The sequence below is a fragment of the Helianthus annuus genome, chromosome 5, assembly GCF_002127325.2.
Source record: "Helianthus annuus cultivar XRQ/B chromosome 5, HanXRQr2.0-SUNRISE, whole genome shotgun sequence".
Lineage (NCBI taxonomy): Eukaryota > Viridiplantae > Streptophyta > Magnoliopsida > Asterales > Asteraceae > Helianthus > Helianthus annuus.
The window spans coordinates 315776-387864 of NC_035437.2; the positions used below are offsets into that span (position 1 = coordinate 315776).

General features: G+C 39.4%; 1 protein-coding gene and 1 long non-coding RNA gene across 9 annotated transcripts; both read left to right on the forward strand.

The window, feature by feature from the left end:
- Positions 1 to 13142: 13142 nt before the first annotated feature.
- LOC110939582 lies at positions 13143 to 24688 on the forward strand. 4 transcript variants are annotated; one of them, XM_022181146.2, is made up of 7 exons: positions 13143 to 14333; positions 14723 to 14786; positions 23079 to 23152; positions 23234 to 23332; positions 23402 to 24007; positions 24074 to 24287; positions 24360 to 24688. In XM_022181146.2, exons 2-7 carry the CDS (start codon positions 14723 to 14725, stop codon positions 24533 to 24535), a joined length of 1233 nt encoding a protein of 410 aa, XP_022036838.1. In that variant the 5' UTR covers positions 13143 to 14333; the 3' UTR covers positions 24536 to 24688. The 4 variants fall into 4 exon arrangements, with proteins under 4 accessions (XP_022036838.1, XP_022036836.1, XP_022036837.1 ...); XM_022181145.2 differs by having other exon boundaries at positions 13167 to 14333; positions 14420 to 14786; XM_035990583.1 differs by having other exon boundaries at positions 13167 to 14333; positions 14669 to 14786.
- A 3783-nt stretch (positions 24689 to 28471) lies between these two features.
- LOC110939585 lies at positions 28472 to 33846 on the forward strand. 5 transcript variants are annotated; one of them, XR_004894004.1, is made up of 7 exons: positions 28476 to 28894; positions 29030 to 29476; positions 29613 to 29793; positions 32277 to 32373; positions 33075 to 33378; positions 33463 to 33567; positions 33656 to 33846. It is a non-coding gene; the product is annotated as an uncharacterized LOC110939585 (long non-coding RNA). The 5 variants fall into 5 exon arrangements; XR_004894003.1 differs by having other exon boundaries at positions 28472 to 28894; positions 32277 to 32564; positions 33075 to 33567; XR_004894001.1 differs by having other exon boundaries at positions 28475 to 28894; positions 33075 to 33573.
- The last annotated feature ends 38243 nt before the right edge of the window (positions 33847 to 72089 follow it).

Sequence of the window (72089 nt, forward strand, 5' to 3'; positions counted from 1 at the left end):
TACTGTGCTTTTGTGCATCATGTTTGTCACTAGAGTTCAGTAAGTAAATAATGTAGTGACGGAAATCAAAGTATGATGCAGATATGTACATGTATCAACAGTCAAGTAGCAGTTCATCAGGAGTCTTAGTTAAGCACAGTAATTAAACAACAATTAACAGTTAATTAAATCGTACGGATACCTGGTTTTGTGAGGGTTGTCACATTCTCCCCCCGTTAGAAAAATTTCGTCCCGAAATTTTAAGTTCTGCTTGTAGAAGCAGGGTTTTCAGGAAATAAGTGGGGGTATTTCTCTTTCATTCGGTCCTCATGCTCCCAGGTGAATTCAGGACCATGTCTAGCATTACAACGAACTTTGACGAGCTTGACACTGCTCCGGCGGGTCTTGTTCACTTTCCAATCCGTGGCCTCAACAGGTTCTTCAACGAAGTGGAGCGTGTCATGAACATGAATTTCGTCGGTAGGAATGGCAACGTTAACTTGAGTTGGACTTCTCTTTAGATTGGATACATGAAATGTATCGTGAACATTATTCAGCTCGGCAGGTAGATCCAACTTGTATGCTACGGTCCCAATTCTCTCCAAAACCTTGAAAGGACCAATGTAGCGCGGATTCAACTTCCCACGCTTCCCAAAGCGTGCCACACCCTTCCAGGGTGATACCTTCAACAAAACCATATCCCCAACCTCAAACTCCTGAGGTTTCCTTTTCAGATCTGCGTAGGTCTTCTGACGGTCACGAGCCGCATTAATGCGATCTCGGATTTGCGCAATCTTATCTGTACTTTCCTGAACTACATCGGGACCTACCAATTGTCTATCACCTGCGTCAGACCAACAGAGCGGCGACCTGCACTTGCGCCCATATAAAGCTTCAAAGGGCGCGGCAACAATACTGGTGTGGTAGCTGTTGTTGTACGAAAACTCAACCAGAGGTAAATGCTTATCCCAGCTACCACCTAAATCCATCACACATGCTCTCAGCATGTCTTCTAACGTCTGAATTGTCCGCTCACTTTGTCCGTCGGTCTGCGGGTGAAAAGCAGTGCTCATATTCAGCTTTGAGCCAAAAGCTTCCTGGAAGGATTGCCATATCCTCGATACGAACCTCCCGTCTCTATCTGAAATAATCGAGAGAGGTACTCCATGGCGTGTAACAATCTCTCTCATGTAGATTTCAGCCAATTTGCTTGTATTATCCTTCTCGCGGATAGGTAAGAAGTGTGCTGACTTCGTTAAGCGATCCACTATCACCCAGATAGTGTCATGGCCTTTTGGCGTTCTTGGCAACTTTGTAATAAAATCCATGGAGATTTGTTCCCACTTCCACTGGGGAATTTCTGGTTGTTGCAGAAGTCCCGAAGGCTTCTGGTATTCCGCCTTAACTTTGGCGCAAGTCAAACATTTGCTTACGTAAATAGCAACATCGCCTTTCATCCTAGGCCACCAGTAATAATCCTTAAGATCCTGGTACATCTTATCTGCCCCAGGGTGGATAGAGTACCGCGACTTGTGAGCTTCATCAAAGATAACCTCTCTTAAACCACCAAACAGAGGAACCCAAATCCTTTTCTCAAAACACAACGTTCCTTCCCTGTTTGGCACCAATATCTTCTCCATCCCACGGAGATATTCTTCCTCAAGGTTTCCCTCCTTGAGAGCTTCCTTCTGTGCTGCACGAACGCGCGAGGAAAGGTCGGTTTGAATTATCATTTCCATAGCCCTAACCCTTATGGGCTTGATTCTCTCTTTACGACTTAGGGCATCAGCGACCACATTCGCCTTCCCTGGATGATACTTGATCTCGCAGTCGTAATCGTTCAACAACTCGACCCATCGTCTTTGCCTCATGTTCAACTCCTTCTGGTTGAATATATGCTGGAGGCTCTTGTGATCTGTGAAGATCGTACACTTTGTACCGTAAAGGTAGTGTCTCCAGATCTTTAAGGCAAAAACCACTGCACCTAGCTCCAAATCGTGTGTGGTATAGTTCTTTTCGTGCACTTTCAGTTGGCGTGACGCGTAAGCAATAACCTTCTGGCGTTGCATCAACACGCAACCCAATCCTTGACGTGAAGCGTCGCAGTATACCACGAAATCATCTGTACCTTCTGGTAGAGCTAAGATTGGCGCGTTACAAAGCTTATCTTTCAATATCTGAAACGCTTCATCCTGTTTGATTCCCCAATCAAACTTCTTATCCTTCTGCGTGAGGAGTGTCAACGGTTGAGCGATCTTTGAAAAGTTCTCGATGAACCTTCGATAATAGCCAGCCAAACCCAAGAATTGCCGAATCTCAGTTGGCGTCTTTGGCGTTTCCCAATCCTTGATCGCTTCGATCTTGGTTGGATCCACGTGGATTCCATCTCCGTTCACCACGTGCCCAAGGAATTGCACTTCCCTTAGCCAAAACTCGCACTTAGAGAATTTGGCGTACAACTGTTCTTTCTTTAGCAGCTCCAGAATGGCTCTTAAATGCTGTTCGTGCTCAGCCTTCGTCTTTGAATAAATCAAAATATCATCGATGAATACGATCACGAACTTATCCAAGTACGGCTTACAAACTCGATTCATCAGATCCATGAACACAGCAGGTGCGTTTGTCAAACCAAACGGCATAACGAGAAACTCGTAGTGTCCATATCGAGTTCTGAAGGCTGTCTTCGGGATACTCTCCTCCTGTATCCGTAGCTGATGGTATCCAGATCGAAGATCGATCTTTGAATAGAAGTTTGAACCTTGAAGCTGGTCGAACAGATCATCGATTCTTGGCAGGGGATACCTATTCTTGATCGTCAGCTTGTTCAACTCTCTGTAATCAATACACATGCGGAAACTGCCGTCTTTCTTCTTCACAAACAAAACTGGAGCTCCCCAAGGCGAGAAGCTCGGTCGGATAAATCCCTTGTCTAACAACTCTTGAAGTTGTGTCGACAGTTCTTGCATCTCAGACGGAGCAAGTCTGTAGGGTGCCTTAGCCACAGGCGCGGCGCCTGGAACTAAGTCTATGCGAAACTCCACTTGCCTTTGAGGCGGCAAGCCAGGCAAGTCTTCTGGAAAGACTTCTGGGTATTCCCTCACGACAGGGATGTCTTCGATCTTCGGCTCAGCAGCCTTTTTATCCACAATGTGTGCTAGAAAAGCAGCACATCCTTTCTGCAAACACTTCCTTGCTTTCAGGCAGCTAATCATCCTCAACGGCGTCTCACGCTTCTCCCCATGAACAACAATGGTCTCACCATCATTGGTCGGAATACGAATAATCTTCTCGTGACAAACTATCTCGGCCTTGTTACTCGATAACCAATCCATCCCTACTACCACGTCGAAGCTTCCCAACTGGACCGGTAGTAGATCGAGAGCAAACTCACGCTCTCCCAGCTCGATTACGCAACCTCGAATCACCTCGTTAGCTTCTACTAACTTCCCATTCGCTAATTCGATCGAGTACGGAATATCTGACTTACTAGCGGCTAAACCAAGCATATTCTTAAATTCTAACGATACAAAGCTGTAATCGGCACCAGTATCAAACAAAACGGATGCATAGCGTTGGTTTACAGGGAACGTACCAGTGACAACATTGGGATCCTGGCGCGCTTCCCTGGCTTCTATGTTGAAAACTCTTCCGCGTGCTTGGTTTAATTCTGGGCAATTCCTCTTGTAATGCCCAACATCACCGCAGTTAAAACATCCGGGCCTCTGCCCGTTCCCACCATTATTTCCTGCTTGGTTGTTTCCCTGATTTCGATTCATGGTGCCCGCTTGGTTAGCATGATTGGCACGGTTTCCATCACCTCCCTGGTTTCCTTGTGGGCGGTTCCCATCGCCACGATTGTTCTTATTCCCATATCCTCCTTGGCCTCCCCGGCCAGCAGTGGCCCAACAAGTCTCCTTCAGGTGGCCAGCCTTTCCACATGCTTCACAAACTTTTATCCCACAATGACCAGAGTGATGTCGTTGGCATGAGTTGCACTTGGGCTGTGCACCCATATATCCCTTACTTTTCTTTCTACCACCAGCTGAATTTTGAGCTGGCGCATTCGATTCCCCTTTCTTAACCACCATCCCGGTGCCCTGCTTGAAATTCGAGAGTTTTCGCTTGTTACCACCTGAAGACTCCACATGAGTCTCTTTCTTCTTCGGCTCGACTTCATCAAACTTGTTCAACCGAATTGCCTCTTCGGTGAGAGCCACACTCAAATCAATGGCCTCTGTGATAGTTGCAGGTTTGGAGGAAGTCACCATGCTGATTATTTGAGGAGCCAATCCCCAAATGAAGCGTTCAATCCTCTTGAACTCAGGCGTAACCATGTATGGTACCACATGCGACAAATCGTGGAACCTCTGAACATACTCAGCTATCTTAGAACCTTCCATTTTTAGATGCCAGAATTCGGTCTCCAACCTCTGAATTTCAGCGCGAGAACAGTACTTTTTGCGCATGAGTTCTTTCAACTCAGTCCAGGTCAGTGCGTAAGCCGCAGCTTCGCCAAGGGTCTGGACCTGTAGATTCCACCAGGATAGGGCTCCATCCACAAATAGCCCTGAGATGTAAGTGACTTGTTGATCCAGCGCGCATTTGCTCATGCGAAGTACGGACTCGGTTTTCTCGGCCCAGCGGACGAAAGCAACAGCACCTCCTGTGCCATCGAAGTTTATGGGCTTGCAGTCCAAGAATTGTTTGTAAGTACACCCATGCGGTGGATTGTTGTTGTTGCCCGTGTTGCCGGAGTTGCTTCCACTCATTCCTCTTTGAGAGGCAGCATATTGAGCAATAGCAGCAGCAATGACTTGTTGTAGTTCGTCCTGGGTCGTAGGCATTGGCTGAGGTTGACGTCTTGGCGCCATCTTCTAAAGATGTGTACGTTGGTCAGGCCATAGTAAACATACGAATATAGTAATAGTAATAGTACATAACATCTCATGTTATCAATATATCACACACAACATCCCATGTTACGATCATTATACACACAACATCCCATGTCCCAACATCCCATGTCACAAGTATTATATACACAACATCCCATGTCCCAACATCCCATGTCACAAGTATTATATATACAACATCCCATGTCCCAACATCCCATGTCACAAAAATATAAATAAGAAATCAAGTGCATCAGATATGGTGAGAATACCGCGATTGCTACATATATCGAGACCATAATGTAGTAAGTGTGGCATACATCCATCAATCAAATAGGGGCTACATCACCCCCGTACAAAACTATATCATTTCAGTATCACATACATCAGGTACATCAAAAAAGTATCAACAAAAGTCAGTAACATCAGGTGGTCTCCAAAAGGCTGTGCAGTCACAATCGCTGTCGTCTCACCAACGTCTACCTCTATAGCACCAATGAGCTCTATGCAGATGGGGGTGGAGGAGGGGGAAAGTGAGTGTAGAGTAAGCGGCGTAGATGAAGCCAGTCCTCCTCCATCGCCTGCTGAGTGTGAATAACAGAAGCGATCTGCTGCTCCAAAGTCAGAAGTCGGGCAGCGAAGTCCGGGGGTAATGATCGAAACGGCTGAAAAGGTGAGGATGTCTGACCATGACATGGACCTAGTGATAGCTGAGCTCTCTCGAGCTCCTGGAGTCGCTGCGTATGGGACTCATGCTGATGGACAAAGGACATCAAGACGTCCTCTATGGTGTGCCCCATATGGAATGGATGATATGGATCAGTGGGTGGCATCGGAGAGGAAGATGACCAAAGCAGTGGCGTGCTGGTGGGATCGAATGGTGCTGCATGAACAGGTGAAACAGAATATGGAACAGATGTCATCTGGGGCATGAAAGGAATAGACATCGGTATGTGCCCAAAAGGGTGGGCTGAAAAGCCCTCTCCAGGCCTTGCTGGAGGTATAATCTGAGGGATCGGAAAGGTGAAATCATCGGATCGTGTCACAGGGATCTGAAATGAGAAATCAGCATGATGTGCATCAGTGTGATGTGGGGGAAACGGTGGAACATCCTCGTCAGCAGGTATCCAACCGTGCTGAGCGTCCTCATCAGGTGGATCCAGGTGATCAGCAAACAGAGCGTGCTCAGGCTCGAGGGGAACATGATCAAATGGAGCAATGACAGGGTCAACTGGTGCAACATGCTCAACTGGGTGGTCAACAGGGATATCAGCAATCAAAGGGGGATCAACAAAAGGTGGATCAACAACAGGATCACCAACTATAACATGGTCGTCAACAATCAAAGGAATGTCCACAAGATGGTCACCAACAGGTGGGTCATCGATATGCTCATCAGCGCCATCGGGCAGAGCGAAGGGCTGGAAGTCATCATCATCGGTGCTGGTGAAGTCGGAGGTATGCACCTCGTGCCCTGAAGACACAATGTCGTCCGATACTATGGGTAAAGGTCCGGTGGTATCTGAATCACCCGTGGCTGGTGAGTCCATGGGTCTGTAACATAAACATAAACATGCACCAAAAATCAGTAAATCAGGTAATCACACAAGTTACCAAGTAATAATCACATAATCCTCCTAGTCCCACTAGCCTCCCAGCCTCCCAGACTGTCCTTCCTAGTCCCACTAGCCAACTTTCCCAGCCTCCCAGACTGACTCCCTAGTCCCACTAGCAAACTTTCCCAGCCTCCCAGACTGACTCCCTAGTCCCACTAGCAAATTCTCCCAGCCTCCCAGACTGACTCCCTAGTCCCACTAGACAACTACCTCGATCCATTAGATCGAGCCTCGGCCTCCCAGACCGAGCCACAGTCTCCCAGACCGAGCCTCAGCCTCCCAGACTGAGCCTAAAAATAATAAATAAAATATGCTCAACATTTGTTTATAAAAACGTTTTGGATCTGGACTTAAGTGGTATGCAGTAAAAATGTTTTCGTGAGAGCCCTAGTGATCATAGTCTAGACTCAAGAAGGAATCCTAGTTCGCTATGATCAGAGCTCTGATACCAAGCTGTCACACCCTGGCTTTGCGGAAGCGTGGTTAATTTGGTGTGACTTCTTAATACCATAGCTTAATCATAACAAGCTATATGAATTAAAAATATGCAAGATCATCCATTAAAATAAAAATACCAAAACATTGTCTTAACGGGTTAACACCCAACAACCATAAACTTGTCTAAACATTACAAACCCAAACACAACATAAACATGATTCAAGGACTGTGACTTGTCCAGGAAAGAGTCACATTCCCCGAACCCTGGATGACCCTGGTGACTTATGCAGCGGAAAACATGCCATACCGTGCCAGATCTTTAATTCCCTGAAATACATGTAAGTTGAAAAATCAACAATAATGTTGAGCGAGTTCATGCGATAGTGAGTAAATAAACCTTTATCTTTATCAAAAACCTGGTATGTAGCAAATAAGGAAAAAAAGATCACCAATGGTTTGCAAGGCCATTGATATGTGTGAAATGCAAGTAGGAAGGCTCAAACCTAGCAAATTTATGCGTCGGGAACAAAGTCATCCCAAGGTCCGTTATGCTGGACCTGGGACTGGGCTCGCTACACCCAAATAGATCTACCGCTCCTGCCCCTCGGTCCTACCCTGAGGATTAATGACCTCAAGTTTCCGCCTACCCATTCACATGATCTAGAAAGTAACCCTCCTTACGCTAACCATACCATGTAATAAGTAATCATAATCATTGTAACATGTATTTCACCCCCGCAGTTTAGAAAACTGAAAACAGTTAAGAGAAAAGGGGGACATGAACTCACAGTCAGTGCGTCGCTAAATCAAGCACTCCAAATGTCCGAAAGCTGTGCAACGACCTACATGTGCTAATTCTATTAGACGGATGGCCGTGCTTTAGCTTTATAGTTAAATTTTCGGGAAACAGTTAGACAACCGTTCCTTGTATATATTTGGTAGTTAATCTCCTTCCCAAGGATGGGGGATTTAATACATGCGCGTTTATAATATTAAGTCTCACTTAATATATTTTTACTTCTCATTCCAAAATATAAATATCTTTCTCAAAAATATTATATTTTTTTCTACACATAATATTTTCCAAAAATAATACGTTGACAACATACTCGTTTACGAATACTTCCGTATTAAGCGTAAGTTACGTTTTGGCGAGTAAGTGGTAATAGTAATTACCGTTGTAACTTATATGTTTGTCGTGTAAGCGTTTGTATTATTTTGGGTTCGTCAACGTTTGTAAATATTATTTTTACTCTAAAAATAATATTTATGTATTTTCACAAAATAATCATAAACAGTGTGGTGAAAAATATATTTACCGAATATATATTTATCACGTTTAGTTTTTGTGAAAATCCCACCTCCGATTATTTAATAAATAAAGTCATGGCGAGATATATTTGAAAATATATCAAAAATAGTCTAACACTTGTAAATAATTCTAAGTGTTAGATTTTAGAAAAATTTCGCCAGAGTTTCCCCTGTAACTGGAGGTGGCCACGCTTTCAAGCGTATCATTTTATTTTACAAAATCATTCCAACACTTCTTTAAATCAACCAATCAATTTCCGATACTTCAAACTAGTTTCAACACATCAAACTTGTAGACTAGTATGTAAAATCGCATTATTACATGAACTTGTAGTTTTTCCCGAAAGTCATAGTGTAGATCACCTTATATTTAGTGGATCTATGTATAAAATAGTTTAGTCTTGTAAAAACCCCGTTTTTAGAACAAATCATCCTTTACAACTTCCCGACAACTTTTATAAAAATTGTTACTTTGTCGGATCTTTCGTTTCACAAGTGTTTATACACTTGTAGTTTGTAAAAATCATATTTGTTAACATGTCACCCAACTTTTATAAAACATGATTTTCTCGACACTTGGTTCTACGAATATACCACTTGTACATACGTAGATCGGCTCGTTTTAAATACTATTTTACAAGTCAAAATACTTTTACACAAGTTCATGATTCTCGTGTGGTGGAGTTTCACCTTTTAACCCTTGTACCGACAGAAACAAGCTTATGTCAAGATCTATGATCTTAAAAAAGTCGGGTTAAACGATGATAAGAGCCACCACATCGTAGATCGGGCCTCAATAATCAACATATTCAAATACTACAACTTTTACACATGTTATGAGCTTTTAACCAACAATATTCGAGTTTTAGTAGACTTTATAGATTCAAAACGCATGATTCCGACTTTTAACCGTTAAAAATCATATTAACCACTTTAGATACGATCGAGAGTGAGTTTTAAACATTATACCTCTAGCTCGGGGCTAGGGAAGAATCTAGTCGAAAATGGCGTGGATAAAAGCAAAGAAACGAGGTCCTTCAACTTCCGCTTGCTTCAAGACTCCTAGTATGTAACCCGTAAGCCTTGTGTATGATTGGAATGGATGAACAAGGAACGAAAATGATGGTGGTGACCCTATGTGGGTTCGGCCGAGAATAGAGGGGGAGGAGAGAAAGAGCTTTGTTGGTGAAATGTGGATGACAAATCTCTAATGTTAAGTGAGGGTATTTATAGAGAAATTCTAGTGCCATAATCCTTTGGTTAACTTGTCATCTAGATATCCACAAAATCAAATAAAATAATCAACTTTGTACCCTCTAGTTACATGAGGACCAAACCGGCCCAAGGGGGGGGGGGGTCACTTGGTTCGATTCCAATTGTTCAGTTAGAGTTTAGTTATGTTAATAGGTTAACTTTAGAGATTAACCCCGTTAGTTGCATGACGCGTTATAAAGCGCGTGTTAGGGTAATCAGGGACCCTAACTGGCTTAGAAAAAAGGCTAACAATATTTCTGACAATATTTTTATGTTCCGGGTATTGTCCGGTTGTTCGGTTGGATAGTAATCCGTTAAAGTGCTTAAGTAATCCTTTAAGCGTCGTAAATAATATTTTTAGCGACACAATTTATTCTGCAAAGTGTCAGGAATATTTCCTTATGTTTTGGCACTTTATTAATTTGCTAGAAGCTAGTGTGTTGATTAAAGTGCTGTGTTTTGTGCTTAGAGTACGTTTTAGGCACATCCAATCATTACATCTTATTCCTAGAGACGCAGTTATACAACCCTTGTATCCCTACACACACTATGGGTGTAGTAAAATATTTCTGGCTCATATAGGCCTTTAGAGGCAGTGTCTGCCTGATGCTGGCTATATCAGCATGTTCAATAGGTTATCCGTTCAAATGCTACTGTGCTTTTGTGCATCATGTTTGTCACTAGGGTTCAGTAAGTAAATAATGTAGTGACGGAAATCAAAGTATGATGCAGATATGTACATGTATCAACAGTCAAGTAGCAGTTCATCAGGAATCTTAGTTAAGCACAGTAATTAAACAACAATTAATAGTTAATTAAATCGTACGGATACCTGGTTTTGTAAGGGTTGTCACACTCTCGACATCTCTCTAGAATTCTACCTTTTATTTTCACCCCATAATAATAATAATAATAATAATAATAATAATAATAATAATAATAATAATAATAATAATAATAATAATAAGGCCATGCCCTGTTTTAAGTGTTGTAACCCCTGATCACTGAGTCAATACCCTGTCCGATTAATTTAGGACCCACCAACGCATGTCACGGCTCTGCCCGACTAAGTTCGTTGGGGTTCTGTCTCGTGACGTAGGGATAAATTTGAACAGGGTTACTATACTTAATACAAATGCATTATTTATTTTATTAAATAGTCCAGGAGCTATACCCAAAATATAACAACCCTCCTTTAAATATTTTAGACACCCCTAAATGTCCCAAAATACAGCCCGTATATGAATAACGGACCCGAATAACCTTTAATTTAACAAATAACAAATAAAACAAAATTCAAGGGGCTCTAGTGGGGCGCGAAGCCTTGGCTCTATCCGTCGCGGGCCGCGACAGCTCAACGTCAGGAGAAGACCAGGTGCCGCCACGTGTCGATGACTCAGCAAACCTCGTTCCCGCCTCAGGGCCCTCGCGGGCCGCATAAGCCCTTGCTGTTTCCTTCGCGGGGCGCGAGCGAGACCAGATCAGGCACTATAAATAGGAACCTTCGGCATTTCATTCCAATTCGTTCACAGTTCTTTTTCCTCTCTCGAAATTCTGAAGAATAACATCGGGTATAATACCCCCTAATTAGCGAAGCTCTGCCTCGTTGTAAGTATTTTAACCCCAGTTATGTATTAGATACGCTACCCGATTGATCTAGGGTTCCGTAACGGCTGTCGTGGTTCTGCCCGACGTAGTCGTTGGAATGCCGTCTCGGGGAGGGTATTACTAATGTAAATATTGGGTTATTATACTAACACGTGTGCATTGTTTAATTAATAGATTATAACCAGAAAATCCTAAAGGAAAACCCTAAGACAGCAATGTGAGTAATCTCCTTTTTGCAAATTGTTTTTACAAAACCTTTAATATTTTAAATTATGATTAGTAGTGATTGAGTCTTTGTAATTCTTCAATTACTGCCGGTATTATGGGGTTTTGTATACATTACTTGATAATTTTCACAATTGGACAATGGGTTAGCCAATGTGTGATATGACCATAGCCACATATACGGTCGAGTGACAAGTACTGAATGAGTAATTGTGTAGATGTAAACATTGTAATCGCTCTCAATACTGTAAAACGATAAAATCTATTTTGACTAAACTGGGATTCACTCACCAGTATTTCTTGCTGATAAAATGTTTTAAACACGTGTTTCAGGTGACTTAGTGTGAAGCCAATAAAAGCCAGCTGGAGAGCACTGAAGGCTTAGAAAAGTGGCTATAAAAGTTACCTAATTAAAAAGGAGAATTGTTTTCAATAATGAGGGTTTATCCCGATAAAATGAAAAGTCGGATTTTGTCCAACTTGTTATTATAAATGTATTATTAGAAAAACTTAGGTTTTATCCCATTTATTTATTTTAAACATTATGGTGTTTAACTCTGATAAACATATTTCCTAACTACGGTGCTGATGAAATTTCCGCTACCAAAACTGATAAAACACCGATACCACCAAATGTGCGAAGCTCGCGACCGCCCGCCTCCAGGGGCAAGGGGTAGGGGGTTGTGACAGAAGGTGGTATCAGAGCTATGCCACTGGTTTAAATCCTTTAGGTGTTCTTCCAATACATAAACCCTTAACCATCTGTGTTAGGAAATTAATATCTTATGTGTTGTTCTGTAAACATAAAATTTTAATATGTCTATCATGATTTTTTATGCCATTTAAACAAATTTTGAATCCCCAAAATATGTTACTCATATTTGTATCTTACAGTTATGCTAATAATACAATGTGAATATTAAAATTTTAATATTAATATAAAATAAATGCAATTCAGATATGATACTTTGTAAATATCATGGTATAAATATTTAGATAATATGTAATATATCTAAATGATCATATATCATTTAAAATCATCAGGATATGTAACTCCAATTGTATCTTACAATGTGTTAGGTTATAAAAAGAAAATTTATTCATAAAACAATATTAAATTTTGTGGTATATACCATACCCATATATTTTTGTGAATACAATTCAAAATAAAGTTAAAATATTATTAATATTAATATCTTAATCAAAGTTATAAAATAACACCCTTATGTATAACATCAATAAAATGTCATAATATTATTCGATGAAAGCAAGATATTTTATAATTTATGATATAATCCAAAAGTTTTATTCAATTTAAAGATATGTATTTGTCAAAAGGGGGTCGGAATGGATTCATGGTTTTATAAAATGTAAAAGAAGTAGAGAGAAAGTTTGATTGAGAGTGGTTTTTTTTTATATAAAGTTGGATGTCAAGTGGGGTTTTTATACAATTAAATTAGAATAAAAAAATAAACATTTAAGAATGTTACCGTTTGAACTAGAAACTCAAGCCACAATACACAATTTTGGCGTGTTTTAAACCATGCCATTCAATTTTTTTTCGCGAAAAACGCTAGAACACGCCGAATGGAGTGGACTCGGGGCGAGATTGGGCGTGTTTGGGGCTGGATTTTGAAAACTAAACGCCCATTACGGGTGGTCTAACTGAACTGTTACATGACGCAAAACGCCAAAAAAGGGGGCGTTATTTGTATCTTCTTGGTCTAATGATTTGATCTATCAAGACACAACAGAGGCTGTAGGGTTAGACATCATGTCTTGTTAATCATAACCGAGATGACAAAAAAAGGCCTTTTTTTTTTTCTTTTTTCCTAGCCAAGAATTCAGAATTTCACACAAGCCCAGCAGCAGCAGGCAAAGAGTGACCAACAAAGGCCGCCTTTAAGTTACCAAATTGCGACCACCGAAACCCTCGAATTCCAAACCGTAACTTGGCGTTTTCGTTTCCAAACCTCAAATAACATCTTACAACTCCAACTCAATATCCGAGTCATCCTCAACAAACATAACTCTGTTAAGTATTTATTTACTCGGATGACTTGGATCAGCAAGAATTTGCATCAAGAGATCCTATGCAACCTCATGCGTTGCCTACCCTCAAACACCCAAAACCCCACCAATTCAACAACCCCACAATGTCAATCCGTTCAACATGTTCCAACTCAAGGGCCCTGTCAAAGCAGGTAGGTTGAGTGACGCACGCCAACTGTTTGATAAATTGCCTCAAAGAGATCAAGTCACATGGACCACCCTCATTTCTGCTTATGCTGATTCATCTGAATCTTGTCTTTCTTTTCCACCATTCACTGGATCCCTTCTTACTTAGTCTAGCACGCAAGGCATCTGCTATAAACTCCACTGCAAAACTAGGGGAATCGCTTCATGAGTTTGTGAGTTCTGTTTTTGTGGGCAGACTCGGTCACCTTCATTGGTGTTCTAACTGCGTGTAGCCATGCTGGTCTAGTTGACATTGGCTGCAAATTAGATTCTTGAAATGGACCCAACATGCGCGTGGACACATATCATTGGCAAATTTGTATTCGGTGAAAGGTAAATGGAGGGAGGCCGCAGAAGTGAGGAGAAGGAGCCTGGATGGTCTTGGATTATGATTAGGGATTGTGTGTTTGTGTTTGCAGCTGGTGATCATTCAAATCCTCAGTGGGAAGACATATGTTGCATATTGGGGTTATTGTCTCTAAAGGAACAAGTGTTTGTTACTGGAGTAGAGATAATGTGTTAATCTACAATCTAGATGAAGTTGAGGACTGAGATTTGCAAATTTTAAATCATTTATTGGGAACATCTCACTTGCTTAATCTTCTCTTCCTTTTTGATCTTGAGATTGTTTAAATAGACACAACTGCAGCTTGCTTGTCGGAGCATTGTGAACTAAGGCTGGATTTTGCTTTTTGATGCTTGACTACCGAAGTTGCACCTTATGTCGGGGGGATCAGCCTCTAAACTGTCAGAACCCTGGCTGATGACAAGGTATGGGCTCCTGCTACAAGTAATATCCGTATACTTGTTTAGCAATGCTATTTATTACATTGGTTGTCTAACAAACATTTTGGCAGTAAGCGATGAATTTCAAGCAGGAAACTCAAGGGTACAATATATGAAGCATACCAATCAAAGTCTTTAAACATTTCGACATACATCTGTTTTTGAACATTTTGACAAAGTCTTTAAACGTTTCAGCCATGTGAATCTTTTAATGGGTTGTTCGTGTTGTCACAACCTAAAAGGGCAATTGTAGTTTGTTACATCTTTAGTGCTCTGAGAGATCAAACTTTTATTCTTTTAGCAAAGTCTGTTTAACTCAGTTTTCAGGATTAACCATATAATCTATGCTTGGCTGTTCGGACATATTGTGTCAGATGGGTTCTTCAAGACTTCTGGTTGCTATGTCCCATGGTGGTGCCTCCTTAGACTTTCCATCGAGTAAGACTTGATGTAACTTGTTCATGATTGATTTTGTCTTACAACTTTTAAATGTCCTTATAGCTTATGTGGCGCATTTCAATGTAAAATTACAAATGCTTAGATGTAAAATTGAATCCGCCCCCTAGGCCTCTTCACATTATTCTGCATAGAAAATTGGTTTTCACCTAAGACGGATGGATGAAAAAAAGAAAACCCTAAATGATACCATGTTTGATTCAAGTTAGATGTTGCCTTGGTAAATCTATTCATTATTTACACCTAGAGGAATTGTTGCTTTAGTAGTTGGAACAGCTGTTCATCTTGTTGTTTAATATAAAAGGAAGTTAACTTCTGATTTATCACTTTTAAGATATTGAGAGATGCCTTGCTAAATTTCATATTCAACATGAATTTAAAATGGAAACAAAGTAAGTGTTGTCTTATGTTGACTCTTTCTGCAACATTATATGTAGCATTATATATGCACATTAACAGCTATAAGTAAAGAATATTAACAAATGTAAATAGGTAGATAAGGATTCTAAAGTTAGATTGGGGATTCTCATTGAATAAAGTCTTATGATTATAGTTACTTCTTTTTTTTTTTGTAAAATACTTTCTTATTTTGTGATCTAATATCTAAATTTACTATTCACATATGATATGTGGGTGGTTGTTTTTTGAAAAATTATTTCTAGGCGAGGCTAGAATCACTTTAGCTTAGGCAAGAAATGTGTATGTTAGGCATGACTTAGCGCTTCATGTATAAGTTGCTTTTATGGAGGGTTTTCATATCACTTTTAGAGATCCATGGAGGAAACAAGCTTTAGACTTGATGGGATGATGTTATGGTTGTAAATACGTTATACTTTGATGATCTTATTTACCAACAACCAAGAATACATATACAAGATCTTCCTAACAAACTATTGCTAAACCAGGAAACTATAAATAGGGAAATAGTACAGCTAATAAACATAACACAATAAAAAATATATATTCCGAATATATAAATATATTCGGTGGTTAATACGCCCCCACAATCTGAGCGGTAGAAGGATGAATGCACAGACCATAGTTATTAAAGCGAGCGCCCGGGCGCGCCTAGGCGCAAATAAAGCCCTGGGCCCAACAAATCGCCTTGAGTGCGCCTCACGCCGTTAATAACTATGGTTCATGTCATAGTTATTAAAGCGAGCGCCCAGGCGCGCGTAGGCCCAAATAAAGCCCCGGGACCAACAAATCGCCCTGAGTGCGCCTCACGTCTTCAATAACTATGGCACAGACTGATCTTGAATCGATTAAATAGTTGTTTCGGAAGGCCCTTTGTGAAGATGTCTGCATATTGGTAGTCAGTAGTATAAACCCCATACGAACTTTCTCACGGAGTCGATTTTGACATGTTTAGTACGTTGATGTTGGACCGGGTGTAGACTGCTGACACATTGTCACAAAAATAATGATAGTAGCGGCTCGTGTAGGAACATGTAATTCAAGCAGTAGATTATGAAGCCAACTCGTTTCAGCTGCAGTGTTAGCTTGTTAGGTGTATCAAATCAGAGTAGGCTCGAGCGGAAGCGGAACAAACACACACACACTAGCAGAAAATAAAGAACACGAGAATTTACGTGGTTCGGTCAAGGTGACCTACGTCCACGGGTTGCAACTAGGGTTTCACTTTTATTAGATGCTCACAACTGTTTTCAGAATGACACAGACTACAATTACATCATAGGTATTTATAGAACAAGATTAGGGTTTCCTACTTGGTCAACAAGTTAACTAAGTGGGCCTAATAACTAGGGCCGACTAACCCTAACTAGGGCAGGCTAACCCTAATTCGGGCCGGCTACCCTAAAGCCTACGAACCCAACAATCTCCCACTCGGAGGCTTTGCATAGTCCACAAAGTGCATCCAAGAAACCCATCACCAGTAACTTCAGTAATCTTTACGTTCAAGTCTTCCCAGCCTCCAGTTCCAAGAACAAAACATCCAAGCCACCTAGTTGCAACCACACCTCTCATCAAGTACCTGAGAGACCAGTTGAAGCTCCCACAAGCTCCAACCCAACAGTCTTATCAGACCCATTCTCTATCTCAACCGGCTTGCACGATCCACCAGCTCCAGAGATACACCGAGAATTAATACCACTCTCCACATTTTGCAAACTATTTCCAGGAGAGCTTTTTTCTTCAGTCGGAATCTTCGTCTTCAAAACCCAACGGTTCTTTGTGATTGTACCCGAAACACGACCCATGCTCCCACTATCACCAAATCCCCTGACTGGCTTAAACTTAGACCCCCGACCACATTCAACTGACATCCCCAAAGCACCAGGATTCAAGTTTGCAAATTGAACCCTCTTCCGCTTACTAGATTCAGTGAACCAGACTTTATGTTGTACAGGGACGGCTAGTCCCTCAGCAGGTATCTCAACTAGATACAACGATCCTCGTTTCCTTCCACAGGCAACAAAAAGATTTCCATCAATCACCTTCCACTTCCCACCACCAAACTTAACATCTAGTCCCTGTTTATCCAGTTGACTAACAGAAATAAGTTTCTTCGTTAAACCTGGAATCATAGTTGTTAAAAGCCATCGCCTCTTGCGCCTAGGCCCATTTTTCAGGCGAGGCGAGTCAGTTGCGCTTTAAGTCGAAGAAATTGCGCTTTAATTCTCCAGGTGATGGTTTAGGCGCACATTCCGGCAAGATTCCTAGATTCCGGAGAGTTTCCGGCCAAATTCTCTAAATTCCGACAAGATTCTAGCCAGATTTCTTCTTTTATATAAGGAAAACTACTTTTCTACACTAATACACTAATATTTTAAAACTTTTTGTGCTAAATAGATGATATAAAGTGTTATATAATAGATTTTGGTTATTTTATTTAAAGAATAGTATTCTTTTTCTAATACATAATATTTTTTAAATTTTTTTTCATTATGCGCTTTATTTTTCTCAGGCCCTTGCTTTTTTTGCGCTTTGCGCCCAGGCCGCAGGCAAGACCTACGCGCCTTGAGTGTGCCTAGCGCCTTTAATAACTATGCCTGGAATTACCCTGACGTTCTTTAAGTTCCATGTAGTGCCCAGTGGAGTCTTTAGATTGACATCTCCCATACCCGTAACATTAAGAACATGACCGTTAGCTAATCGTACCTTTCCAAAGTCTCCTTTTTTCAGATTCACCATCGTCTCCCCGTTGTGCATGGCGTGAAACGAAGAACCAGAATCCATAGCCCAAGAATCTATAGACTCTTCACAGCAAACCAGTTCGTCACCCTCAGATTCATCTGACACAACACTGTTTTCCCGGACCCATCAAACTTCAAATTTCCAGTTCCAGCAGTTTAAATCCTGACCAACTATCAGGTAAGGAAGATAACAAAACCACAACCTGAGTGTCATCATCCAACTTCATGCCTACAGTTGCTAACCTGGACAAAATTGAATTGACCTCGTTAATGTGATCAGCAACTGAACTGCCTTCGTTCATTCTCATATTAAACAGTTCCCTCATCAAGAACACCCTATTACCGACAGACGGCTTCTCATATATATTTGACAGAGCTTCTAACATATCACGAGCGGTTGTTTCTTTCATGATATTAAATGCAACGCTCCTCGTCAAAGCCAATGTAATTTTACCTCTTGCCTTTTTGTCCTTTGAATTCCAAATTGCCTCGGTAGCTTTATCCATTCCAGCAGGTTTTTCTTCCAGTACCATATCCAAATCGCATTCACCAAGCAACGCCTCTATTTGCATTCTCCACCATGCAAAATCAGTGCCGTTGAACTTCTCGATTCGGAACTTCCCGTCTTCAGCCATAGCAAACGAGAAAACCAGAAAAAACCACAAGGAACCAAGCAACCGAAACCCGAGCAACTTTCAATAAACCAGAAACCCGAAGTACCCGAACCAGCGACTTCTCTTGCAAACCTGAGCGTAAAATCAGCGAATAACCAGGGTTCAAGAACCGAAACCCTAATCGCCAAACACCCCAAAACCACCAGATCTGCAACAACGAGAATTTACGTGGTTCGGTCAAGATGACCTACGTCCACGGGTTGCAACTAGGGTTTTACTTTTATTAGATGCTCACAACTGTTTTCAGAATGACATATACTACAATTACATCATAGGTATTTATAGAACAAGATTAGGGTTTCCTACTTGGTCAACAAGTTAACTAAGTGGGCCTAATAACTAGGGCCGGCTAACCCTAACTAGGGCAGGCTAACCCTAATTAGGGCCGGCTACCCTAAAGCCTACGAACCCAACATAGCTATCCCCTATAAGCCTCAGAACGAGAGATTGTGTGTTGACATTTCAAGGTCCATGAAACCAAATTGTTTCCCATAAAAACACAATAGCCCGACGTGGATCTTCGCGTGTCGGGACAACCACCCCAGTCAACGTCAAAATATGCAGTGAGCTTAGTAGACTCGGATGGTAAGATAGTGAGGCCGTGACTAAGGGTCCCTTTGATGTATTGCAAGATGTGTTTCAAGAACTAGAAATGTGGCACCTGTGGAGCATGCACAAATAAACATACTTGTTAAGGTTAAGTATTGCAATGCTCTAGCTACACTTCTGTAAGCATTAGTTTTGCATATCAGTATCAGTGGGTGGAGCATGGCTTACAGTTTTGCATATCAGCACGAGCTAGAATGTCAGTAGCATAGGATTCTTGTGACAAAAATAGGCCCCCCATTCGTCTTAGTCAACGGGATTCCTAAGAAATGATGTAGATTGCCAAGATCCGTCATGGCTAGGGATGCAGCTTTTAAGAGACCGGAGGGTCGTCGTCCCCCCCCCCCCCCCCCCCCCCCCCCGGGTTAGAAGTGTAATATTTCCGGTTTGTGTCTGAAAAATTTTAAAAAATATAGGTCCACCCCTGCCAATTATTTTGCCTAAAAATCCCCTGCCCCTACTATTGTCCAAAATATTTATACATATTTTCGTATTGAGTTAAAAAAGATGTGAAGAACGGGCTATTAGTAAGTTTTTATAATTGTTTATAAACTTTAAGTAAATTTTGTTACTGCTTTATATATAAATCAAAGTTGAGGGTTCTTTTTTATCTTAAATGTGCTTACCATTTATCTTAAAGGTCGTCGGGCTGAGTTATAATTCTTCGTCTAGGTACTTACCATTTATCTCGCGTCATTATAAATATTTTGGTCTTTATTCTTGTTAAACAATATTTAGGTTTTTTAGTTTTATGTGTAAGAACGCGTCATTTGAATAAATGAGGATTATGTAGTTCTATTTGGAGTTATTGTTGTTTGACCCTACCCGAATCGAATATCGGACCGAAACATACAACCCGAAACATAGCGATAGGAAAAAAAATTGGTCATATGACTTTCCGCCCCCTCGGAACATTTGGTCAAGCTTCGCCAGTGGTCATAGCAAATTCACTGGACAACGACTTAATAATATCCTGTAAGAATGTGATATTAGAGGCTGTTAGGATAATATCGTCCACTTAAGTAATAAATAAACCATATGGGTGCCCTTTTGGTAAACGAACAGAGAAGTGTCACTTGTGGTGGGACGAAAACCACACCGAATAATAAACGTAGCGGACCGGTGGTGCCACGCACGGGGGGCTGTTTGAGGCCATACAACGACTTTGGTAAGCGGCAAACATGGGACAAATGTTTATCCACAAAAGCTAGGGGTTGAAGCATGAAAACTGTTTCACTTAAATCACCGTATAAGAAATAACTATTTCACTTAAATCACCGTGTAAAAAAGCATTTTTAACGTCTAGTTGGTGAATCGGCCATTAGTGGGACACGGGTAGACTAAGGACAATGTGAATAGTGGTAGGTTTGACCGCCGGACTAAAAGTGCCATAGCAATCAATGCCAACATGTTGAGATTTCCCGCTCACAACTAGTCGTGCCTTGTATCGTTGTAAAGTACCATTAGCATGAAATTTGTGACGATAAAGCCACGTACATCTTATCACATGAGCATTGATAGGTCTAGGAACCAATTCCCATGTGTTATTTTCCATTAGAGCGCTGTATTCGTCGACCATGGTCTGTTTCCAGTTTGGATCACTTGCGGTTAGGTGAGATTTAGGCAGGGGAGAGATAGGGTCGGTGGAGGTGGTAGGAAGGTTGTAAGGTTGCTTTTGGGTGGTGGTACCATCCTGAGAGCGTTTAATCATAGGGTGTTTAGATTGAGGTGGAGGGGGAGGTGGTGGAGGAGGGGGATTGGGTGTTGTTGGTGATGATGGCCGAGTTGGTGAAGAAGGTGGTCTGGGGTCCGGATCGGGTTGAGTCCTCCCACGACGTTGATAGGTAAACTGAACCGGTGGGAGTTGTGGGGCTGGAAGATTAGGAGGGAACATGCGAGGTCGTGGCTGGTGAGCTGGGAAGGTAGGTAGGCAGATTGGGTGTGTGATCGGATATAGTGAGAGACGAGTGACTAAAAGAGTCGGGATTGGGTGTGTGATCGGATATAGTGAGAGACGAGTGACTAAAAGAGTCGGGATTGGGTGTGTGATCGGATATAGTGAGAGACGAGTGACTAAAAGAGTCGGGATTGGGTGTGTGATAGGTAATTGAACTGGTGGGAGTTGTGGGGCTGGAAAATTAGGAGGAACATGCGAGGTCGTGGCTTGTGAGCTGGGAAGGTAGGTAGACAGATTGGGTGTGTGATCAGGTATAGTGAGAGACGAGTGACTAAAAGAGTCGGGATTAGTAAAGAAGGTTGGGGAAGGCTCAGCATCGAGAAACGAGTAATCAGAGTTGGAAAGACAATCTCATCAAATGTAACATGCCCAGAGAAGATAACTTTCCCGGGTGCAATTTCTAGGCACTGGTAACCACGGTAGTTTGCCGGGTAACCAAGAAAAACACAAGGTGATGAGCGAAGGGCAAGTTCGTGAGGGCGAGTGGCAGATTTGTTTGGATAGCATATGCATCCAAACACTCGAAGATGATCATACGTAGGGTTACGGAGATAAAAGGGCAACGGATGCTGTGTGGTAACCCGAGAGTTTGGGTGGGAAGGATGTTGTGAAGGTATGCAACGGTGTGAAGAGCTTCGGCCCAAAAAATGGGTGGAATGTGATGCATGTTCAATGAGGAACCATTTAGTTGTGGTCCTCTAATTAGTTTTTGCTTGTAAAGGATAAACATGTAATACATACAACCGTAGAAAACAAATGTTAAAATATAAAACTACTAATGTATTTGCATAATCACAATGGCATGCAAGTTGGTTTTAGAAGTCGCCCCTTGCTATGCGAGGGGAGAGTGATACTATAGGGAAAATGCCCCAGGGAGGGTGATGCGCAGCAATTCCGATGAGGTGGCATTGAAATTGACCAAATGATTTTAAAATTTAGAATCAATCAACCTCTTAATTTGTGGATTAAGAAAGAAACAACCATTGGATTTTGTCAATTGAGTTTATGTATATACTTGAGTTTTTGGAGCTAGGCTTGTCTCTCTTGGGAAAGCCAAGGAAAGGAATTAGGGTTTTGCATGTGTCATGCTTGTGCATGATCGCCACATGGACTTGGTTACTTAATGGGAGCGGCGTCGTCTTATAAATTGGGGAAATTTTTCACATAAGGAATCCCACCTACTTGTTATTCTTCTATTCATTTGATTTAGTCGGTCGAAGAACATAAAACCCTAGCCTAACGATGAACCATCCAGGTGTGTCCCCTTTTCTTTTTCTTCTCTTTAGTTGTTCATCACTTTATCACAATGAGATTACTTGTTTGCAACAACGGAAATGTGCGTAGAAAGCAAACTCGCGAGATCTAATTTACGTTATTCCATTGGATGTCGAACTGAGGATGCTAGACCTAATTAATACCCATTCAGTTCATAAATTGCATCTCTCTCATCATGTTTTTACTTGCAAGAGAGTTATGAAACTTTCGATTATATTTAATTTAATACTAGTATAATTAAATTTGTTTGTTGTTCTTTGGCGTATGTAAGCAAAATCAGTGCCAGCCTTTTCTGTGTTTGATGAAAAAGGGCAACTCTAATACGGTAATTTAGTTTAGTTGAGATTAATTTTGCTTCATCAGAACACTTTTATTTATTGGATTTTGTGTTTGAAGTTCAAGATTTATGCATATATCTATTTTTTTTTTGCTAAACACCACTAGATTTGGTTTGCACTTGATTTCAGGCCACATGTTACTTTTTTTGAAATATATTGTACAATTTTCCCAGTTGGTAAGTTTTATTGAGTTGTAGTTTTTGGAAGAAGGCGTATCTGTTATGTGCAATGTATGATATGCAGTTTTGGTATGTTTTTGCAAACAGTTGCACAGAATGACAAGACAAGAGAATCTTCTGAATTGGAGTCAGATGTACCTAACAACATTCAGAGCCAGATGGTAGGCTATCTTATTGCATATTGAATGTTAAATATTTGTATATGTGATTTAAATCATCCGCGTTTATGTGTTTTGCTTCAGATCCATGGTCAAAATTGTATATGGTCAGGTGAATCTTCAGTTTGCAGTAAGAAGCTGAAGCATTATCCAGCTTTTATCAGGGATGGAACCACAGTAGCTGTAAGCATTCTTGTATTTGTCTCATGATCAAATAAATGAAAGCTTTTTGATGACAGTCGGTGTGTTTAGGTTCATTCGTTTGCATTGATCAAGGGTGAAGAAGAAAATCAGCACATTGGTTATGTGGAAGACCTGTACGAGGATTACAGTGGACACAAAATGGTTAAAGTGCGGTGGTTTAACAGCAGTGAAGAAGTCGGTGGAATCCCTTCCCATGAGGTTATGATCACACCTCATGTTGAAGTTGTGAGTGCAGAGTGTATTGGTGGGCTTGCAACCGTTTTGACTCCAAAGCATTATCAGCAGTGTTTGGCTGTTGTTTCACAAGATTTCTCAGATGGGGTTTACATGTGCTCTAGGCAGATAAAAAACAACAAGGTCTCATCATTTCCTTTGTGTAAACTGCGAGGTTATTCAAACCAAACAATCTTCTCTATTCTAAATCCACCAGTCATCCCATCTAACGAGGAGGTACCAAGTTCCTTTGAGCAAAAACTGAAAGGTGTAGATGATGGCCGTTGTTGTTTTGGTGCTGGTGAGGAGATTGAAGTGCTTAGTTGTGACAGTGGGTTGCGAGGCTGCTGGCATAGATGTAAAATCTTGAAGGCCAAAAAGAAGCATTTGAAAGTTGTGTACGTGGATGTGGAGCATGTAGACGGTCTTGGAAATATAGAGGTCTTTATTGCTGCTGTTATTATTATTTGAGTAAACATGCAAGCGTAGTAACACTTGGTTTTTCAGGAATGGATTGCTGCTTGCAGAGTCGCAGATCCTGATAAGCTGGGGATGAGATACTTAGGTCGCCATACCATCCGCCCATGGGCTCCTAGTTGTTCAAATGCATGTTTTAGCATTGGCGATGCGGTAGACGCCTGGTGGTGCAATGCCTGGTGGGAAGGTGTTGTTGTAGCCACCCCCATCCTAGCTATTGATACTTTTTGTGTTTACTTTCCTGGTATACTTCTTTGATTCTTTAACAAATGCTATCTTGAAAGAAAATTGATTTGGTTTGGTTTGGTTTTTGTAGGTGAAAACAGATTTGAAGATTGTGAAAAGAAGAACCTCAGATGCTCCAAAGACTGGGTTGGTAACAAGTGGCTAGAAATACAGCCAAAGCCTAATATAGATGTCCTCAACCTCCAAACCACAGTGGACACTCAAGCTCTTGCTTCTTCACAAAAGGAGGAAGCTCCAGCAAAATGAAGACTTTTTTTTTTTATTAGTAAGCGACTAAGCGTAGCGCATAGGAAGCTCTGTGTCTATTTTGTCACATATCTAGCTTGCAAGTAAGATTTTATAGATATTTGATAATGGTATGTTTTGGACCTTGTTTATGAGCATTGATGCATGACGGGACTGGTGGTGCATGTCTCTGAACACAAGTCGGGTATCCATGAGTCGATACAAACACGACCTGTATAAAAAATATATCTAAAAATACAAATGTCCATAAGAAAACAAAAACCCATAAAACATCAAAAAGTTTAATTCTTTTTCAGCCACCTACGGAGAAATGTCCATTAATAATACGAGTTCATATTTTTTCGTATTAACAAACTTTTCATTAATTCAACATAATCCTCCTTCCGAGATACTTCAAGAGCCTCATGAAGATAAGATGGTCAACCTCACTGTGTGAATAGATCAAGATGTCATCGATAAACACAATAACTGATTGATCATGAATTTGTCAACATACGTGGTTTATAAGGTGACCCATAAATGCATCTGAGCATTTGTCAAGCCGAATGACATGGTCACATGACCACAAATGTTTGATTCCCAATAGTTTATATATATATATATATATATATATATGTGTGTGTGTGTGTGTGTGTGCGCGCGCGCGCGCGTGCGTGTGCGTGTGCTACTATCTTTGTTCTTGATGATTAAGATAGGAGAACCCCAAGGTGAGAAGCTTGGACTAAGACATGACTTCAGTTATGTTGAGGCTTAGTATCATCCCATTCGCCATGTGACATAGGTGTTACCTTGGTTAACTCATTTTGTGAGTTTCAAGTTCTTGGTCTTACTCCTGTTTCCCTTAAATGTGATGGTCAAACTGTTATTTATATTGTGAAGAAACCAGTCTTTCATGAACCCTAAACACATTAAGTTAAGAGTGTCATATGTGCGAGAGAAACTTCAAGATAGTTTTACACTTGTACATGGATGGGATCAGCTCGTGGATTTGTTTACTAAAAGTCGAGCTAGTCATCAAGGCATGTATATGAATTCCATGTTGGGGTTGTATACACCTCCAATTCGAGGGGGGTGTCATCCGGAAGTTTGTAGGAACTTGTCTAGTTATAGATAGGAAATATGGTTGCGGAAAAGTTGGGGTTGTACTCATTCAGATCATACATAAGAATGCTGGGTTTTAGTTTGTTGTTTTTTTCGGACAGTCCTTGTAAGTTTGATTGAAATCAAGAAATTCCCCAAGTAGTTGTTGTCTTGATTCACATCATATGCCGTTGGGGCAAACCGTATGGAAGAAATATGGAGTGGGGCTGCGTTGACGTGAACATTATTTTGGGGTGGTAATTAAAACCAAGTCTGTTAGTTAGTTTTATTATCTGAAATACACAATAAATTGCTGCAGTATCAATCAGGATCAAAAGCTAGCTAGGGGGCTGATGGAAAAGCATATATTTGGGTTTACGTTCCACCATACATACATACAAACGAAAGAAAGAAAGAAAGAGGCTAACCATGCATGCATGCTTGCACAAACAAACAAACAAACACTGAACTTGCTATCTATGATCCCTTCTCCAACTTAATTGATTTCAGAATTTACCTACCATACATATCATCTTCATCCATTCAACTTCTGCTTCTCCAATTTTTGCTGATTCAACTGCAGCTCATGTTGCCGCTCGCTATAAGCCATAATCTGCAAATAAAAACACAACCAACAAGTTCAGCCGTGCCCATACTCACTATCTGTACCAGTGAATAGGTTGCAGCCATCCCATTGGCTACCACCAGATCACTGTCTATTATTATTATTTTGATAAGGTTCCGATAAAGAAGGTTTGGTTTGAGGAGTATATGACTGGGCTTTCATGTCTGTAAATTTGGCCTTTTTTCTGAATGCTAAAGATTTGTTTAACCTGAGCCACAAATCACGTACAGTCCTCAACATCAATCAGCTCGGCAAGCCTTACCCTCCCTCCGATCATACTTCACCCATAAGAATTTGTCTATTCAATTGTCTCACTACCTTACATACATAGCCTACGTACCACCAATTTTTCTTATCTATTACTCCCATTTTCCTATGTTTGCTTTCAATTCATGTAACGTGCCTTACTGAAAATACAAACGGATCTTCATATGACATGATGTAAACTTCCCAGTTCCCAATTCCCAAATAAAAATCATTTACTTATTTTTTTAATCCATTGAAAACTATCCATCTTTATTAACTATCTATACATGTTTGATTTGGAGAATTAGTGTCCCCGGACTACAATTTCATAAGAGAAAGAAACAAATTATTATTATTATATATATCAATTTCTAACACCCTTTTGCACCAGTCTACTTTTCTATTTTTTTCTTGCTTTTTACTTTCTCCACACAACCATGACTTCTCAATTTCTTATTTTAACTTCTATTTACATTTGGAGAGAATCAGAGAACCCCAAGAGAATTAATAAATCAAGTTTATACACATTCACATTCACAAATGAACAAATTTCTAACCTCTGTCATCCATGATAATCATTCATTTCTTATTCATATTTCCCTTAATAATTAATTTACAACTACTTTATTTTACTTCACAATAGTTCGTTTTTATTCTACCAGTTTAAATGAGTAATAAATCCATTAAAATTTTTTGAGTAATAACCTAAGTAAGAGTGTAAAACATAACAGGGTTAAAAACGAATAGGGAGTACACGTGAATTGTAGAGTTGTCTAATCTTAGCATATAATTTTTCCTAATCCATCATGTAACTTAAACATCGATACATATTATTGGAAATGTTGCCAGTGTTTGTTTTTATGGTTTTTCATCTATGTAATACACGACTTTATTTTTGGGTTACATCTAGGGATGAGATTTTTTACCGAAATACCGGTACCGTACCGGTACCATACCGGTACCGTACCGATGCCGTACCGTACCGATCATAAACGGTACCGGTATCGGTAATAGATTTATCGAAATTCGGTATCGGTAAAAAGCGGTATCGGTACCGGTATTTTTCGGTAAATACCGGTATTAATACCGAATTTAATAATCATCAGTAAAAAGCATGGAATCCATTGAAGTAAGTTAATTTTTTAATGGTTTGGTTATAAATTATCAATATATATTTTCTTATTTTTAGATTTTTAACATCTTTGTGTTTGGTTGTATAAGGAGATGACACTATTGTTGACGAAATCCCTTTTGTCGAACTTGATGGTGACTCGGAATTGGGTAAAAGTCGAACCCATGGATGTTTAATATGTTTCCCTTTTTTTTTACATTCATCTATATATTACTCTAGTTCAGTTAGTAATGGATGGATAGGTTGCACATTATATTTTTTTAGGTAAAAAAATGGATGACACCAAAGCGGTACCAATGTGGTAAAGTACCGAAATACCGGTACCGATACCGTACCGGTACCGAATCTACAAATACGGTACGGTAATCGGTATCTACATTTCCTCAATTTCGGTAAGGGTATTTACGGTATCGGTACCGGTACGGTACCGGTATCGTACCGATCTCATCCCTAGTTACATCAGATGAGTTTCATGAAATGGAACCGTTGTAGATAAAAAAATTGTATTGTGAACATGTAAACGACATCGAGTACCGGCACTATAACAAATCAACATTCAAGCCAACAAAAGAAAAAAGAACCAATTACATTTAATCAAATGGCTATGAGATGTACAAGTATGGTAGTCGTTTTTATCTTTGCCGGTTGTTATACCTGAGTGTCGCTATTGTACCGCTATTGTAATGAACCAAATTGATACCAACCAAATGTCCGCCGCGAAGCGCGGAGATACCACTAGTTTAAGACCAAACGGAAGAAAAAAAAAAAGACTAGTGACGTTTAAAGAAAATCCAAATGCGAGAAAGTGTTCACAAAAAATTCAAAAGGGTCTCTATCTATTAGTAAGACAACGTCAAAATACCTTACAATCTAAGGAAAATCCAAATGCGAGAAAGTTTTCGTAAAAATTTCAAGAGTCTCTATCGTAAAAATTTCTAAATTCCAGCAGCCAAATATTTTAGCCGGGAGAGAATTGATTAATTCATGGATGGTTCATGGGACAAGGAGCGTGAGGTTTGAATTAACAGATTCGTTCCCACAAAAGTTTTTTCCCATATTTGTTGGGTTTTCTTCTAAATTAGTGTATATGCATTGATGGATATGATCGGGTGGTTCCGCTGGTAGCCCGATATAATCTAGTAGTCTGTCGGTGATCCAAATTTCCCGTTAAAAAATATACAAGAATTATGCATCTTTGTTTCGCCCCTGAGTAACTGAAGATTAATGATTTAATTGATGAGAGCATTGAATCGGTGTTGCTTGCCCTCCCCGTCTGGTAAAATCCTTCAATTCAATGCTAATGGGAGTGAATCGTAACCCTAACCCTTCGACTGACCAACTGTTTCAACTTAATCGTGATATATCCCTTCGCCAATGGAAGTCAGATGCAAACTTTTCCGGTTGTTTACAGGTACAACGAACATTACGCTGAAATTTGGATGGACGGCAACCACGAGCAAGAGTGTGGGCAGTGACCAAACAAGGGTATTCGATTAGGGTTTCCCAAGGAGGAAGAAGGTGACATGTTCTTTTTCGGTTGGCGTTCTGACCAGGTAAGATTACTGAATTCAAGTTATGTCTAGCATGATTACCTCAGCCCTCATTCTTGGTTTAATACTTGGATTCAATTATGGTTGCGGTCTCAACAAGGAGTTATCACGTTTTTGCTATTCTATTACCAGAAATGGATTGGAAACGAGGATATGTTGTTTGTAATTGACAAAATTTATCAGCTTTATTTAGTGTTATAGATGTTAATACCTGGACCTTCTAAGTAAACAACCACCTGCTGTTGTTTCTTCGGTCTCGAGGAATTGCAACCCTAGGATGACAAATTACAGGAGAAGACCGGTTGGATGTAAGTCTCTTGTTTTGTTGCTTTGATTATATTTGTTTCTATGGTACGCAAGGATTGTAGGGTTTTGTAGTTGATTTGTTTGTGCAATTATCTGTGACATTGATTGTTCAAATGATCATATTGTTGAATGTCACAGACATTTGCAGCGGAAGTTGATAATGGCTTTGGATTCATGATGCTCGAGTAATACAGGAATTGTTTGAGAGGACAAGATCAAAAGAAAATGTCTTGGTGCCGATTATCATTGCCGGCAATCTACATATATAGTGACGGTTGTTGGCGGTTGGTTTTGGAGGGAGATACAACCGTTTGAAACGGTACCAACCAACAACAACATAACCGTTCATGATTATACATCAATACACATACATATAGTTATACTATTCGAATATAAAATACATAACATAACATAAATTAAGTTTATAATCACTAATATTCATTCCCCATAAACTTAATTTTCGTTCCGATAGTGCTTCATCACGCTGTCATTAGCCTCCTTCACCGCATTCTCAGCCCTTTTGAAGTCGAACTTGTTCCTTTGTTGCAGCCACTTTAGTCCATACCAGTCATTTCCAGTGAAGAAAGCGTAGTGCTCCTCGGCTGTTCCTCCTTGTTCTGCTACGGATTGCATGCTTGTACCTTCATTCATTACCATGCTTTTGGTTCGTCTTGTATCTGCAACACCTTCTTTAATGTCCTTTTCGGCTGCTGCTTGTTGAGTGGATTTGATCTTATAGTAGTAAACTAGTACATCTAAGTACATGGCATACATGAGTCTCACTAGTTCTCCATCGTTGTAATCAAGGCCCATATCTTTTGAGATCACAGCCCACATATTATTCTCGGTCACTCTCCGGTGACCACCCTCCCTCTTGACAGCCAAGTATAGGTCCAGTAAACTCACTTTTCTGTTGTTTTCGGCATATGCAGGAAGCGGCCTTGTATTGATCTCTAATTTAACTTTTAGAAACCAATCTATCATCTCCTCAAACTTCTTTTCTATATAAAACTTGTATTTTCCGACATAACTATCATCATCTAACATATCTAGAAGAGCCTTGCAGTCTTGGAAATCTTTGAATGACATTGCTTGCAATATCATGACATTCCAATCAGGCTCTTCCGATGATATGTTCAGACTTTCGAAATATTGATTCAAGTATTCAGTCTTGAATGTTTCATACTCTGATTCGGATCTTAACACCGTTTCTTTCTCTCGAATACCGATTTCATCTTCTCTGGTACGGCCAGAGATATCATTCTTTCTATTGATTACCGGAACACTAAATGTTGGATAGATCTTACAGTTTTCACCGGAATACTTAACAGTATAACCTTGAGTGATCAATTGATCAAGACTTAGCACATTCCTATCTATATCCGGTGTATAAGACACACTTTGTATTCGGATTTTTTCGGATCCGGTCATCATTTCAACGACTCCTATTCCTTTTATAAAATAGAAGTTATTTTCACCGGTTTATGTTTCCACATCAAACATATTTTTAATTCGTTTGAACATATCTAAGTTTCCGGAGTAGTGCCTTTTGAATGATTTACTGACGTACCATATTTCAGACCAGAAACCTCCGTCAGTGCCGGTCACCATGTACTCCATTCTCCGATCATTCTGATTACCGTCATCTTCTTCTTTTTGTTGTTGTGTCCCTGTATTAATCGCTAGGCGAATGAGTTGTGTGGCCTCATCGTTTTCTTTTGCCTTGCACGATGCGATCTGATGCCCCGGTTTGTTGCAGTAATAGCATCTCCTCTGCAACCACTTTCTTTCCTTCTTCTCATCGGAGCAATGTTTACACGGCAGGGTTGATGGTGTCGCCATAAGATCTTCGTCATTTTCGGTAGTGGCTCTGATACCACATTGTTGAATGTCATAGACTTTTGCAGCGGAAGTTGTTAATGGCTTTGGATTCATGATGTTCGAGTAATACAGGAATTGTTTGAGAGGACAAGATCAAAAGAAAACGTCTTGGTGCCGGTTATCATTGCCGGCAATCTACATATATAGCGACGGTTGTTGGTGGTTGGTTTTTGAGGGAGATACAACCGTTTGAAACGGTACCAACCAACAACAACATAACCGTTCATGATTATACATCAAGGGTAGGGCTATATAGAAAACCCTATATATATAGAAAACCGTAGAAAACCCAACCTCCCGACATTTTTTTTTTTTGAAAAAAATAACACATGTAATATACATGTTTTTAAGAGTTTTGGGCCAAAAAAATCAAAAAAGCGCCGAAGGAATGATTTAAAAAAAAATCAGCAAGTTTCTGTCTTTTGTGCCTAACACATGTTAGGCAACCGGACATTGCTGAAATTTGTTTATTTTTTTTAAAAACATCCCTTCGGCGCTTTTTTGTTTTTTTTTGGCCCAAAACACTTTAAAACATGTATATTACATGTGTTATTTTTTTCAAAAAAAAAATGTCGGGAGGTTGGGTAAAAATGGGGGGAGATTTGAGTTTCCAGAGTTTCCTAAAATTTTGAGGGTTTTTTGTCTAGCATTACCTTATACATCAATACATATACATATAGTTATATTATTCAAATATAAAATACATAACATAACATAAATTAAGTTTATAATCACTAATACATATTGCTCTTGCTCTAGTGTTGTGAGTAATACATTTATAGCTAGAATGATTGGTTTCGATATCCTTAACAAAACTGTAATTTTTGTGACCTCAAACTAGAACTTTGGTTACACACCCTAAAGCTTTAATATTTATTTATTATTATTTATAAAGTTATCTGTATAATTTTTAAATTGTAGGTACTATTTCTACCGCAAAAAATGGAGGTTTTATCAGTATCAGGACAATGGTGAAATGTTTCCCACATCGCTTCACAATGAGATAATAAATGAACCGGTTAGTTTGTTTTAAAACATGTTTTTATTCTAGAACGTTAGTGTTGCAAAAATTATATCTGCATATGATGGGTTGGAGTTGCGCCTTAAAGGACATGGGTGTCTTTATAAGCTTATTGTTCGGACTAGCTGTGGTTGGGATACTGTGGATTCTAAGTAGCTTTTAACACCATCAAAGACCAATGGCAATCAGTAAGTGATAACACCTCATTCCTTAGTTGCAAGTATCACAAACATATAAGTCAGTGCTCTGTTGAGCATAACCTCCCTTGGTTCAATTTCTCAAATTGAGAAAAAAAAATGGGGGTAGCAATTATGTTGGGTTGGCAGATGCCCAGCCCTTTAACCCAAGTCAGATTATATCATTAAAGTTCGGGGTGCTGAAAACGTATATACCCAAAAGTTTCTATAGAACCGGGGGGTCGAACACGCATATACCCAAAAATTTCTATACAAAAACTACATATATAACACTACTGAGCGAAAAGTTCGGGGGGTCGGGCACCCCCCCCCCCCCCCCCCCCCCGACCCCTCTTAAGCTGCGCCCCTGTTGACACCATTGTTTGCATTTAAATAAACTTATCAACTGGTATTCAGAGTGATCAAGTTTTTTTTAGGAGTAAGCACTAAAAAGGAGATGCCTTAGTTGATTGTTTTGCAACCCGACCCATCTTTGGAGTGTAACGATAAGTGGTTTTGTAGGAAATTCTTGAACTGCAAACCGAATTCGTGTCTATGATATGCGATGAAGATTGAGGTTTTGCAAGTTGGTTAAAGGCTCGCATGCTAGCTTAATGATTGCACAATTGATTGTTCTATTATCATCATTATTTATCGACACCAGATAAACACCACAGTTAACCAAGGTAAAAGCACAAGAATATTTTTATTAGAGGTGGTAAGATGTGGGCATGATGACTTTTAACCTGCTAGGTCTATTTGATCTATTTTTTTTTGTGATTCGGCACAGCCCAATTCGATCCTTATCTAAGCAGTTTTGAAACTGGTACCAATAATTTTTATCAACTTATTCCATCATATATACAAGAGACACTTTTAGGTGACCTGGCCAATTTTTTTTCAATTACAGCCTTGTAAAGGAATTTTGCTTTTTGGACCCCTTGGTGCTGGTAAAACGATGCTTGCAACTTGTGTAAATTTTACTAACATATCATTGTCAAGCGTTATCTCAAAGGTGCAGGTTATTATCTCTCTCGGTACTAAATTATTAATTTTATAAATATTGATTCATTTAAATATAATAATTTTTCCACATGATTTAGTTTTGTAGTGGTTTGATGAAGAAGTTAAGTATGTTACAACAGTTTTCAGCCTGCTAGCACATAACTCTTTGACTAGAGGTGGCATTTTCCCACTGTGAACAAATTTGCATATGATACTAGAAGTTTGCTTAATAATGTTGAATGATTGAATGAATATCTAAATGGCAAAATAGATACTTTTTTAACAAGCACATTGGTTGGACTTGGGTCAAACTGAGCAGGCAGATGGTTAATCTGATTAGCCTTGTTGTTTAGCATATTTCCAGTACCCAACCATTTGAATCCAAACTCGGGTATCCCAAACATAGATAATTAAATATTAATTAAATACCTAAATTGTCAACATTTCCTCATTGCGCGGGTGTTCTACTATCTTGGTTCCATGACTACGGTTTTAATACGGCTTGGTGGCAAGTCTGGACCAGCAGTCTGAAGTTTCTTGACCGAAGCATTGCAGAACAGATGAACTCTTGGGCTTGGTATTCTCTGGCCAAGTTTTATAAAGCTGCGAGGAAACGGAACCCCTCGAGCCATTTAGATGATAGCGACAAAACGGACGACCCGCCGCAACGCGCGGGCATTCCTATTTCTTATTAATATTAATTGGTAATTGTTGATGGGCCGTATTACTCTTATTAACTAATAAAGGTTTCCCCTTAAGTGTATTTAAGGAGATGACTAAAGTTTGTTAAAATTCATGTTTTTATTTAATCTTGCGGATGGAACAATTTTTTGCATAATCAGATCTGAAAAGAATAATTAATCATAATTAATCGGGTTCTGTTTTATTAAATTCCGAATTATTGTTAAAAATCGAAATCTACACACGAAAAATACATGTAAGGTTTTGATTCCAGATGAAATTTTATAAAATTCTTGGAATGTGTTCTTCTTGTTCATCACAAAAATTCAAAAAATTATTAATATTTTGGATGGATTGATTAATAGGATTGTGTTTTTTCCTAGTTTTTCTTAATTTTTATCCATAAAAGTTTTGAAACTGTGATATGGTTTGTCAAATTAAAAGATTTCTAAATCTTTGATAATCATTATCAAATCATAATTTTAGGGAAAAAATAATCTCTTATATTTTCGTAATATTCCAACCTTATCATATAGTTTCAAAGTTTGCAGATACAGATTCATGATATCAAGTTTACGAGTTCAATTTTTTTGAAGTTTAAGTTTACGAGTTTCTCAAAAAAACGAACGCTAACTCGAGAACTCAAGTCCTTCTCTTGAGATTAGATTTTTTTTTTCTTGAGAACTAAGTGTAACTCGAGAACTCAAAGTTCCCTATCGAGATCACCTTTTCTCGAGAACTCAACACTAAGTTGAGAACTCAAGTCTTTTTCTCAAGATTACTTTTTTCTCAAGATCTAAGTGAAACCCGAGAACTTAAAGTTCCTTATTGAGATCAAATTTTCACGAGAACTCAATGATAACTCGAGAACTTAAATCCTTATAGAGAACTCAAAGTTTTTCGAGATCAATTTTCTAAAGAACTTATAAAACTAGAGAACTCATATTTGTAGAGAACTAATAAAAACTAGAGAACTCACATTTATAGAGAACTTATAATGTAGAGAACACATAAATGTCGAGAACTCGTAATAAAGAGAACCTTAATTCTCGAGAACTAATATTTACCTCGAGAACTTATTTTCTCGTGACCTAATCTCTTTGTAAACCCTTAAATTATCGAGAACCATAAATATAGAACTCATTTTTCCTGCAAACTCTTATCGAGAACTATTATTGTGAACTTAATGGTTTTGTAAATAATTAGATAATATTATTTTTTACAAAACCAGATACCTTAACTTAAATGAGCTTTTGATGTTTCACTTCTGTCCAAAGGTAATGTGTTAAATCTACTTTATCGTTTAAGTATAATTACAAGCTATGTTATTTATGCCGTATATACACGTATGTCTCACTTTTTCCAAAGGTGATGTGTTTCATTCATGTCTTGCATTATTAACTCATGCATAACTAAGATAATTGTCACATTTCTGCCCAAATGTGATACGTCACAATTATTTTGCACATATACTTAGATGATTTCACTTCTGCCCGAAGATGATTTGACTTCATTTAAGTCGAACTTCTAAATAATATTCGTCCATTGGAGGATCACCAGTAAGCAATGCGCTTGCCGACCTAGGGGCTAGCATTAATCTGATGCCTGCCTCTATGTTCAACCAACTCGGAATAAAGAAGCCACATCCTACAAGGATGAGCATCCAACTTGCGGATAGGTCGGTAAAATACCCTCAAGGTGTTGTAGAAAATCTCTTGGTCAAGGTTGGGAAATTTGTTTTCCCGGCCGACTTTGTAATCCTAGAAATGGAGGAAGACATCGAAATCCCACTCATGCTAGGAAGGCCATTCCTTGCCAGTTGCCACGGCACGGGCCATGGTGGATATGAGTGACAGAAGGTTAACATTGAGGGTAGGTGACAAGGAAATGAAGTTTGAAGTAGGACAACGTGTGGAGGAGGACCCGGTCAAATACCTCAAAGCAATAGACTAGACCCTCGACTACGCCCTCAGCCGGTGCATCTCGGGATGCGAGTCATCCCGCTCGGATAACATTTGACCGACTTTGGATCTAGCCAAGGACCCTTATAAACGTGGCACACCATGGAGGCATTCCATGACTATCCAACAATAAAGTAGTTTAAATCTTAGTGTAACTTTTAGTTAATGATTTTATTTTTAAGTTTTCTCTTTGTAGGAATAAAATACACCCAAAAAGTACGATGAGAATGGCCAAAGGACGTTAAAACAGCACCCCATGCATAAAAACAGACGACCCTCGGCGCAAAATCTTCAAAACAGTAAGTTTAGCATGGGGTGGGCCCACCGCACACTTAGTGGGCCCCCTAATTTGAAAAGGAGTGTTAGGGCTTTAAAGGATAAGTGTGTGACGGCTTGAAAAATTTTCACACTTTCATCATTGTTTTTCTCTCAAAGAAATCATCCAGTCACACACTTCTTTCATCATCATCCTCAACAAAAATTCGAATTCAAGAAATTTTAATCACACTGTTGCAATGTTAAATCCAAAAGGGAAATCTTAAGGTTAGTCTTTTTACTGCTTTGTTTGAATCTGATCGTGATTGCAGGGTCTTCAAGTGGGTTTACCCGCGCGTTGTCGCGGGATCTAATGTGTACAAAAACGCAAAAATACATATTTAATAGTACAACCAAGTAGTCAACATTGTGTTTCAAATAAGCCCTTCTAAAAGAAAGAAAAAAGACGTGAAAATACAAAATAACATACTTATCCAAATAATCGTATACACATCCAATTTAAAAGACTTTCTTGCTTAATTTAAAAGACTTTCGTATACACATCCAAATTAATCGTATATATGTTTTGCTTTGATTAAGTTGAAGAGTGATTAGGGTTTAAAATTTTGAAATTGATGATGGTTTGGTCTGAGAATAGAAGGATGTTAGGGTTTTAGGGTGATACAGGGTATGAAAGTCATGAATTTTGGCCAGGAAAAGTCAATCGGAACCCTAGAAAAACGCCGGAAACTGTTTGAATTCGTCAGAGAAGACGAACGGAGACGACACGTGGATTGTACGCGCCAGACAGTGACATCGCACAGTGGGTTTTTGACCAAAATACCCTCGCACACCTCTGCTAAATGACCAAAATACCCTTGCAGAGTGTGCGAGGTGATTAATGGGACTTGGTTGGATGCTTTTACCCCTCGTACACCGAGTGAAATGACCGAAATGCCCCTCGCACACTGGAATATTACCAGTGTGCGAGTCACATGGGGCTCACTGACCAAAAGGAAGTGTGCGAGTTGACTGGTTGACTTTTGTTGACTAGCTCGAGTGTACGGTTGACTTTTGTTGACCAAGTGGACTGTGCGACTATCTTATTTTACATTACTACCCTCAGTTTTGTTTGCAAAATTACTTTAGTGCCCTCTCACACTTGAGGGTTGGCCGCACACTTCCACAACAGACCGCACACTCTTTATTATTTGGGCCTGATCCATCGTTTTGGGCCTGTTTGAAACCTGATGGACTTTTAAACTGTTTTATTATAATTTTGGGTTTTTTTATTAAAAGAATGTTATTATAATGTTGTCGCAACCCTTGACCCCTACCCTCGGAGCGGGAGCCGCAACCACGAGCCGGTGGTATCGGTGTTTATTAATTTGGCAGCGAAAATGAGACTTTCAGGATCGTAGTTAGAAAATAAATTGCAGAGTTTCAAAACACCAAACTTTTATATTAAACAAATGGGATAAAACCCATATTCCATTCATAATATCTTTATAGGGATAAACCCTAGTTGCTTAAAACATAGACTTTTTATTTAGGTAACTTCATAACCACTTTCTTTATGCCTTCAGTGCTCTATAACTGGCTTCTTATAGCTTCACATTAAGTTACCTGAAACGCATTTTAAAAATATTTTATCAGCAAGAAATACTGGTGAGTACATTCTAGTTTATAAAAATGAGCTTTTATAACTTACACTATTAAGAGCGATAACAATGTTTATATCTACCAAATTACTCGTTCAGTACTTGTCACTCGACGGATCTGTGACTATGGTCATATCACACATCGGCTACCCATGTCTAATTGTGAAGATTAACAAGTACTGTATACAAACCCCATAGTATTGGCAGCAATTGTAGAATACAAAGACTTAATCAGTGTAATTATAACTGAATAACATTTAGGGTTTTGGAAAATATTTGAAATAATGACTCACAAACTGTGAGAAAAAAGAGAATGACTCACAAACGGTGAGGAAAGAGAATGGACTCACATTGCAAACTTATGTTTGTCTATGGGCATCCTGATGATATTTCCTGATTATTTTCTTAGTTTACTATTAAGAACATACAATGCACGCGCGTTAGTAAAATAACCCAAGTCACTTTTAGCCATACAACACGAGAGAGAACCCCAACAAACTTAGTCAGGTAGAGCCTTGACATGCGTTGGTGGGTCTTAGATCAATGGGCAGGGGCAGAGCTTCGTGTTTCAGGGGAGTATTTTTTGCATTTCAGAAGTTGAGGAGAGAAAGAGAATTGTTGAGCGATTTGAAATGCTGCATCTCTCCTCCATTTATACAAATTTCGGGAGCCTGTCGCGCCCCGCGACAGCCCCCTCCTTTCTCTTTCGCGGCCTGTGTGGGTTCCCGGCAAGCAACACTATGTCACGCCCCGCGACCGACCTTAAGCAAACCTGTCACGGCCCGCGACAGGTGCATTATTAATGATTTTTCATATTTTAATTAAAATTAATGTTATGTTGGCTTGTTTTTGCGATTACGAAGCGTTTTAGGGTGTTTTTGAGGGTTGTTATATCCTCCCCACCTTGTTTTAAATCTCGTCCTCGAGATTCACTGGAACAGATGTGTATATTTCTTTGCATTTCTAACTCGAGCTCCCATGTATACTCTGGTCCCATTTTACTTTGACCAGAACTAATCTCTTGTGTTTAAGATTCTTGACCTTTCTATCTTCAATCTGAATGGGCTTCTCTATAAACTTAAGTTTTTCATTTACCTCTATGCCTTGAAGAGGTATTACCAATGATTCATCTGATAAGCATTTCTTGAGGGTACATACATGAAATACATCATGTACTCCTGTCATCTCTTCTGGTAACTGTAGCCGGTAAGCTACTGGTCCTATTCTTTTGATAATTTCAAAAGGTCCAACATACCCGGGATTAGCTTTCCTCTTTTAATGAATCTGACAACTCCCTTCCATGGAGAAACTTTTAACAATACCTTGTCTCCAATTTGAAATTCCAACGGTTTTCGTCTGTTATCTACATAACTCTTTTGACAATCTCATGCTGCTTTCAGTCTTTCTTTGACTTGAATAATTTTCTCAGTTGTTTCTTGTACAATCTCAGGACCTGACAGTTGCTTTTCTCCGATCTCTGCCTAACAGACTGGGGTTCGGCATTTTTGTCCATAGAGTGCTTCAAATGGTGCATCATTGATGCTGGTATGATAGCTGTTGTTGTAGGAAAATTCTGTTAAAGGTAAATGGTCATCCAATTTCTTCCAAAATCTATGACACAAGCTCTAAGCATATCTTCCATTATTTGGATTGTCCTTTCACTTTGTCCTTCCGTTTTAGGATGATAAGCTGTACTTAGATTTAATCTAGTTCCCATTGCTTTTTGGAAACTTGTCCAAAAATGAGAAGTAAAACGGTTGTCTCTGTCAGACACAATAGATAAAGGAATTCCATGTAATGAAACTATTTCATTTACATACAATTTGGCTAACTGTTCCTACTGAAAGTTTCCTTCATTGGTAAGAAATGAGCAGATTTGTTTAATCTGTCTTCGTGTCTTGGGTAATTTGGTAACAAAGTCCATTGTTATTAATTCCCATTTCCAAATTGGCATCTCCAATTGATGTAATAACCCTGAAAGTTTCTGATGTTCAGCTTTAACCTGGGAACTTGTTAAACATTTAGCAACATAATTTGCTATATCCTTTTTCATTCCTATCCACCAGAAATTCTTTCTTAAGTCTTGATACATCTTGTCACTTCCAGGATGCATCGTATGCTTAGACTTATGGGCTTCTTCTAAAATTCGATTTCGTAGGTTTCCTTGAATAGGTATCTAGATTCTATTCTTATGGAATCTCCAAATTCCATCTGCTCCTTTCTCTAATTTCTTAATCATTCCTTTCAACCCTTCACTATCATCCTTGATTGTTGATTCATGTATCTGTTTCACTTGTTCATTTAAATCTACCTACAGGTTTAGTCTAAGAGAGCGTATTCTTTTTGGCTTTTCATGATACTTTCGACTTAAAGCATCAGCTACTACATTAGCCTTTCCTGCATGATACTGGATATTACAATCATAATCACTAAGAATTTCCATCCAACGTCTTTGCCTCATTTTTAATTCCTTTGTTCTGAAGACATACCTTAAACTCTTATGGTTGGTGAATACAATAAACTTACTACCATAGAGATAGTGTCTCTAAATCTTAAGGGCAAAAATTATTGCTCCTAACTCTAGATCATGGGTTGTATAATTCTCTTCATGTTTCTTAAGTTGTCTAGAGCATAGTTGTAAAAATCCCGACTAGTCACCGATTAGTCGTCGATTAATCACTAATCGGAGGTTCACCGATTAATGGCCGATTAATAGCTAGGCAGTTAATGGCGGTCCTATTCTAGCCAAATTTTGGCTAGATGCGGGCAAAATTTTGACCAAACCATATAAATTCCTTCCAATTATTTAAAAAAATGGGTTAACGAGGGGTTAAAACATGTCTACTTTGAAAAACTACATATAAAAATGTGTATGTATATATGTAACTAAAAATTACATATAAAAATCTCAATCCAATTAATTCCGATTAATCCCTATTAATCCCGATTAATCCCTAGTCGGTACTCCATCGCCCGACTAGCGCCTAGCGATTCTTACAACACTGGTCTAGAGGCATAAGCAATTACCTTTTGACATTGCATCAATACGTATCCAAATCCTAATTTGGAGGCGTCACAATAGATTACAAAGTCTTCAGTTCCTTCTGGTAAAGCGAGTATTGGAGCGTTGGTTAACTTTTGTTTCAAAATCCTGAATGCTTCTTCCTGTTTTGGTCCCCATTCAAACTTAACTGATTTGCAAGTCAGTTTAGTTAATGGAATGGCTATTCTAGAAAAATCTTGAATAAAACGTCTATAATAACCTGCCAATCCAAGAAAACTCCTTACTTCCGTAGGTGACTCAGGGACTTTCCATTTGGTAATTGTCTCGATCTTTGTGGGATCCACATGAATTCCTTCATGATTAACCAAGTGTCCAAGGAATTGCACTTCTTGTAACCAAAATTCACATTTTGAGAATTTAGCATAAAGCTTTTCTTTTCTCAACAATGTCAGGAGTATATGCAAATGCTCCGCATGTTCCTCCTTATTCTTAGAGTAAATTAGAATATCATCTATAAAGACAATTATGAATTTGTTCAGCTATGGTTTACAAATCCTGTTCATCATGTCCATAAATGCGGCTGGGGCATTGGTTAAACTAAATGGCATGACTGTAAATTCATAATGACCGTACCTCATTCTGAAAGCAGTTTTAGGAATGTCCTCTTCCTGTACTTTCAAGTAATGACATCCTGAGCGTAAGTCGATCTTAGAAAAGAAACAGGCTCCTTGAAGTTGATCGAACAGATCATCGATTCTCGGTAATGGGTACCGATTTTTAGTCGTAACCTTACTTAGTTCTCGGTAATCAATGCACATATGCATCGATCCGTCTTTCTTTTTGACAAATAATACCGGTGCTCCCCATGGCGATGAGCTAGTGTTGGTGCATATTTCGTACGTATGCCACTGTGCGAATAGTTAGATAGAACGTGTGTTGAATATTGTATAGAATAGAGAAAGTTGGACATGTTTTAGTATTGTCAAAGTCCATCCGGATGGATGACCATCCGGTCGGATGGACAATAGAATAGTCCAAACCCCATTCGGTCGAATAGGTTTTGATAATGTAAAGTCCATCAGGACGGATGGACACTAGCTCATTAGGCCTGGATAGGCTGTTGCTTATAAATAGGGAGTTGGGGTTCCCATTTGGACAAGATTTTGGTTCCCAGAGGGGACATGCTGTCCAACTGGTCTCACGGTGCTGTAATTGTCAAGATTTCAATAGACACCAGATTATAAGTGTCTGCTCGGTGTCGTATCTATCTTCTACTCCTTTCTTAGTAATAATAAACGCACCGAACACGTCGTATCAGGACCGAGGCTCCGTCAAACTCGACGGCTCCTGGATTAGCAGTGGTATCAGAGCTACGGTACCGATTTAATTGATCTAATAGTAAGTTAAATCACTCAAGCTCATCAATTTTGGGTTAAACGGGAGTTTTGACGTTAAAACAGAGAAAACCATCAAAATAAAGGTCAATTCACTGATGGAGTTTGGAATTGAAGACATCATTCTGTTCGGAATTGATCCGCGCACAATCCTGTGAAGTTTCATCATGAAATTCACAAAAATAAAGATTCTGGATAAAAAAAAAAACGTGATTTGGAGTGTTCCTGAACTGTTAGAACATATCCGATCGGATGACCATCCGATCGGATGACCATCCGACCCATGTCATTATCTTGTGTTTGAATGATCAATTGGTTTTCACTCGAATGATCATTCGATCGGATGACCATCCGATCCACAAACACAAGTTTGTCCCTTTTGCAATTCGGTCGAATAACCATCCGGATAAGAAGACTCATTCGATCGGATGACCATCCGACAACATGCTCTCCGAACAGATGATCAAATGCCTAAAAAAGGCATTTTTGATCACAATGACGAGGAAAGTCTCCAGAAAAAATTTGGTAATTGAAATTTTTTTCGGGTTTTTAACAACCAAGCTGGGTTGTTCGGGGACTCCGTCTGGGCCTTCAGTGAACATATTTGATGATGTGATCACGGATTGTGGAAATTAGTGGGGTAGTCATGATACTGGTGCAGAATGTTTATCATTCATGTTATCTGACTATTTATGGGCCAAAAGGTAAAATCCGCAATGATGAAAAACTGACGTTTGGGGAAAATTGTCATATTTTCGGCATAGTCGAGTTTTTCACAGATAAAAGAGGACTGGATTGCTCAGTTTGAGGGGGAATTCAGTGAAAGAGACGTCAGAATTTGCAAAAATGCGGGGAATAAAAATTTCATTGTCATATGTTGAAATTCTGGCATTTTTGAAATTCGTGACGCTGCAACAGTATTCGGGTAGTTTCGACTTTAGATTGTCAGGGGGAATGGGAATCTGATCATGGGTGAAAGCTTCTGAGATCAAGATGATCGGATGTGTTGATATCTGATCATGGACGAAAGCATCAGAGATTTGAGAGTGATCGTGGATGATAACTTCTGAGATCTAGATTATCCTTGTGGATGAATGATTCAGAGATCGGATTACATTACCAGATGATTTGTTTTCCGATGAAGATTTGCTGATTGTGGAGAATACCATTTACATGGATCTGTCATTCTTACGGTGCGTTAACGTTGATCATGGTAAACGGGATATCGAATCTTCAGGGGGAATCACGGATTTGAAGTTAACCAGTGGGGTATTTCAAGTTTCTATCAATTGCCGGTTGAGTTTTTGTACTTTCTTAGATCGAGCAAGCGGAATGCGAGATCATGGTGCTGACATGTCATATCAAAAACTGAGCTCGGATGCGGTTAAAGCTGAAACAGAGGATGCTGCATTGACTAGTTTCAAATTGGTGATTGTTCGTGAAGGTTGCAGTTTAGCAAATCAGAGGAGAGTTGTGACTGTGTAAAAAGACCTGAAGATTCATTTCAGAGGGAATTAGTGCTCTATACTGTCAAAAGCAAACCCGAATCATCAATCGAGGGGGAATCTATTGTCAGATTTCAAGATGCCAGATTGAAGTTGCAGAATACTTGAAGATTACAGAATATTCAAACACGGCTCAAGGTTCTTAAAGTATTAGAGATGATTCGACAGTGACAACCGACGGGGAATTTGTTGGTGCATTTTTCGTACGTCCGCCACTGTGCGAATAGTTAGATAGAGCGTGCATTAAATATTGTATAGATTAGAGAAAGTTGGACAGGTTTTAGTATTGTCAAAGTCCACCCGGACGGATGACCATCAAGTCGGATGGACAATAGAATAGTCCAAACCCCATCCGGTCGAATAGGTTTTAATAATGTAAAGTCCATCCGAACAGATGACCATGAACATCTGGATGGATGGACACTAGCTCATTAGGCCTGGGTAGGCTGTTGCCTATAAATAGGGAGTTGGGGTTCCGATTTGGACAAGCTTTTGGTTCCCAGAGGGGACATGCTGTCCAACTGGTCTCACGGTGCTGTAATTGTCAAGATTTCAATAAAGACCAGATTATAAGTGACTGCTCGGCGTCGTATCTATCTTTTACTCCTTTCTGAGTATTAATAAAAACACCGAACACGTCGTATCGGGACCGAGGCTCCGTCAAACTCGCCGGCTCCTGGATTAGCAGCTTCGTGTTTCAGGGGAGTATTTGGCTATAATTTTTGCACTACAGAAGTTGAGAGAGAAAGAGAATTGTTGAATGATTTGAAATGCTGCATCTCTGCTCTATTTATACAAATTCCGGGAGCCTGTCGCGCCTCGCGACAGCCCCCTCCCTTCTCTTTCATGGCCCGCGAGGGCACCCTAGCTAAGGCTAGGGTTATCGGGTGGCCCCATAGGCTCGCCACATTTCCCGACACGTGGCATAATGGGTGACCGGCAAGCAACACTATGTCGCGCCCCACGACCGACCTTAAGCAAACCTGTCGCGACCCGCGACAGGTGCATTGTTCTTGATTTTTCATTTTTTCAAATTAAAACTAAAGTACGCGAGTTCGGTTTTGCGATTACGAAGCGTTTTAGGGTGTTTTTGATGGTTGTTATAGATGTTGTGTTTTTGAAAAACTTAAAATTATTTTCAAACATTTCAATCTTGTTTGACCAAGTTTATGGCCAAACTCGGGAATCTCGGGTTTCAATATGTGTTTACGCGAAGATTGGAAAAACAGCTGCTGATCCTCATGTCCCTACTTGGGAAAAGACAATGAACGTGGCGTGTTATTTGACGGACGCTCCAAAAGGATTCGAATCTTACAAGTCACTTATTGTTGGATTGAATACATGCAGATTGGCTCACGCACTTCGAGAAAATCCAATTATACGTGAAGATTGGATAAAAGATTTTTGGAATAATGCCTCGGCAAAGAAAGGAGACACGGTAATCAAGTCAAAGGTTCAAAACAAAGAGCTCTTAGTTTCCGAGCAAGATTTTCGTGAAGTGTTGCTGTTTGGTGATTCTGCTAGTGATCGGGTTGAGTATACAAAGGAGAAAGTTGTGGAAGTTTTGAACATAATGAGCTACGAGGGATCTTATCCTCCCATGACTAAGAAGTTATTACATCCCTACTGGAGATTTCTCGCTCATGTCTACTTGGTATGTATAAGTGGAAACAAAAGTGGCATCGATACGTTAACAATCAGGCAGTTTTCGGGGATGGTGTCGTTAGTTGAAGGATGGAAGTTCAACTACTTCGGATGTGTTTTCGATGATATGATGGCAAACGTCAAAGCTTTGAATGAGAAATATTGGTTCAAGTTTCCCAGATGCCTTCAAATGATCCTCGAAACCAAGTATCCTAAGCAGCAGGCTACAGTGAAAATCTATGAAGTTAAGATAGTGAACCATATGGTCTTCTCGATATTGAATCAGAAGTCAAGAGAGAATATGAAGGTTAAGTATCAGAAGAAAAAGTTGTTAATCAAGTTTGGAGTGTTTTCTGAGATCACAGAAGAAGTACCTGCACCGGTGAGTACCACAGTGCTGACGAACATAACGTTGAGATAGTAGAAGCCCCTCCAGGGTCGATTGAGCCAGTTGAGAATGTTGATTTGACTGGGATTGAAAGTGAAGAAGATGAAACAGATGATAGAATGATCGATTATTGTGACACCACGTAAAAACGTGTCCAAATTATATAAAGACATGTGTCCTGAACTTTAAACGCGTGGAAATTTTGTGAAGGACTTAAAGTGTCAACATGCCAAATTTGGGCCTCTGAATGACACTACACGGAAGATATATTCTTAATCAAGAGATTAGATGAATATGACGAACCGTGTGAATGTAATCTAAAGATTTTAAGGCTTCGGGAATTAAAATGTGTCAACATGTTAATTCTACCTCTGAGTGACCGTTTAATGCCCACAAGGCTTTGTAAAATTATAAATACATTCTCATGCAAGTCTGATAATGAATGCAAAATTATCCGGTTGAAATTGTGTTGAATTAACCAACCTTTCAAGAATATGAAGTTCAGGTGCAAAACCGACAATTTCTTCATAAGATGCCAACTCTTGAAAACTCCAAGGGGTCACATTGCATGGCATGGTTATTAGAGCACTCAGAACTGACCATTTGGACTATTACACTGAATTATGGTTCAAGATTCGGACAATTGAAATGCATGGTGAAGCATATAAAAGTTAGAAAATTTTTGTCTTCTGGTCATCGGTTACGGACCGTATAGCCCTAGGCTTACGGTCCGCAAAGAGGTAACTGGGCGTTGCAGTCCAGATTCGGTTACGGACCGTAAACGCTTGGACTTAGGGTCCGTAAAGCAAGGATACGGACCGCAAGAGCTTTCCCTTACGGTCCGTAAGCTCGTCGCTGGGCAGAAGCTATGGACAGATGTATGTTAAGCTGTTAAACCGACTCTAACTCATAATTTCCGAAACCTTGGACTCTTGGACGGTTTTATAAACCACTAGGACACCTGGGGTAATCCTAGGGCCTCCAACAACAGCTGCAATGATCTTCGAACTTGACAATTCACTATATAAGGGTGCTAGTTCTTAAGTTCATATGCACATTTGCAACTTTTGCCAATCTACTATTGTAACAACTGCCACTAAATTCAATAATTAGGACGATAATTAGTCAATAAGAAAACCCTAATTGAGACACCCAATTAATTCTGCACTAGCCCTAAAATTTTCAGGACAATCAGAATTAGGATCAGGACCCCTAAAACTCGAGGGGGGCAAACCCTAGTTGATAATTATCTAAAATAATACGTTGCTATGTTCTGATTGGCTAATTCTTTGAATCACCCAAGCTATAACCGAGTCTAGGCAGCCTATGAATTAGACTGCTTAGCTTACGGACCGTAAGGGGTCCGGCATACGGTCCGTAAGGGAGCCCCAAAAATTAGTATAAATAGCCGACCTTGGGACTTGCACAGGGGAGTTGAAACGACGTAAATGGCTTCTGTGTACGTCGAATTATCATAGTTCCAGTACAATAAACACATACACGATCACGAGGTGCTGCCGCAATCAGGGTAATAACTCGATCGCTATTACGATTCAACGTCCGATCGATTATAACTATCCAACGATTGTCCGAGTGCTGCTCAAATTGAGCTTGTACTTTGTTATTCATTGTGATTTCAACTTGAATGTTTGAGTGCTGTTCGAATTCGGACTATGCTCTGTCATTCGTTGTGAATCCATTGGATTATTAAGTATCGCACTTGATAATAGTTGTGAGGGTTTAATCTCGTGAATTGACGTAACTGCTGAATTAGTTACTAATCCCGTTTATGTGTGCATTGTTATTTAAATTAGGTTAGCAGGCTAATCAGTAAAGCTTATACTCTGCTCGTAAATCTGCAATGTGAGTCATTCTCTTTTTATCAACTGTTTTACAAAACTCCAAATTATTTTCAAAGTTATAGTTACCGTGATTAAGTCTATGTAATCACCAAGTTACAGCCGGTATGTGGGGTTTTGTATACATTACTTGTTTCCCGTCACACTTGGACAAACGGGTGGCCAAGGGGTGATCTGACCACAGTCACAGACACCATTGGACAAATGGGCTAGCCAATGGATGGTCGAGTGACAAATACTATGGGTAGTTGGTTTGATATCAGAAACATTGTAATTCCCCTTAATACTGTAGATTATAACAAACGAGTCGTTTTCAGCAAAATGAATGATTCACTCAGTATTTCCTCGCTGACAAAACCTTTTTCAAACATGTTTCAGGTGATCTGGTATGAGCAAAGAAAAGTGCCACGGAGCACTCCCAGCTTAGAAAAGTGGCTCAATGTAAATAAATAAATGAACATGTTTTGAAAATAAAGATTTCCCTGAGAAATCACATTATTGTAACTTTCGGGAATTTATCCCTAAGTTATGAAACGAGCAGTTTATATTATTGAAAGATCCTGTTTTTAAAAGACTTCCGCTGTTGCCTAAATTAAATACCACGGGATTCCTGTCCCGCGGCTCCTGAAACGGGTCAAACCGGGTCGGGGACCGTGACAGGAAAAGGTGGTATCAGAGCCACTGTTTTAAGCTTGCTGGTTAAGCTCACTATTTTAATTTAAGTACATAGGAAAATTTAAATTGTCATTCTGTGAATATATGCTTATTAACTGATTAATTATTAAAATTACAGTATGGGTAAACAAAAGATTTCTGCTATCTACCGCAAATTAGATAGTACACCTAAGGAACAGGGAACCTCTTCCTCCAAATCTTCCGTCAAGTTAGAGGAAGGAATCTTTGTCCGTAAGGCAAATTATGAAAACCCACTTACACCGGAGAAAAGGAATTTGATTATTAGGAAAGGTCAAGAGAAAAAGAAACCCCAAACCAAGAGAGTGAGGTTTAACCCAGAAGTCCAGGAACTAGACAATTTAGATGAAAAATGGGCAAACCTGTATATGCTCGCTACTATAGTAGAAAATGCAAATCTTTTAAAAAAAAAAAAAACCCTAAGTTTAGTAACAACACTTCCCAGTAAATAAAATAAATAAATCTGAGTGTGTTCTGCTTACTGTTATGTTGTACAAATTGGTGTGCAATAAAAATGTTTATTTGTTAAGCTTTGTTCCAAAGTTTTAACTGGGCATTTTTGTGCATTTTGCATATATACTACACAGCATGAGTGAGCTATCCGAGGCATTTCAGAACCTCAACCTCTATCCTGTGCCAATTGAAGTCTCCCACAACTTCACTGGTTACATTGCTGACATAGAGGAACCGCTAGAATTCCAAGCTCCACCGCTGGAAAAAGCAAAACCTAAAAAGAGGAGAAGATATGTAGGGTGGCGAAAAGTGCGCAGAAGGAAATCTAGGAGACTCCCTAAAATAGAAAATCCTGTGAGTGTAATCAAAGGAAAAGAAATAGAAACCGGAGAAAGTTCCAAGCCAGCAGAAATAGGGATAGACCTAAAACAAAAGGGAATAGAAATCGGAGAAAGCTCTAAACAGCCTGAGGAAATCACATTCCAGGAGGAAATAGACCGCCTACTGGATAATTGTGATGTACTAGAGCCTATCAACAATAATCTCTTCTCTTATCCTGCTACAGCCCAACTCCCAATAAACCTAGGACCAGCTATTCCAGACCCACTAGTTCACACCCGACCATTAGGCCAAATGGAGGAATGGTGGACCAATGACTGGCAATTCCAAAATATAGTCAACAGTCCCTATAGTTTTCTCCCACAGTTTGATCCAGAACCTATCCCTAATCCGCCAATGAGCTATGAAAATTTAGCTGAACTACGTCAATTCGGTGAAGAACTGATAGGCACCGGGAATAGGATCCGGGAAATGGGGGAGCAGATCTCTTGGAAGTACGACGAGAGGGAGCGTCGTTACTAAAACTGCCAGTGAACCAAAAGATAGGAGGGGTTTGGAGAAGTTTGTTTGTATTATAACTAATATAGTAAAACTAACTCTGTAAAATGGGCAATAAAACACTGTAAGATAAAAAGTGTGTATTGAAGCAGGTATAATATATAAAACAAAATAGAAGTCGAGGTATCGACAATTTTGGCTATGCTTACATGTTATACTGATCTATGTGTTTATCTGTGATTTTGGTATCAATAATTAGACACTAATAATTTTTATTAATACTAATTAGCAGATGGAAAACGCTAATAGTGAACCAGTTAATGAAATAAATCAGTCTGAGCAAAATCAGGAAGATCAATATATAACTAGACAAGATATTGAGCACTTTATTGCTCAAGGGATAACCAATGCTATTCCAGAAATTGTGGCTGCTGTTCAGAAACCTGCCGAACCACAATTAATTCCTAGTAAACGTACTCCGAAAGATAACGGCAGTAACAGCATAAATGGAGGCGGCAATCATGACGATCATGATCCGCAACAGGCCCCACCCCCTAAGAAAATGAAAGCTGCAACGCCTGGTTGCACTTACAAAGAATTTCTTGCCTGTAAACCCGCAGAATTTGCAGGTAATGAAGGGGCAACTGCAACACTGCGTTGGTTAGAGAAAACCGAAGCAGTAATTGCAATAAGTAAATGTGCTGAAGAAGATCAAGTGATGTATGCGTCAAACTTGTTCAAAGAAGGGGCGCTAGAATGGTGGAACACGGTGCTACAAGCAAAAGGAAGAAGGATGGCCTATGCGATGAATTGGGAAGAATTTAAGAGTCTTGTAGAAAGAAAATTCTGTCCCGAATACGAGAAGGAACAAATGGCAAACAAGTTCCTGAGCCATCGTATGATAGGTGTAGACTGTCGAGGATATACTTCGACATTCTTCGAATATGCGAGAGTGGTACCTTCCCTGGCTTCGCCAGAACCGGTACTTATTTCCCGTTATATTTGGGGATTAATTGGAGAAATCCGTAACATCGTTAAAGCTGCGAGACCACGCACGATTGACGATGCTGTGGAATTAGCTAATACCTTAACCGATGAACTAGTACGCACAAGAGAAGAATATCGAAAGAAGGAATTAGCTCAGAAGATTACCCAGGGATTTCGTACGGGTAATAATAACCGCTTTAAAAGAAGAGGAATAGGGCAATCCTCAACCCCGCCATTCTGCAGAAATTGCAAAAAGAAACACTATGGACAGTGCAATATATTTTGCAACTTCTGCAATGCGAGAGGACATCGGGAAGAAGACTGCAGAAGGAAAACAAGAATTTGTTATAACTGCAGAGAAACGGGACATTTCCAATCTGAATGTCCTAAGTTAGCTAAACCAGCAGACAGTAGAGCTAAAACGACTGAAGGAACTACTAAGAAAAATGCACGAGCATTCCAGCTGACCACTCAAGAAGCCGAACTCATTCCAGACGTGATAGCGGGTACGTTCTTAGTGCATAACGTCTATGCAAAAGTATTATTTGATTCTGGTGCAAACCAAAGTTTCATTAGTACTGCATTCTGCCAAGCTCTTAACTTACCTCTAACTACCCTTAGGCAGATCTTTACTGTTGAAACGGCAGATGGAAATTCTGTCAACATAAACAAGGTTTTGCAAGAAGGAAAGATAGAATTGTTAGGTTATAAGTTTTCTGCAAACCTGTTACCTATGAAATTAGCCGGATTCGATGTAGTGTTAGGAATGGATTGGTTAATAGCCAACCATGCTCAAATCCTGTGTGATAAGAATTCCGTAGAAATCCGTACCCCCACAGGAGAAGTAATTCTAATTTCAGGAAATAGACCTCGAAAGCCACTGAAATTCATTTCAGTAATGAAATTGGCTAGTTATTCAAGGAAACAAGAAATGGTGTATATGATTTCTGTAATCATCAACACTAAAAATAAGGAACTCCAAGACATCCCTATAGTTTCAGAATACCCAGATGTTTTTCCAGAAGAATTACCTGGTTTACCACCGGATAGGGAAGTAGAGTTTAGAATTCATCTAATTCCAGGTACTACACCAATAGCTAAAGCACCTTATCGATTAGCACCTACTGAAATGCTAGAATTGAAAAAGCAGTTAGATGAATTACTAAGCAAAGGATTCATACAACCTAGTTCATCCCCTTGGGGTGCACCAGTGTTGTTTGTGAAAAAGAAAGATGGATCAATGAGGATGTGTATCGATTATAGGGAATTGAATAAAGTCACAATTAAGAACCGATACCCATTACCTAGGATTGATGACCTTTTTGATCAATTGCAAGGAGCTAGGTATTTCTCTAAGATAGACTTAAGATCAGGATATCACCAGCTGAAAGTGCAAGAGGAGGACATACCTAAAACTGCTTTCAGAACTAGGTATGGTCATTATGAGTTTACAGTCATGCCCTTTGGATTAACAAATGCTCCAGCTGCATTTATGGACATGATGAATAGGATCTGTAAACCCTACTTGGATAAATTTGTGATCGTTTTCATTGACGATATACTTATTTATTCCAAAAGTCAGGAGGAACATTGTGAGCACTTGAATACACTCTTAACATTGTTAAGAAAGGAAAAACTTTATGCCAAATTCTCGAAGTGTGAATTCTGGCTACAAGAAGTGCAATTTTTAGGTCATATGGTGAATCACGAAGGAATTCACGTAGATCCTGCTAAAATAGAAGCAATCACAAATTGGAAAGCTCCACGAACGGCTATGGAAGTTAGAAGTTTTCTAGGCTTAGCTGGATACTATAGACGATTTATTAAAGATTTTTCTAAGATAGCTGTACCTTTAACTAAGCTAACCTGTAAAGCCGTTAAGTTTGAATGGGGATCTAGACAATAGGAAGCTTTTAGGATTCTAAAGCACAAATTAACAAATGCTCCAATTTTAGCTTTACATGAAGGAACCGAGGATTTTGAAGTATACTGTGATGCTTCAAAATTAGGATATGGATGTGTGTTGATGCAACGCAAAAAGGTAATTGCGTATGCCTCTAGGCAATTGAAAAAGCACGAAGAAAATTACACGACTCATGACCTAGAATTAGGAGCCATAATTTTCGCCCTTAAAATTTGGAGACATTATCTGTATGGAAGTAAGTTTACTATCTATACGGACCATAAGAGTTTAAGGCACATATTTGGGCAAAAAGAATTAAACATGAGGCAACGAAGGTGGATGGAAATCCTAAGTGATTACGACTGTGATATTCAATATCACGAAGGGAAAGCGAATGTAGTCGCAGACGCCTTAAGTCGTAAGTATCATGAAAAGCAAAAGCGAGTCCGTGCTCTTAGGTTAAATCTACAATTAGATTTAATGGAACAATTGAAGAAAATTCAGGGAACGGCAATCAAGGACGATGCCGAAGGAATGAAAGGTTACCTAAAAGAATTAGAACAAGGAAAAGATGGAATTTGGAGATTCCACAAGAAACGAATTTGGGTACCTAAGCAGGGAGAATTAAGAAATAAAATTCTAGAATAAGCACATAAATCTAGGTATACTATACATCCAGGAAATAATAAGATGTACCAAGATTTAAGAAAGAATTTCTGGTGGATAGGAATGAAAAAGGATATAGCCAAATACGTATCTAAGTGTTTAACCTGTTCGCAAGTTAAAGCCGAACATCAGAAACCTTCAGGACTACTACAACAGTTAGAAATGCCTGTATGGAAATGGGAACTCATAACAATGGATTTTGTTACTAAGTTACCCAAAACCAGAAAAGGCAATGATGCTATTTGGGTAATTGTGGATCGATTAACCAAATCAGCTCATTTTCTACCAATGAAGGAAACCTTTAGCATGGAAAGGTTAGCCAAGTTGTATGTAGACGAAGTAGTATCCTTACATGGAGTCCCACTCTCCATTGTATCGGATAGAGATAGTCGTTTCACTTCCCGTTTCTAGACAAGTTTCCAGGAGGCAATGGGAACCCGACTTAATTTGAGTACTGCATATCATCCTCAAACGGACGGACAAAGTGAAAGGATGATACAAACCCTGGAAGACATGCTCCGAGCATGTGTAATTGACTTTGGTGGTAAGTGGGATAGCCATTTACCATTATCTGAATTCTCCTATAACAATAGTTATCATTCGAGCATCGAAGCTGCTCCATTCGAGGCACTGTATGGACGCAAGTGCAGAACTCCCGTTTGTTGGGCAGAGATAAGAGAAAGTCAATTATCAGGACCAGAGATTGTACAAGAAACCACTGACAAAATAACACAAATCAAGGAAAGATTGAAGACAGCTAGAGATCGTCATAAGAGCTATGCAGACAATCGCCGTAAGCCATTAGAATTTCAAGTCGGAGACAAAGTACTTTTGAAAGTATCTCCTTGGAAAGGAGTAGTACGATTTGGTAAGAAAGGAAAACTGAGTCCAAGATATGTCGGACCATTCCCAGTGATCCAACGAATAGGACCAGTAGCTTATCGTTTACGACTACCAAAAGAGTTAGCTGGAGTACATGATGTGTTTCATGTATCCAATCTCAAGAAATGTTTATCAGACGAATCCCTGGTAGTACCTCTTCAAGATATAGAGGTAAACGAAAAACTGAAATTCGTAGAGAAACCCTTACAAATAGAAGACCGGAAGATCAAATTTATCAAACACAAACGACTAGTGCCAGTGAAAGCCAAATGGGAATCCAAGAAAGGACCAGAGTATACTTGGGAACTGGAATCAGAGATGAAGCGAAAGTACCCTCATCTATTTCAGTAAATCTAGAGGACGAGATTTTTCTTAAGGTGGGGAGGATGTAACAACTGCCACTAAATTCAATAATTAGGACGATAATTAGTCAATAAGAAAACCCTAACTGAGACACCCAATTAATTCTGCACTAGCCCTAAAATATTCAGGACAATCAGAATTAGGATCAGGACCCCTAAAACTCGAGGGGGCAAACCCTAGTTGATAATTATCTAAAACAATACGTTGCTATGTTCTGATTGGCTAATTCTTTGAATCACCCAAGCTATAACCGAGTCTAGGCAGCCTATGAATTAGACTGCTTAGCTTACGGACCGTAAGGGGTCCGGCATACGGTCCGTAAGGGAGCCCCAAAAATTAGTATAAATAGCCGACCTTGGGACTTGCACAGGGGAGTTGAAACGACGTAAATAGCTTCTGTGTACGTCGAATTATCATAGTTCCAGTACAATAAACACACACACGATCACGAGGTGCTGCCGCAATCAGGGTAATAACTCGATCGCTATTACGATTCAACGTCCGATCGATTATAACTATCCAGCGATTGTCCGAGTGCTGCTCAAATTGAGCTTGTACTTTGTTATTCATTGTGATTTCAACTTGAATGTTTGAGTGCTGTTCGAATTCGGACTATGCTCTGTCATTCGTTGTGAATCCATTGGATTATTAAGTATCGCACTTGATAATAGTTGTGAGGGTTTAATCTCGTGAATTGACGTAACTGCTGAATTAGTTACTAATCCCGTTTGTGTGTGCATTGTTATTTAAATTAGGTTAGCAGGCTAATCAGTAAAGCTTATACTCTGCTCGTAAATCTGCAATGTGAGTTATTCTCTTTTTATCAACTGTTTTACAAAACTCCAAATTATTTTCAAAGTTATAGTTACAGTGATTAAGTCTATGTAATCACCAAGTTACAGCCGGTATGTGGGGTTTTGTATACCTTACTTGTTTCCCGTCACACTTGGACAAACGGGTGGCCAAGGGGTGATCTGACCACAGTCACAGACACCATTGGACAAATAGGCTAGCCAATGGATGGTCGAGTGACAAATACTGTGGGTAGTTGGTTTGATATCAGAAACATTGTAATTCCCCTTAATACTGTAGATTATAACAAACAAGTCGTTTTCAGCAAAATGAATGATTCACTCAGTATTTCCTCGCTGACAAAACCTTTTTCAAACATGTTTCAGGTGATCTGGTATGAGCAAAGAAAAGTGCCACGGAGCACTCCCAGCTTAGAAAAGTGGCTCAATGTAAATAAATAAATGAACATGTTTTGAAAATAAAGATTTCCCTGAGAAATCACATTATTGTAACTTTCGGGAATTTATCCCTAAGTTATGAAACGAGCAGTTTATATTATTGAAAGATCCTGTTTTAAAAAGACTTCCGCTGTCGCCTAAATTAAATACCACGGGATTCCTGTCCCGCGGCTCCTGAAACGGGTCAAACCGGGTCGGGGGCCGTGACAACTATCTATGGAGCTTGCTTAGGACAAGGAGAAGAATTTCAAGTGTAGAAAAGATTGCTTGGACCTTTAGTAAGCCTCTAATTACTTGTTTAGTCCTTATAGTTAGCTTAATTATCTAAAAGTCAAACTTGACCTAATTTAAGTTTGACTTTCGTTTTAGTCTCATATGGTTTAACTACTGATCAAATTGAAAGTAGTTATAAGACCACATTAGTATAGGTGATTAACCCTTAAAAGGGCATCTCCTAATTATCTCGTTTGACCAGTTAATTGTCTGGTCAAAGTAGTTTGACAAAAAGTCAAACTGGACAGAAATTACAAATATGATTAAAACTAATAAACCAATGCTTCTAAATTATATTTTAGCATTCTAATAACTTGGTAATTAATATTTAAACATGTTTTATCAGTCCTAACCCGGCAATTGAGGTCAGTTTATAACCGAAAGTCGCAAAAGCTTGACTTTTGCTTTGACTTTCAGTTCTGACCCGTTCAAGCTTAATTCTTCTATGTTTTAAGCTTCCATTAGAACCACATTACTTAGTAGTATAACCCTCTGGAGTTATATTGTATGGTGCCTAGTGGTTTGAATTATATGCAGTTGATCGTGATTATGCTTAATAATGCCTTAAACGCCCTTTTTGCATAAAACTGAGATTTTTAGCATGTGAATGGAATAATACCTTTGCTACTGATATTTAGACTTGTCACAAAAATTTGACATCAGTTCTTGGTCCCAAATAGGAGTTATGCTCGATATCGTAATTAGAAGCTTCTTATTAGTTAATTTGCGATATCTTGCATAATGCATGTTTAAACTTGGATTTTGAACCAAAACTCATTACCTACTGTTAAGATATTATTTTTAGGAAATTTTAAGATTTTTGGTCAGATTATTATCTGTTTAAAACATAGAGTTCTTGTATGATTCGGTTAATGACGATAATACCCTTTTTAAGCATAAAATGAGATTAACAAAGGATTTGAATGCCAAACCTTTTCTACTGATTTCATATATTAAATAAATTATTTTGAGCATTCAAAACTGATCAAAACCTCAGATTCACATAAAACATCTTGATTATCGTCAATAAGCGATACGCTAAATAGGTGCATAGTATGGTTTAAAACCATATTTTACATCTAAGACTTGTTACCTACTGAAATTTTAATCAAATTTAAATATTTTTACAGTAGGTATAAGTTACGAACTCAGGTTTCCCAAAAATGCCCTTAAAAGCCTATGTGAAATGACCAAAATGCCCTTTCGGGACATAGTTTGGTCATAAATAGTAAATTTCACATATGTGTAATATCTTACTGATGTAATGAGATAAATTAAATATTTTCACTGATTAGAAAGGACTAGAACTTCAGTTTATTATAAAATCTCTTTTATTAGTATTAAAATTACCAAAATGCCCTTACGGGACTTAAAATGGTTTTAATACTTTTTGGGCATATATGTTAACATCCTACTGATGTATTAACATATTTTAAGCATAATAACAATTAGGACCTGCATATAATTCATTTGGTTACCCGTTACGCATTTATGCGTTCGGATCGGTTACGTGACTAGTTTACGTAAAATAGCCGAAACGGGCTTAACCTTATCATTTAATTCTCATTTTCCAGAATGTATTTAGTTTACCCATATTATAAAAGTATCTAAGCTTGTCGGGTGTAAATCACATTCTATCCCGGTATTCGCTTAATCTAGCGTTTAGAATCGTAAGGTTTCCTTCTAGCTAGCCGGTCTAAGTCCTTGACTTAATTAAAGACCCATTAGCATCCTAATAGGTTAATTAAACCTTTTATACAGATTAAATAGCTTCTGGTAAAAAGTGCCTTCAAGAACCTTAGGAATTTTACTGCTATCACCAGGTAAATACTTTTAACTTATTTTCCCTATACGGGCTTGGGATACGGTATATTAATACCGCTTGGTCGGGTATGGGATTATTTAGTCGGATTGTGATTTAATAAATCCGCATAACCCGTTTTAATCTGTATTGTTTGATAACATAAACATTTGGGGGTTAACGACCGTGTCCTGGATATCCTTGGCTCATTTAAGTTAATAATGGCCACGACCTATGCACGGGGTGCAGGCATGCACCCGACAGATGCAAATGCTAAATATTAAATTACCCACAAGTTGGGGATAACTCCTTTGTGGGTTCTATAAGTGGTGAGTCAGTTAATCATGTCCGACTTACAAACCGGCCCCACATGTATGACAAACATGTAAAACTGTATACAAGATTTTATTAAAATTGTCCCAAGTTATAAATGGTTTGTACCATGTGCACCTAAATCAATTTTCTTAAATGTCTTCAAAACGAGTCAGTTAAATTGTATTTACCAGTGTAACCTGACGTATTTTCCTAAAGATTGATTGACAGGTACTTCCCGAAATAGGCTGGAGCTATAGGGTGTCTTAGAGGATCTTGCAAATCCATAAGATACCTGAAGTCTGTAGTTTTTGTTTCTTTGTACATTATGATCTGCCTGTGGATCTTATTACATTCCTGTCTGTATTATTCATGTACTCGAACATCAGACAGTGTGGTTTGTAATAGTTAATTACCAAGCCTTCCGCTGTGCTATATTATTATGTGTGTTGACAATGATGATATCAACTACGTCACGATACTCCCCGCCGGGCTCACCGGTAATATGTGGAAATATCGGGGTGTGACAAGTTGGTATCAGAGCCAAAATTAAGTGAATTAAACACTAACCTTTTGTGTTTAATTTCAATGACACAATAAGCACATTCCTTAGACTCTCGAGTCTAGGCAAATGACCTAGGATGTATCTTTAAATTTCCTTTGCTGTTATTATGTTTTATTTTATTTTATTTTGTTTTCTTGTTTTAACAGGAAGTTCATCAACATGCCTCCAAGAGTAAGGGGAAGAGGCAAAGGTCCCATGCGAGGGGGACCGTCGACAGCAGGACCATCTCATAGACGCACTCCATCGGCGTCCTTTTCTACCTCTGACTCTCACGATCTGTGGGGTCAACCTTTTGAGCCAGCAAGACATTTTGTCTCGCTAAGCTCTTCGCCTTCTTTCCACCCGTCTTTTGGGCCAATAGTTCCAGACGAGCCCCAACACTCACACCACTCTCAGCAATCTCATCATTCTCATGAGTCTTACCAGTCGCACCACTCTTTGCATTCCCATTCGTTTCACCATTCTGATTCCCTCTACTCCTCGGGGCAGTTTAACCCGAACGATTATGTTAACGATTTTCTTGGTTACAACCCTTTGGGCCCTGAGGACCATTTTTCTCAGGAGATGGAAACGGACGATGATCCAGATCCGGAGATGCAGATCGGAACGCCGGGTCACCCAATAAGCATATCAAGTGGATCTCCATTTCAGGGATCACCTTATCATGGGCCCGACTCGTTCCAAGAGAAAATGGCCACATATGATTGGTTCTTTACCCCATCATACCATAACTCTCTAGCCCAACCACCTTTGGTTGAACCCCAACTCCAAGCTGTTTCACCACCGCCACTTCCTGTAGAGGAGCCACCACAGCAGCCACCGCAGCCACCTCCCGAGCCTCCGAGGCAAAGGAGGAACGCACGTATGTCTGTGCGGGGAAGACCTCGTTTCAGTTCTCCCCAAGGTTCGAGTTCTTATCCCCCTATTCCGAAGGACCCCCAGATGGGTGGGCCCTCGAACGCGACGCCGGAGATTGAACCTCCGCCAGCTTCTTATGCACCACCTCAGCCGCCTATGGGTTTTGATAACCCAATCCCGACCTACCCAGGTTCTTCTGGGTATAACCCTTTTGAAAACCCATCGAGGTACCCATCGGACTATGGAACTCAAGACCCGTACCTTACGGCTGCGCATTATCATCACCTTTACCCTTCTTCTTACCCTCCGGTTCTTCCAACTGGATACCCGGTACAGGGTTATCAGTACCCACCGTACCAGCAACCTCCTCCACCTCACCAGCAGCAGCATCAACAGACTCAGGAAATCCTGGAGAGGTTAGATAGGATTGAGCACAAGGCTAGGGAAAACAAGGAGAAGTATAATAGCTTCATGAAGGGCCTTGCAAACCTTATCAAAGGGAAGAAGAAGTAGGGGATTGTTAAATTTTTCTTGGTTATTTGTAATCATGTTCCTGTGAGGACATTTGTTTAATTTCAGTATCAAAGTCCCTACGAGGACTTATTTTCTTATTTCTGTAAGCCCCTGCGTGGGCAGTTTGTCCTTTCTAAGTCTCGTTTAGGGCACCTATACTTGTTTCAAGTTTAATGAAGTTTTATCTTTGGTTTTTAATTATGTATTTTGTTACATCATGTTATATCTTTTTAATTTATAATTGATCCACCAAAGGAAAAACTCTTAGAGGTATAACCTAGCCAAAGCATTAATTGGCTATGATGGTACAACCTTTTTAAGATAGCAAATCTCTGTTAACATCTGAAAACATGTTGACATTCCTAGTTGTGCGGTACGAGAAACCACACAAACTTCCAAAAGGTACTTGGATCTTTCCAAGTTACATATAGCCCATATGATCAACGCGAATCATGGCTAATAAACATCAATAAGATGTGTACACCAAGACATCCCTTAGAGATGTATGCTTATAAGCAAAGGTGTAATAATGACAACGAAAGTTTAATTTATAAACTTCTTGTCAATAAGGCGATGAACTTTGTTCGACCCTTTTAAAAGATCATTGATCCAAGAGATCGGTGGTTAGATCATAAGTTGTCCCTGTGACAAGCTTCCTAAGCTATTTAAATGTCCTTCGAGACGAGCTTAATGATAAATAAAATGTCTTTCACGACATTGGCAGTTATGGAAATTCTATCTTCCCCTGCCTAATAGCAGAAAGAATAGTGTATTACTACTTAAAATGGTCTAAATGGTTTAAATAATACCATGACCATCTGATCATCAATGCGATGTATCTATATATAATTTAAATAATTATTATTGTTTGATTATAGTATTCAGAAATGGCTGGCTCAGATGAAAACAGTCATCCTGTAGAAGGCAACACCAGGATTAATATCACTGGTGCCGAACTTCAAGCAATGATCACCGCGGCAGTTTCTCAAGCGGTAGATGCTAAGTTTAAAGAGCCGAGTGTTGTTCGGTCTCAAACCCATTCAAAAACCCATTCTCAGCCACACACTCATAAGAAGAGTGAGTCTCAGCACTCATCTAACCAGGGTAGTGAACCTAAGAAGCAGATAGTTCTCGAGCCAACCCCTAGGCACACCAAAGGTTGTACTTACAAGTACTTTGTCTCCTGTAAGCCGAGAGACTTTACAGGAGAAAATGGGTCGATTGATTGTATGAAATGGTTAGACGAGATGGAGACTGTAATAGACATCAGCGGATGCGCTAAGGAGGATGTGGTTATGTTTGTATCGCAATCTTTTAAGGGCGATGCCCTCACATGGTGGAAAGCGCTAGTACAGTCCACCAGGAAAGTTCATTTGTACAATCTCTCGTGGGAGAAGTTTGTTGACTTGGTGAAGGACACTTACTGTCCTCAGCACGAGGTAGAGAGGATAGAGACTGATTTCCTCACTTTAGTGATGAAGGATCTAGATTGTAGATCCTATGTGACTAGTTTCAATTCCATGTCAAGGCTTGTACCGTATCTAGTCACTCCTGAGCCCAAACGCATTGCGCGTTTCATTGGTGGTCTGGCCCTTGAAGTTAAGGGAAATGTTAAGGCCTCTAAGCCAGCCACTAATAGGTCCGCTGTGGATCTATCATTGTCCCTCACCTTGGATGTGGTGAGGAGTAGGGCAAAGAAGACTACTGATGAAGGAAAAAGGAAAAGAGAGGATGAACAGTCTTCTCAATCGAACAAGAAGGGCAAGGGACTCTGGTTCCAAAAATGGGCAATCAGGCGATAAGCCCAGGTGCAAGACTTGTCACAAGAGGCACTTTGGAAAGTGCAATCGAGACCCACAGGCCAAACCTTGTGGGATCTGTAAAAAGAAGGGGCACAAGTCTGTTGAGTGTCGGAATATCAAGGATGCAACCTGCTATGGTTGCAATGAAAAGGGACACATTAAAACCAATTGCCCCAAGAACGCAAAGAAGCCTAAAGAGGCGAAGAAGAGCAATGCCAGAGTGTTCCAGATGCAAGCAAGGGAAGCGGTGAATGACGAGAACGTCATAACAGGTACCTTCCTCATCAATAATATTTATGCTAGAGTCTTATTTGATCCCGGTGCTGATAAGTCCTTTCTAGACCATAAGTTCTGTCAGTTGTTGAATTTGCCTATTAAGACTCTAGACATAAAATATGAGGTAGAGCTTGCTGATGGTACCTTAGAATCAGCTTCAACTCTTCTTGATGAATGTTCCATATCCATTAAGAATCATTCTATCCCGCTATCCCTCCTGCCAATGAAATTGGCTGGTTTTGATATAGTTTTAGGTATGGATTGGTTGTCGCATAACCAAGCCCATATTGCCTGCGATAAAAAGCTTGTCATTATCAAAACCCCCTCTGGTGAAACAGTCACCATTCAAGGAGATACACAATATGGGTTGCCCAGCAATGTGTCTATTCTCAAGGTATCCCAGTGCTTGAAAAATGGATGTGTCATTTACATGGAACAGGTGACTGTGAATGATCCAAAGCCGAAGATTGAAGACATCCCAACCATCTCAGAGTATCCTGATGTCTTTCCTGACGAGTTACCTGGATTACCTCCTGAGAGGCAAGTAGAATTCAGGATAGATATCCTTCCAGGATCTGCGCCTATAGCACGAGCTCCGTATCGACTAGCGCCTACTGAAATGAAAGAGCTCAGAACTCAGTTAGATGATTTACTGGAAAAAGGTTTCATTCAGCCTAGCTCTTCACCTTGGGGAGCTCCAATTCTGTTTGTGAAAAAGAAAGACGGATCAATGCGCTTACGCATTAATTACCGTGAACTGAATAAGGTAACAATCAAGAATCGTTATCCTTTACCCAGGATCGATGATTTGTTCGATCAACTTCAAGGAGCGAGTTATTTCTCAAAGATTGATTTGAGATCTGGGTATCATCAACTCAAGGTTCGAACTGAAGATGTTCCGAAGACGGCATTCAGAACAAGGTATGGACATTTCGAGTTCTTAGTGATACCTTTTGGGCTCACTAATGCACCTGCAGCATTCATGGACCTCAAGAATAGAGTCTGCAAACCATATTAAGATAAGTTTGTCATTGTCTTTGTAGACGACATACTTATTTACTCTCGTAGCCAAGTGGAACATGAAAAGCACCTTAGGTGTATCTTAGGACTGCTTCGACGGGAGAAATTGTATGCCAAATTCTCCAAGTGTGAGTTTTGGCTTCGCAAGGTCCAGTTCCTTGGACATGCTGTCAGTGAACAGGGCATCCAAGTAGATCCTGCCAAGGTAGAAGCTGTTATGAATTGGGAAGCGCCTAAGACACCTACGGAAATTCGTAGCTTTTTGGGTTTAGCAGGATATTATAGAAGATTCATTGAGAACTTCTCAAGAATAGCTGCACCATTAACTTCTTTGACCCGTAAGAATATGAAGTTTGACTGGGGTCCGAAGCCGCAGGAATCCTTTAAGATCCTAAAGCAAAGATTGAGCAATGCTCCGGTATTATCTTTACCGGAAGGAATTGAAGATTTTGTTGTATACTGTGATGCTTCACACACCGGCATGGGGTGTGTACTTATGCAGCAAGGCAATGTAATCGCCTATGCTCGCGACACTTAAAAGTTCATGAAAAGAATTACACCACCCATGATTTAGAATTGGGCGCTGTTGTTTTCGCACTAAAGTTGTGGAGACATTACTTATATGGAACTAAATGTGTGATCTATTCGGATCACAAAAGTCTTCAACATCTGTTCAATCAAAAAGAGCTCAATATGAGACAACGCCGTTGGATGGAAACTTTGAATGATTATGATTGCGAAATTCGCTACCATCCAGGTAAGGCGAACGTGGTTGCTGATGCTCTAAGCCGAAAGGAAAGGGTTAAGCCAACTAGAATCAATGACAAGAGCATTGAGTTGAAGAATAGTCTGAATGAAAGACTATTAGCTGCACAGAAAGATGCTGTTTTGGAAGTTAATCTTCCAAATGAAAAGTTAGGTGTAACTGCTGAACAGTTAACACCTAGGAAGGATGGAATCCTCAGGATGAATGGTAGAATTTGGGTTCCTATTCAAGGAGGACTTCGAGATGTGATCCTTCAGGAGGCCCACAACTCTAAGTACTCAGTTCACCCTGGAGGTGACAAGATGTACCAAGATTTGAAGGCTAATTATTGGTGGATAGGTTTGAAGAAATCTATTGCCACCCACGCAGCTAAATGCCTGACATGTGCTCAAATTAAAGCTGAACACCAAAAGCCATCAGGTCTTCTACAACAGCCAGAACTCCCTACGTGGAAGTGGGAGATGGTAACCATGGATTTTATAACCAAGTTACCTAAGACAAAGCACCGAAATGACACCATATGGGTTATTGTAGATAGACTGACAAAGTCAGCACATTTCTTACCCATCAAGGAGACTCATAGCTCCGACAAGTTAGCCCAGTTGTACGTTGATAAGATTGTAGCTCTTCATGGTGTACCGGTATCTATTATCTCGGATAGAGCTACTAGATACACCTCTCATTTTTGGAAAAGTGTCCAACAATCTTTGGGCACTCGTTTGAATTTTAGTACTGCTTACCACCCTCAGACTGATGGACAGAGTGAGCGTACCATTCAAACCTTGGAGGACATGCTTCGTGCATGTGTTATTGATTTAGGTGGTAGTTGGGATGACCACCTACCATTGATCGAGTTCTCCTATAACAATAGCTACCATACCAGCATTCAAGCTGCGCCTTTTGAAGCATTATATGGTAGAAAATGCTATAACGCTAGAAAATGCAGGACGCCTGTCTGTTGGGCAGAAGTAGGAGAAGCTCAGTTATCAGGACCCGAGATAGTCCTTGAGACAACGGACAATATTGTCCAAATCCGTGATCGCCTAAAAGCTGCCAGAGATAGACAGAAAAGTTATGCCGACAAGAGGCGTAAACCTCTAAAGTTTGAGGTAGGTGATAAGGTTTTACTGAAAGTGTCACCCTGGAAAGGTGTGATGCGTTTTGGTAAAGAGGGCAAGTTGAGCCCTAGATATATCGGACCATTCAAGATTATCAAATGTGTCGGCAGCGTAGCTTATAAGCTAAACTTGCTAGAGGAGCTGAGTGGAATTCATAACGTGTTCCACGTTTGTAATCTCAAGAAATGCCTAGCCGATGAATCGCTGGCTATATCTCATAAAGATGTTCAAGTCGATAAAAGCTTGAGATTCGTGGAAAGACCAATATCGATTGAGGATCGACAAGTTAAGAAGCTCCGAAGAAAGTATGTGCCAATAGTAAAGGTCAAATGGGACGCTCGCAGAGGTCCTGAGTATACGTGGGAAGTCGAGTCCACTATGAGGCAGAAGTACCCTCACTTATTCCAGTAAATTTCGGGGTCGAGATTTCTTTTAAGGGGTGAGGATGTGACACCACGTAAAAACATGTCCAAATTATATATACTCATGTGTCCTGAACTTTAAACGCGTGGAAATTTTGTGAAGGACTTAAAGTGTCAACATGCCAAACTTGGGCCTCTAAATGACACTACACGGAAGATATATTCTTAATCAAGAGATTAGATGAATATGACGAACCGTGAATGTAATCTAAAGATTTTAAGGCTTCGGGAATTAAAACGTGTCAACATGTTAATTCTACCTCTGAGTGACCGTTTAATGCCCACAAGGCTTTGTAAAATTATAAATACATTCTAATGCAAATCTGATAATGAATGCAAAATTATCCGGTTGAAATTGTGTTGAATTAACCAACCTTTCAAGAATATGAAGTTCATGTGCAAAACCGACAATTTCTTCATAAGATGCCAACTCTTGAAAACTCCAAGGGGACACATTGCATGGCATGGTTATTAGAGCACTCAGAACTGACCATTTGGACTATTACACTGAATTATGGTTCAAGATTCGGACAATTGAAATGCATAGTGAAGCATATAAAAGTTAGAAAATTTTTGTCTTCTGGTCATCGGTTACGGACCGTATAGCCCTAGGCTTACGGTCCGCAAAGAGGTAACTGGGCGTTGCAGTCCAGCTTCGGTTACGGACCGCAAACGCTTGGACTTACATTCCGTAAAGCAAGGATACGGACCGCAAGAGCTTTCTCTTACGGTCCGTAAGCTCGTCGCTGGGCAGAAGCTATGGACAGATGTATGTTAAGCTGTTAAACCAACTCTAACTCATAATTTCCGAAACCTTGGACTCTTGGACGGTTTTTATAAACCACTAGGACACCTGGGGTGATCCTAGGGCCTCCAACAACAGCTGCAATGATCTTCGAACTTGACAATTCACTATATAAGGGTGCTAGTTCTTAAGTTCATATGCACATTTGCAACTTTTGCCAATCTAATATCTCTGGAGCTTACTTAGGACAAGGAGAAGAATTTGAAGTGTAGAAAAGATTGCTTGGACCTTTAGTAAGCCTCTAATTACCTGTTTAGTCCTTATAGTTAGCTTAATTATCTAAAAGTCAAACTTGACGTAATTTAAGTTTGACTTTCGTTTTAGTCTCATATGGTTTAACTACTGATCAAATTGAAAGTAGTTATAAGACCACATTAGTATAGGTGATTAACCCTTAAAAGGGCATCTCCTAATTATCTCGTTTGACCAGTTAATTGTCGGGTTAAAGTAGTTTGACAAAAAGTCAAACTGGACAGAAATTACAAATATGATTAAAACTAATAAACCAATGCTTCTAAATTATATTTTAGCATTCTAATAACTTGGTAATTAATATTTAAACATGTTTTATCAGTCCTAACCCGGCAATTAATTGTCTGAGGCCAGTTTATAACCGAAAGTCGCAAAAGCTTGACTTTTGCTTTGACTTTCAGTTCTGACCCGTTCAAGCTTAATTCTTCTATGTTTTAAGCTTCCATTAGAACCACATTACTTAGTAGTATAACCCTCTGGAGTTATATTGCATGGTGCCTAGTGGTTTGAATTATATGCAGTTGATCGTGATTATGCTTAATAATGCCTTAAACGCCCTTTTTGCATAAAACTGAGATTTTTAGCATGTGAATGGAATAATACCTTTGCTACTGATATTTAGACTTGTCACAAAAATTTGACATCAGTTCTTGGTCCCAAATAGGAGTTATGCTCGATATCGTAATTAGAAGCTTCTTATTAGTTAATTTGCGATATCTTGCATAATGCATGTTTAAACTTGGATTTTGAACCAAAACTCATTACCTACTGTTAAGATATTATTTTTAGGAAATTTCAAGATTTTTGGTCAGATTATTATCTGTTTAAAACATAGAGTTCTTGTATGATTCGGTTAATGACGATAATACCCTTTTTAAGCATAAAATGAGATTAACAAAGGATTTGAATGCCAAACCTTTTCTACTGATTTCATATATTAAATAAATTATTTTGAGCATTCAAAACTGATCAAAACCTCAGATTCACATAAAACATCTTGATTATCGTCAATAAGCGATACGCTAAATAGGTGCATAGTATGGTTTAAAACCATATTTTACATCTAAGACTTGTTACCTACTGAAATTTTAAACAAATTTAAATATTTTTACAGTAGGTATAAGTTACGAACTCAGGTTTCCCAAAAATGCCATTAAAAGCCTATGTGAAATGACCAAAATGCCCATTCGGGACATAGTTTGGTCATAAATAGTAAATTTCACATATGTGTAATATCTTACTGATGTAATGAGATAAATTAAATATTTTCACTGATTAGAAAGGACCAGAACTTCAGTTTATTATAAAATCTTTTTTATAAGTATTAAAATTACCAAAATGCCCTTACGGGACTTAAAATGGTTTTAAATACTTTTTGGGCATATATGTTAACATCATACTGATGTATTAACATATTTTAAGTATAATAACAATTAGGACCTACATATAATTCATTTGGTTACCCGTTACACATTTATGCGTTCGGATCGGTTACGTGACTAGTTTACGTAAAATAGCCGAAACGGGCTTAACCTTATCATTTAATTCTCATTTTCCAGAATGTATTTAGTTTACCCATATTATACAAGTATCCAAGCTTGTCGGGTCTAAATCACATTCTATCCCGGTCTTCGCTTAATCTAGCGTTTAGAACCGTAAGGTTTCCTTCTAGCTAGCCGGTCTAAGTCCTTGACTTAATTAAAGACCCTTTAGCATCCTAATAGGTTAATTAAACCTTTTATACAGATTAAATAGCTTCCGGTAAAAAGTGCCTTCAAGAACCTTAGGAATTTTACTGCTATCACCAGGTAAATACTTTTAACTTATTTTCCCTATACGGGCTTGGGATACGATATATTAATACCGCTTTGTCGGGTATGGGATTATTTAGTCGGATTGTGATTTAATAAATCCGCATAACCCGTTTTAATCCGTATTGTTTGATAACATAAACATTTGGGGGTTAACGACCGTGTCCTGGATATCCTTAGCTCATTTAAGTTAATAATGGCCACGACCTATGCACGGGGTGCAGGCATGCACCCGACAGATGCAAATGCTAAATATTAAATTACCCATAAGTTGGGGATAACTCCTTTGTGGGTTCTATAAGTGGTGAGTCAGTTAATCATGTCCGACTTACAAACCGGCCCCACATGTATGACAAACATGTAAAACTGTATACAAGATTTTATTAAAATTGTCCCAAGTTATAAATGGTTTGTACCATGTGCACCTAAATCAATTTTCTTAAATGTCTTCAAAACGAGTCAGTTAAATTGTATTTACCAGTGTAACCTGACGTATTTTCCTAAAGATTGATTGACAGGTACTTCCCGAAATAGGCTGGAGCTATAGGGTGTCTTAGAGGATCTTGCAAATCCATAAGATACCTGAAGTCTGTAGTTTTTGTTTCTTTGTACATTATGATCTGCCTGTGGATCTTATTACATTCCTGTCTGTATTATTCATGTACTCGAACATCAGACAGTGTGGTTTGTAATAATTAGTTACCCAGCCTTCCGCTGTGCTATATTATTGTGTGTGTTGACAATGATGATATCAACTACATCACGATACTCCCCGTCGGGCCCACCAGTAATATGTGGAAATATCGGGGTGTGACAATTATACTGAAGTGAGTGTGAACGTAGGTGAAGGAGAAACAAATGTTAATACTGAGAGCCTCATAGCAGAAACTCAAAATGTTGAAGAGCTAGTTAGTGTGAGCCCTCCTCATACTGAACCGGTTACTATCAGTGCTGCTGAAACTAAAGAAGTTGATGAAGATCCTATGACTGATCTTCCTCCTAGGAAACGTAGTAAAAGAGATCCTAGGATCAGTCGTGAGGAAGATACTGAAACAAGTACAACAACAGAATCAACACTGCCCGTTACTACTGCACGACCACCAATTCATTACATGCCATCATCTCATAGCCCAACAATTATTGAGTTCATGCAAAATGAAAGAGTTGCGATGTTCATACCAGCTCCTAAGCCTGGTGAGGGTTCGAGCAGCGGTCCATCAGATACAAGCTGCTGTTAGGGAAGTTGAAGCAGCAACTAAGCCTAGTCAAGAAGAAACCCATGAAGCTGCAGACAGTTCGGATAGCGATGAATTGTTTGAAGAAAATTAAACCACCATTCTAATGCGCATAATTACTATTCTTGAAGAAGATAAGATCTTTAAAGATGATCAGATTGCCCATTTGATGGAAGAGCTTGTGATTAAGAATCAGAAAATAAATGAGCTGGAAATGAATTAGGGAGCTCTCTCAGCCATAGTGATTGATATGAAGCAGAAGCTTGAAGGAAAATTTCCAAAGGAGTTTGCTGATCCTCATAAGGAAACCACTGCTGAGGAGAGAGCCAAGGAATAGAAAGAACACGATGAGGCTATGGATCGTTACATTGCTGATCCTCCCCGTACTGCCAATCAGAAACCAAAGAAAAGGATGGTGGTTATGAGGAACGTGGGTGCTGAGAGGGATCTGCAGTTTGGTGATAAACCAGATCAGTACGTGATTACCACTAAAAAGGATAAGCATGGACACAGGTCTGGTATTCATAGCTGGGCTTGCAATGACGAGAAAGGAATGTTTATTGTGAAGAGGAAGAATGGAGATGTGGAATATTATGATAATTCTGCTGCATTTGAATCTCAGACAGTGGTAGACCTGAGAGAGTTAAGTAATGCAGGCTATCATGACCAAATAAAAAATCCAAACTGCAAAAAATTGGATGGAATTTCTTCAACAAGCTACAGCAACAGGCTCGAGTTAATTTTACAGATATGAAGTTAGCTAAATCTACCATTGAGGAAGATGAAGAGGTCTTGGATCCTGCTACTGGCAAGCCTTACAAGACTGTGAGAGTGTGAGGTGGCCTGCTACAAAGCAAACCAAGACTGTACCAGTGCTCAAAGAACTTCCTGATAATAGTTTGAAGGATTTGCAGTTCTGGATGTATGACCCCATTACAGGTCAAGCTGTAATTGTTTGCGATAATGCTGAGTACAGGTTTTTGGATACAAGAGACTTGATGCGCTTTGGTGAAAACAACATAAAGCTCTTGGCAAAGACTCAAATCCAAAGCGACCCTCCATATGAAGTTTGTGCAAAAAGTTGGATGGGTGCTGTAGCTCAGATTATGAGGTTTTAGTTGTGGTCAGGACAACGTACAAGAGTCGAGACTCAGCTATTTGGTCCATACGTTGGAAGAAAGTTGCCTGATTTGCCAGAACTGCAGAGGAAACAGAAGAAGCAAACAAAGAAGCGCAAGTAAAAACAAAGCTGCCAAGACAACATAAACTTAGGGGGATATTGTAAGAGCATAAACAAGTTTAGGTTTACGTTTGTCTAGGATTACTTGTTTTGTTTGGGTTCGAATAGATAGGTGGGCTTGGGTGGCAGATTAGAGGTTAAACGGGTATGGCTTGGCCCAATGTACTAGGACATCCTATGTAATTATAAGTAGGATGTTCCTCATATGTTTTATGTTGTTGATTCTCTTTGCAACCTTTGTGTTTGTGCGATACCAAGTACCAGACAGTCCCTTTGTGATCATGTGCTTGTGTTCTTGAATCAATACAATTTTCTTTCAAACTTCTACATCATTCTCGTATTTCCGCTACTTGCTTGGTGTCGTGATATCCGATTGTTAAGTGTTTCTGGACTTACATGGTTAATGCGATTTGAGTGGTTCCATTAGATAAGGTTATGGTAGCTAATGTGGTTTTCTTTTTCTTCCTGTTTTCTCTTTTCTCATTATTAAACCATCCTTTCTTCTTAGGTGGTGTAGGTTCGGTAGATTTGGCTTTAAAAATGAATGATTCTTCCGTATCAGCTTCATATCATGATATGGCTCCGGATGATCCTTCGTCTATCTCCGAATCAGACATATGTTGGAAAGCATCGGACACACTTTTGTCACTCATACTGTGGACTTAGAAATTATCAAAATAATATTAAAATTCCACATACATATGATTTTTATATTTACAGAATAACACATAAATTGTTCTATATTAATTTCTAACATTAATGTTTAAGTTTAGGTATTAAAAGAACACCTAAATAGCTTAAACCAGTGGCTCTGATACCACTTTCTGTCACAACCCCCACCCCGCCCTGGGAGCGGGAGCTGTCGGCCAGCTACAGGTGGTACCGGTGTTTATTAAATACGCAGCAGAAAAATTTGCATCAGGATCATAGTTAGGAAATATTTCAGAGTTTGTAAAACACCAAAGTTTATTATTAAACAAACGGGATACACCCATGTTCCATTCAAATGTTTTTATAGGGATAAACCCTAATTGATAAAATACAATTTTTTTCTTTTATTCAGGTAATCATAGCTAC

Excerpts from the sequence above, each read along its gene's own strand:
- LOC110939582 (XM_022181144.2), top strand. The coding sequence starts at position 14,693 with ATGCTTGGCTGTTCGGACATATTGTGTCAGATGGGTTCTTCAAGACTT. Across the intron at positions 23,153-23,233 it reads ACAACATTCAGAGCCAGATG|ATCCATGGTCAAAATTGTAT; the intron begins GTAGGCTATCTT and ends GTTTTGCTTCAG. Across the intron at positions 23,333-23,401 it reads GGGATGGAACCACAGTAGCT|GTTCATTCGTTTGCATTGAT; the intron begins GTAAGCATTCTT and ends CGGTGTGTTTAG.